Below are 72,089 nucleotides of genomic sequence, written 5' to 3'. Positions count from 1 at the left end.
CGACTATGGGATTTTGCATTCAATGGCAGAAGAAATGTGTTGTCCCAGCTGGGTACCCATCCTCTTGAAGTATGGACAATCTGTGCCAAGACTGTCCAAGCAATGCCTTTATGGGAATACGCTGAACAAAAGATTTAATCATGTTTATAGAAAATCTGTCACAGCCTCAGAGCAGCAGATATTCATGCAGACTGCTCACCTTTTCTGTCTTCAAGAAGAAATATGTTTGTTTCAAAGACTATAAAATATTATCAGAATGAAGGGGAAAACCTTGCTCAGCTAATCCTGCAAATTTCAATGTCGTTTCAGATATGCTTCCTTACAATTACAAGGGTTAGTAGGTAGTAAAATGACCAGATTTGACAACGCAAGCTTGAAGAGAGTGGATGTTTGCTCATATACATATGTAAACATAAATATACACATAGTTTGAAAAGAGTTTCCATCATGCTTAATTTTTGGCTGTCCAAAAGTCAGTCAGACAAGTGGACTGACTAATGGAGGCAGGTGTGTACCTCCAGAATGGAATCCATCTCCTTTGGAATTAGCAGATAGGACAGGTGAAGCCAGGAACATTTTGGACATATTTCTTCCTCCCTGAAGGAGCTTAACAGCTAACTTGGATAAAGCATCCAACTCTGCTGTGCAGTTGGGTGAGATGGTTCACCTCTGCCTGTGTTAGTACTACGAGAGCTTACAAAGACTAGAGAAGATGTTCAAGAAAATACCCCTCAATAACTGCCCCTTATTTCTTCAGTTATGAATAGTATGGGAATGACTTTTTCATATTATTTCAGTTTTACTCTTTTGTATTAGTATTACATTGCCAAACAGGTATTCAACATCTACAGAGACGGAAATGAATAATTACAACAAACAAACAGAACAAAACAAAAACACCAGAAAACTTATTATCCAGTGCTTTGGATTAATGGAGTTAAATCCAGCTGGTGACCTGTTACAAGTGGTGTCCCCAGGGTTGGTAGTGGAGCCCATCTTGTTTGATATCTCCATTGATGACCTAGATGAGGGGACTGAATGTACCTTCAGTAAGTTTGCAGATGACACCAAGTTGGGAGGTGGTGTCGATCTGCCTGAGGGTAGGGAGGCCCTTCAGAGGGATCTGGATAGGCTGGATCGCTGGGTTGAGGTGAATGGGATGAGGTTCAACAAGGCCAAGTGCCGGGTCCTGCACTTTGGCCACAATAACCCCATGCAGTGCTATAGGCTGGGGGCAGAGTGGCTGGATGACTGTGAGGAGCAAAGGGACCTGGGGGTGTTGGCTGACGCTCGTCTGAACATGAGCTGACAGTGTGCCCAGGTGGCCAAGAGGGCCAATGCCATCCTGATCTGCATTACAAATAGTGTGTCAAGCAGGAGCAGGGAGGTAATATTTCCCCTGTACTCAGCACTGGTGAGGCCATACCTTGAATGCTGTGTTCAGTCTTGGGCCCCTCCCTACCAGAAAGACATTGAGGCCCTGGAAACTGTCCATAGAAGGGCAAGGACATTGGTGAGGGGTCTGGAGAACAAGTCTTATGAGGAGCAGCTGAGGGAGCTGAGATTGTTCAGTCTGAAGAAGACGAGGATGTGTTGTGATGAGGAAGGGTTTGGCCTCTTCTCCCAGGCAACAAACAGGACTTGAGAAAATGGCTGCAAGTTGTATCAGAGGAGATTCAGATTAGACATAAGGAAAAGCTTTTTCTCCCAGAGAGTGGTCAGGCACTGGAATGGCTGCCCAGGGAGGTGGTGGAGTTGCTGTCCCTGGCAGTGTTCAAGAGGCATCTGGATGAGATGACTTAGTGGCTTGTGGTAGCAATGGGAGTAGGAGGATGGTTGGACTAGATGATCTTGTAGGTCCTTTCCAACTTTGTGATTCTATGATTCTATGATTCTGTGATTTGATAATGCATGCTGCACTTGGGTCAGGGCAATCACAGGTATTTATATAAACTGGGGGAAGATCTCCTTGAGAGCAGCCCTGCAGAGAAGTACTTTGGAGGTCCTGGTATATGAGAAGCTGGACATGAGCAGTGTGTTCCTGCAGCCCAGATGGCTGTGTTCTGGGCTGCATTAAAAAAGGGGTAGCCAGCAGGGAGAGGGAAGTGATTGTCCCCCTCTACCCAGCTCTTTTGAGGCCCCATCTACATTACTGCATCCAGGCCTGGGGCCCCCAGTATAAAAAGGATGTGGAGCCCTTGGAGCGGGTCCAGACGGGGCTGCTAAGATGATCAGAGGGCTGGAGCACCTCTCCTGTGAGGTTGAGGGAACTGGGGTTGTTTAGCTTGGTGAAGAATCTGGGGAAAGCTCATCGTAACCTTCCAGAACTTGAAGGGAGTGTATAAACAGGAGGAGGAATAACTGTTTACAAAGGTGGATAGTGATAGGACAAAGGGGAATGGCCTTAAACTGAGACAGGGGAGGTTTAGGTTAGATATTAGGAGGAATTTTTTGACACAGAGGGTGGAGACTCACTGGAACAGGTTGCCCAAGGAGGCTGTAGATGCCCCATCCCTGGAGGCATTCAAGGCCAGGCTGGATGTGGCTCTGGGTAACCTGGTCTGGTGGTTGGTGACCCTGCACATAGCAGAGGGGTTGAAACTAGGTGATCTTTGAGGTTCTTTTTAACCCAGGCCATTCTATGATTCTGTGATGATTCTATGACTATTTAGACTTAGGAGGTATGGATGGGATGAAACAGTAAAGTATTCGTTCTTCTCTTTTTCCTCCATTATGCAAAAAGGAAAACAGAAAATTTTTGAATTGTTGTGTTTTGTTGTGAGAAGTGAGTCTGCTTTGACTGTTGAGCCAACACCAAAGAAAGCAGAGACAAGTCTTGAAGTGCTGCTCTCTGCTCCTTCAATCTACTGTTATCCAACACCTCAAAAACTGGCCAAAGAGCAATATGCAATGTGTAATAAGGGGATGAAATTTGCTGTTCCTGATTTAGTTTGTCAGAATCACCTTTTCAGGTGATTCAGGCATCACTTCGTGGCTAGCATGGGTGGATGGAGATCTTTTCTGCCGCTCTGCACCTCAGGGCTGTGTTGCAAGAAGGTGGTGTGGGCTGTATGAGACCTGAACATTTCCACAGTTCCTCAGGCACTCATGGAAGAGCAGCACTGCCTGTGCAGCCTGGTAAGCCAGGCATAAAACCAGCAATTCATTTTCTTATGCCATTTGCAGCGCAGCTCACTTGGGATATGAGGCAATGGTGTTCTGTTAACAAAACATGAATACCTTAGGTGAAATAGTTTCACAGCTCCTTAGTGAGCTCATGCGGTTTTCTGAACTATAAATAGGACCTTCTTGGTTTGTACCAGTATGGAAAATCAATATTTGCATGCTTCCTCTGTTCTCAAAATAAATACCACGCAGCTGTTCTTTTCTTCCTTCACCCTTCCCTGAACTCTAGTAAATCATAAGCTGATTTGTAGTAAATCACTGTCAGGCCATTGAACAAGGCAGGAACCTCGAAACTTACAGACACTGTGGTTGCGATTCTCTGGCCTTGTCTCCTTGTCATTAATGCACATGACAGACCATAATGGGAGAACATCTATGCCTATGTTGTGAAGGAAAGAAGGCTAACATCATCTGCCTGCTACTAAGTATGGGTGGATGATGGTATTCTTGTTCTCTCTCTGCCAATAACTTTCAGGCTACTTAGCCTAAACTAGCAAAAAATAACATGTTTGGTTAATTTTAGTAACCCTGCTGTATGCATAACTGGTGTATTGCACAGTGAAAAGGAGAGACCAGAATCTTTCACTCTCAGTAGGCTTTCTTAGTAGAATCTGATCAAAGCTCTGATTTCAAGTTCCTTCCAACTTGTTATGTCTCTGGTACACACAGTTGTCCAATGAATGGCTTCTAAGTTGGACACTAGGAAAAAATTCAACTCAGAAGGAGTAGTCAGACACTGGAACAGGCTGCCCAGGGACATGGGGGAGTCACCAGTCCTGAAGATGTTCAAGAAACATGTAGATGTGACACTGAGAGGCATGGTTTAGTGGGCATGGTGGTGATAGATTAATGGTTGGACTGGATGATCTTATTGGCCTTGTCCACCCTTAATGATTCTGTGTTTCTACAATGCTATGAGCCTACATATGCATCCCTTCCACAAAGAGCAGAGTGCACAGCACACCAGGAAATGCAATTCAATGCAGCTGAAATTCACTCCTCCATTTCACTGTGCTCCTCCAAAAAACTGTGCCCACTTCGCAAATAGTGATCTCTTCAAAATAAAGAGGTTTTCTTTATGGATGTTTGGACAGTTCCTAATAGCACAGAAGAGTCCTGGTCACCTCCAAAGTCTGTACGTGCTTCTTTAATATAAATAAATAATCATAAAAAATGAGTTGTCAGAGAAAGAGGTCATGGTTCAGCAGAGTAAATCAAACTTTAACATCCCATCAGGGCCAGACTGCCTAGCAACAAAACAATTTATCATTAAGAAGTTTTTGCACTCTATTATAAATTTAGATTTAAAAGAAATGTTGAAGTCTCTGGGTCAGATTTGGCTTTCAGTTACTATGGTAGAAACCAAGAGCATTACTGAAGGTAATGAATCTGCTATAAATTGAAGAATGAAATAGAAATTCTTCATATATTGGAAAATATTATTTTAAGCTTTAAGTCCAGACTTCTAATCTGTGCAATGTAGAAATTTGATTATTTTCTCAAACGAAAATGAGAAAAAAAACCCAACATTTTGAATTGTTATCTGCACTTCTTATGACAGTCATTTCCAAAGTATAAAGGTTGGATTTCAAGTGGTCTGTATGAGCTATTGCATCAGAAAGTTAAAAGCACATCAACCGCATCTTGGTTTTAACTAAGATAACTAATTTGGAGATTAGTTAAGGGAGATGTCTTAACTGTCAAAAATCAGTTTGCATTTATGTTATTATCTGCTTTCTGTCTACACACACAGTAAGAGTTGTCTCACTGTACTGCACATCACACTGACTCAGCTATTGGCTGGTGGTTCAGCAGGCAGCTTCCATCTCCTACCCATTCTTGGTGAAGTGGCGCAGCTGATAACCCCATAGGTGGGTCCTTTGTAAGGAGGCACACTACGGGATCTAATCTTTCACAGCCACCTCAGGAGCATGCCAACTAGGTATCCCCCATCTTTTTTCCCCCTTTTTTCAACTATCACAAGATAATTTTTAAACTATGCATCTCTTCCTTAACAGGACCTATTAGCTGATTCTTTCAGATCTGAAAAACAGAGATGCTTACTAATTTTCACATCCCAACACTGTCTCTTAGAGCTTTGGGTGATGATGAGTCTTGACTGACAGATTTTCAGGCATGCTAGTCATGCATTTCTTTAGACTTTTCAGGAGATATTAATATCAGATTTTTATTATACTATCTCAATAAATTTCTGCAGGTTATTGCTTTGTCACATCGTAGTGTTTAACTGCACTCTTTCCCTCTCCTTCCTCCTCTACAAAAAAAAAAATAAAATAAAAAATAAAAAAAAAGACAGTGAAGGAAGATGGAGTTGTCAGTTTTCACAGTTTTCACAGTACTAACTCAGTTCAAATGTTTGAGATGGACTGTTTCATCTTGCCTTTGATTATCTCATACAAGCCAGTTTGATCAGAGTATAAACTGTATCTTTCTGATTCTAATTCCAGAGGCCTGGTAAAATTTTGGGTAGTGTCAGAAAATAACCATCTGATTGGTCTGATAGATTTTATAACATCGTGCTCTTCTGGATTCTGATAGGTTTGGTGATTTTAGTGCTTTGAATGTTAGTTTTTTTATTGTGAGCAGAAGGTCATCTGCATATATTAATTACTTGTCAGTGCCTGGCTTGTCCTTTTATTTGTTTTCTTCATCTAGTTGTGTTTGCTAATGTTTCTAGTTACAAGACAAATAATTGCATCTCTCTGCACGCTGTTAGCAGGAGGAATTTTACTATCACAGATGATGACAGATGAGCATGTGTACAGAGCGCTGATTAACAGCTCAGATTTATTTTAAAAGCCCCATATTTGTGAGGTCTAAAGCAGATAGCAAAGAATGATTGATTTTTATGTTTTGCTTTCCTAATATTGTTCCATTGAGAATCATCAGATGTCAGTAGTACAGATGGCCTGCACTTGTGCATATACCAAGACATGTAAAAGCACCTGAATGACTTAGGACCTTGAAGCTATCAAGGTTTAATGAAATATTCTGAAACTTAGCTTTCAACTTGCCCCAAATTCTGTAAGTTAAAAAAATTAAATAAAATAAAATTGCAATTAAGAATGACCTGTCTGTGAGCTTTCAAAAACATTCAAAAGATAAAAAATCACCCATGTTATGTAGCCATAAACAAAAAGGAGACAAAATGAAAAAGTACAGACAAAACATAAAAGCACTGACTCATTTAGAGAAGCTTAGATGATGTTTGGGTGTCTCTCAGTAAAAAGCTTGATGATACTCTTACACACCAAAATATTCTGTGGGACTTTCAGCCGGACAGAACTTCAATGCCTTCTGTTACCTTGTCTGAAATTCCAGTAGCACAAAGTCTTAGTACCTCTTCCATTAATTTGTAGTTCATAAATGAAGCACCCCTTCCCAGGCCTCCTTACTGCCTGCCCACCCCTTGATTTGAGTATGAAATCCATTAACTTCAGCCACTTCCACTGAAAACTATTTTAAAAATAAATAAAGAAAGAGGAAGCTAAGAGGTGGTGGTCAGGTTTTAGTGCGGTAGCCTAAAGATCAAAGTGCTTATCTGTGCAAATCCTTCTTTGAATCACATTCTGAAGGTGATCAATCCCTTACTCCTACCTCTTGCCCAATCATTATTGCTTTTTAATAGCCATGAAAGAAAGAGTGAAGAGACACTCTAACCTATAATTGTAGGAGCTTACACAAAGAAGGAGCCAAGTGTGAAGATCTGAGCCAGATCATGGTGCTGCAGAGAGTACGCAAGGAGGAAGTTTCACTTTGCAAGCTCTCCATGGTGCTCTGTTATTTTGCCTTGAAACACTGTCAAATAAACAGAATCACAGAATCACAGAATGACCCGGGTTAGAAGGGACCTCAAGGATCATGTAGTTCCAACCCCCCTGCCTGGCAGGGCCACCAAACATACACTTTTACTAGATCAGGTTGCCCAGGGCCCCGTCCAACCTGGTCTTGAACACCTCCAAGGACGGGGCATCAACAACCTCCCTGGGCAGCCTGTTCCAGGGCCTAACCACTCTCCTAGTAAAGAATTCCCCCTAACATCCAACCTAAATCTTCCCTCTTTTAACTTAAAACCATTTCCCCGTGTCCTGCTATTGTCAGCCCTTTTGAAGAGTTTACTCCCCTCCTGGGAGTAAGTTCCCTTCAGGTATTGAAAGGCTGCAATGAGGACATCCCGCAACCTTCTCTTCTCCAGGCTGAACAAGCCCAACTCCCTCAGCCTGTCCTCATAGGGGAGACAAAGCATGATTTTTTTGCTTATTTTCAGCTTTTTCTGGCTGCTCAGGTCAACTCTGAAATTAACAAGGGGGGGAGATAAGTGCTACAGATCTACCACTTCAGAATTCATTTTCACAGGTAGTAACATCCGTGTCAATACAAACCAAAATGCTTAAGGAAGTAGATAAGCCAAATAATTTGGATATTTCAGAGCAGAGATTAGGGGGATGGGAATGTTGAATATTCACTGCTGAGCTTGTTTGGGATAAATGAATAGGATTAGTTCCAGTGGCCTTCTTCCCTTGAGGTATAACATCTGTGGTTGATTTATCTCTAAACGTTTTGGAAACTAGAGCCACCCCAAATGTCTCTTTGGCCTGTTAAAGAAGTTCATCTCGTGTGAAAGCTTTGAATCATTTGGCTATGGATGAAAAGGGGGAAGAAAAGTACGTTCTTTTTTTTCAGCACTCCTTGAACTTTACATTTTAGAACAAAATCAAACTGTTCTACATATTTATACTCACATAAATATAACCAAACAATCAGAAGCTATCTTTTCCATCAAGTTTCATGCTGGTCCTCTGCTAAAATTTATTTATAACCTTTATCAAAGAGTCAGATACAATCACAAATCTGCTGTTTTGGTCCCGTATAAAGCTTATCTTTCCTCAGCAGGTATAACTCTTAGACAATTGTTATACACACAGATAATCTAATCAGAATGAAATATACCTGGCTAGAAAGATATCTGGCCAGAAATATGTCCTTAATCTTCTCACTGGATATCTTAGAGCCTCACAAATGGCACCAGAAATCAATGTGTGGGCAACTGATTCAAATCCAGATCATTCCAGTTAGGAGAATCCAAAGGGTAATTCACTTCTCTCTAAAGCACTGACAGGTGACCTTCAGTCTCATCAGTTAATGGGATAATGGCTGAATTCAGTGGTCTAACCATTGGTTTATATTACGATCAGAATATTTCTGAGATTACAGTTCTTTTACATATTTTGTCACAACAGGCAATCCCAGATAGCACCTACATATCTAGGCTAGTTGAGTTCCTATGACATCCAGGAAGCAGCATCCCAGTTTCGCTCACCTCTATAATGGGAGTTTAGGAACTAGCAGCACATGTTGACTCCCACGTGGAAACACCTACACTGAGCTGCTTCTATCTCCATATCTATGCATCTTCATATATTTCCAGAATAAAGATAGCCTTCAACTCAGTGCAGGACTAGTACTGTGTAGAGGTCATCTCACTAAATACCAAAAGCAGTATGCTCTGGTTTCTATGGAGTTTATTCCATCATGATTAGTCCTGCTTAGAAGCAGTAGTTATTTTCTTGGCTTGAATTTATGGTTATTAATGGCTTTACTGACTTTTGTGACTTTTGTATCTCTGTAAAACTATCTATCTTGCCTTTAAGAAGACTAAATCCACTGATTTCAGGTCAGTGTTTTGTTTTTGTGTCTTGCTGCCCCATATTGTTGTATCAAATTTGATCGATGATTCAAAGAGACTAAAAGGAGGCTTTCAAGGGAGATACTCTGACCTGTCTGATGAAGTCAGTGTTGGAGTTCATCACTGTGCCCCACTTACTATTCCTTTTCTATTTTCTTTCCAGAGTACTTCATCCTTCCACGAGCTTCATATATCCTCTTTACAGCTCCCTGATTACAACGTCCTTATGATCCTTGCCTTTCATTTCCTCTGCTATTCCATTTTCACTGCATTGCATTACTTTCCTGTAACACTCTTTTCCTTCAGCAAATCTGAGGGGATCCAGCAGCTCTGAAGCACTTTAGCTTTGGCTCATTTAAGTTTTTTTCCTCTCTGTTCTTTCGCACTGGTGCTGCTCTGCGCCAGGGAAATGAGAAGGAAGAGAGGAGGAATTAGTGTACTCTGAAGCACATCTGTATTAACATGATGTGTTACTTCAGCTGAGCAGGCTGGAGACAGGATGAATGTGTTGTTGCATGCCATGGGCATTCACTGACCTAGTCTTACTTCTGAAAAAGCCTGATATTATTTGCTTTCTGCAGCAGCTGCTCTTACATGATCTCCAAAATTATTCAGGCTTAGCCTGACATGCTTGATAACAATTTAGAGTAACACTGTGAGCTATCCTATTCCTTTACAGAGTTAGGTGGACTCACAGTGAGTCAAAATCTGTCTACCTCAGAAAACATGTTTTGAAATTTACTAGAATAATCTCATCCTCATGTTTGCTTGGAAATCTTCATATTGAAGATCATGAAAGCCTATTAAGGGGTTCAACATTTGTACAGTCTGCAATAGAAAATAGAGGGATGATCTACATCTGCTCAACAGGAAAAACTCAAATATACCTTGTCAGGTTTCACTGCATAGTGTTCTTCAGCTAGAAAATAATTATAACAACTGAAGAAGAATGCAGGTGATTAAGGTTGTGGTTCAGGTGTCTGCACAGAAGTGCCTTTTTAAACACACTGGCACTGTGTCCAGTGTGGTCCATGACTATTCTGTGTATTCAAGGATTTCCTTACAGAACAGTACTGCATGCCTTGGTTGTAAGAGTAGTCAGGAGGACATCTAGCCCAATTTTACACTGAAACAAAGGGTAACTTCAAAAGTTAGATTTTAGGAGCAACAGAATTCACAACAGATAAAAAACTTCTGAAAGTTAGAAAACATTTTTATTTTCTCACATAAAGGTAGTTTATTTTCTCACGCTAAAGGTAGTTTGATCTCAGCTTAGTCTGGTATCTCAGTCCACTAAGTGTAGTGTTACCTTCTTCAGAGATCCAGCCTGGTAGCATAAGTTCATGTTTTTATGCTGCTTCCAGCCCAGGGAGGATGGCATAACTACCAATGTCTTCAGAATTCACAGAAAATGACAGCAAAATCACAATACTGTGCCAGCAGCAGAGAATTATGTCTCATTAAGATGGGATAAAAACCGTTCATTAGTGAGCCAGTCTCAGGTGGCTGTAATTTCAGGTTACTCCCTATCACACCTGTAGTTCTTAGTAGGATTTCAATGACTTGTAGATGGTATGGCAGCTACAGACAGATTTCTTTGTACTAAAATACAAACATCTGCATATATGTACTAAAATATAAACAGTGCAAATATGAAAATGCCCAGGTCCTGTGCTTGCATATTGTGAACTTACAGCAATTCTTTGCAGCACCCAAGTGTTTTTATGTCCTTAGTGCATTCATGTCATGCTAAATACTACAGACAGAGCTATAGTACTCACCTTTATACATATATTACTCCAAACATGTACATCAGTTCAGTGTTAAAGTAAATCTGACACTATGTGCATTTATTTCTTTATGTAATAATATTGAAAAATCTTTTTCTGAGTTAGTGATTAATCTCTTGATATTCCAGTATTAATTTTGACTTTCACTTCACATTAAAAATATTGATATATTAACTGCATGAAAGATTAAAGTCCAATTATTTGTTTGGGACAGCAAATTAACATTTCAATGAAGAGGAATAATGCACAAGCAGCTGCTTTTCAAATGTTTAATTTCAGTGATTTCCTGTTGGCAAGCACTTAAAACAGGTACTCAGCAGGTCAGTAGAATATTAGAGGGACTTGTTCTCTTCTATTAAGATATTTTTGTCTCCATCTTCATGGCCAGAATGAAAATCAGGAGAGTAATAGAAGTTTGCCTATGCCTTTTATCCTTGGGCTGCCAGAGGAACATAGAGGCAGACATTACATGGGAGGATCACAAGAAATCCTCATAATTCTCCACAGATACAAATAATTTACCATGGTGACAGCTAAAAGAAAAATAATCTCTAAAGAAAACATTGGATGTCTGCATGTTTGGGTGGGTATGTTTTACTTTCTTAACCTTGTCAAGAGTTCATTTTGATGTAAATCTTTTATTTCTATCTCAAGTGACATGCGGAATCAGACTCTATAACCAGAGATAGGTTATAAAGCAGGTATGTGTTTATTCAGCGCTGGGCACATGGGGGATCACTCCTCCTATCATGCGCGCCGAAAGGCAGGAGCGTTACAAAGTTATAGAGCAAGGGTATACATATTCATCAATTTTCTGAGAAATCATTAACATATTCATTGTTTATCTGATAACTCATTTACATGCTGTCCCTCCTACTGACGCGTGCGCAGTCTGTAGTGGGGGTTTCGCTCCGGTGGTCGTTGGGATGAAGTCAGAAGTCTTCCTCAGGTTACTTCGACCCAGCTCCTCTACTCAATCAGTCAAAGTCAATTTCTTTGGCTACCTTTCCCTTCCAGCTGTATTGTCCTAACTATAGACTCAGCTGTGCTATCCCAGCTGTATTAGCAATGTTGACATGTCCCACTAGTCCTTTTCTTCTGACATTCCCCAAAGACTAGGATACTTAATCTTCATGGAAGGCCCCTATTTACCTGATTCCTACTTTCACAAGAAGCTCAAACAAATGCTGAATAACATCAGAACACAAAATGAATTCCTTTATAACAGCTTTCTAGAGCCATGAATACCCTCTGGTCCAGGCAAAGTAGTCAGATCTGCCTTCATTTCAGGCAGCCATCAAAAATTTTATGACATGTCATGTTTCTGTTCCCTAATATGCAAGTATACCTAATATGCTAACCACTTCTGAGAGAATGAAGACTGGGCCTGTATAGCATGGCAGCTGGAGCCCAAGCAACCTACAGTCTCCAGCACAGGGTTCCATGCTTCTGTCTATGAAATCAACTCTCCCTCTTTGTGTGGGGCTGACTTCCAAACTGGAACACTTACTTAGATCTACGTATGGACTGGCCAACTCTCTTCTCTATCAGTGCAAAACTAAGCTAGAAGTCAACTCACTAAATATTGATACCTAGTGCCATTTCTAATGCTCATGTGTAGTTAAGACCTACAGGGCGTGGGTTCTGTGGGAGACAGGCAAAATGCCTTTCTTCATCTCAAGTGACATGTAAAGCCTATTTTTAGGAACGTGAATTATGCCATTAATTATTCCAGTCAATGTTGGCTTTGGAGTGATTTGTTTCTCTCTAACAAAGCACACATTGGTGAGCCAGATGATTACCTGGGGGGCTTCCCTGCCTAGACTCACTACATCTGCACTGACCATAACAGTTGTTCAGACAGAATGTGCGCATTAGCTAAATTACACCTTTCAAGTGTCCAAAGGTAGGTGTCTTAATGTACATTGAATCTCATGCTTAATGAAGTTGCTCTGAGTGAGACGGTATCTGCTGTTCTTCCAGGATTAGGAGGTCAGCTCCCCTGGAAACAGTACAATGAATTAACATCCTAATGTTACACAGAGGAATTGTAATGATATTTTTATGAAAAGTAAAAAATTCACTGTAATTTCTGCTTGTTCTGGAACCCTCTTAAGCCCATGGGAGTTCTCTGAACCTCTCTTCAAGAATCAAGAATCAAGACTTTCTTTTATTCTTAATGCCTGTAGATGAATATGAGAAGACATAATTAAATTGCAATTAAAGCATAGTAAGTGTAGGAGGGAGATCAGGAGAGTGTAGGAGGCGTAAACTGTTGTATGATTTTTTATTCCTTTATAAGCAGACCTGTAAAAGTATCACAATTCTTGTGGTCCATTTTGATGGCTGTCCTATTTTCAGCTGAGGCAATGTTACTACAATGTTTTGGTTGTTGTTGAATGATAAGAGCACATCCAGGGCTGGGCTAGGACAGGACGCTCCATGGGGAAGAGCCACTGCCTCTGTGGCATAGCAGCAGGACAGCTGGCCTGAATTAGGCCAGGGGATATTCCCATACCACCAGACATCATGCAGAAGGTCATAGAGCTGTGGAGATATGGCAAAGGGTGGGTAATACTCAGAGATTTACTGAGTGATAATTGGTGGGTGGGTGAGATGTTGCACTTTTATCAGGGCGCTGGTTGGCAGGCAGTTGTATTGTTAGCTAAGCTTCAGTCACTGTGTGGCAAGTAGTTACATTTCATTCATATACATATATACACATATTCTGCTATCAGTTCTCTACCTCATTCCACGTGTTAAGAGTGAGTGACTGGCTATGTGGTGCTTAAGTGGCTGCTGGGTTAAATCACAAGCTGAATCCAATTCTCTGATCTCTCACAAGTGACTACTGGGATGTGGTCTAGTGGATGAAGGCTGAGGTGAGGCACAGTGTTAGAGGCATATCACTTTTAAGGGTAACTGAGATACAGTTAGAGTTAAGACAAGGGTTTTGCTGGGAGCAGTGAGAGCTGAAAAATTTCACTTATTCCTGGATTCTGCAAGGATTTCAATGCTAGGATAAGCACAGTTACAATCTGTACATAGATCAGGCCACAGGGCTGAGGATAAAATCAGTTTTATAGGCAGAGTTAGAAACAGGAGCAATACTGTAACCCTATGTCAGTATTGTGATCTAACTCAGCATTAACTCAGCAACACACAGCCATTCTCTCACTCTCCCCAGGAGGGACGTGGGAGAGCTCTGGAAAGGTAAACTGTGAGAACTGTGAGTTGAGATAGAAGCAGTTCAGCAGGTAAAACAAAAGCTGAATGCACAATCAAAGAAAAACAAGGAATTCATTTGCAGGCAGGCATTCATCCACCTCCATGAATGCAGGGTTCATCATGCTTAACGGTTTCTCAGGAAGACAAATGCCATCACTACAAATTTCCCCAGTTCCTCCTTCTTTACTACAGTACCATTGCTAAGCACTATACCATTATGCCATAAGGTATGAGTTATCCCTCTGATCAATCTGGATCAGCTGTCCTGGCTGTGTCCCCTCCCAGATCCTTGTGCACCTCCAGCTCCTAGTTGGCAGTGTGAGAAGTAGAAAAGATTCTGGCTCTGAGCCTCACTGCTCTGCAGTAACTAAAATGCTGGTGTCTCAACTCTACTATTTTCATCAAAAATCCAAAACACAGCATCATACAAGCCTCTATGAAGAAAATTAACTCTATCCCAGCCAAAACCATACCAGTCAGAAAGGATGGAATATTACAAGAGATGATGCTGCAGACATCTTATCATTCACAATTAGTTCTGGGCGGAGTTTGTGATGCTATTGTTAAGACTAAGATTAATGAAATATTGTCATAAAGAATAAGGCTGGAATGAGTGGAGGAAAACCATCAACTGTTGAATAATGCAAGCCTAGAATTCTACGTTATTGCTCATTCTGATTTAGGTCAGGGTCCTATGTCCAAAATGTACATTGCTTAATCAGCTAATGTATTATGTACTTATGGTTAAAAAGAGGGAACAAATTCCCCTAAGTCTAAGAGGGGCAGGAAATGATTGCTTATGGCAGAAGTCAATAAAATTCATGGGTATATAATAAAGAGAACGGCTAGCAAATCCACAAAATCATGCACACATATGCAAACACAGATGTCAACCTCTGGTTCCGCACATCAACTTTGACTTCAATTTTAAGGCCTGTACACAACAGCACAATAATTCCAGGATTCCTTTCTCTCATTTGCCAAACATGACCTTAGCTGTGGAGAAAAGTGTAGAAAAAGTGAGAGGAGGCATAGTTTGAGTTGATTTTTAAGGATAGATTGGCTAATGTAAAAAGACAGACAATTGTCTCTAATCAAGGATTAGAAAATGGGTTTTGGAAAATAAGAACTGGGACTTCTCTTGGATGGTATTGTGTACCTCTGAAGAGTGTGTGGTTATGTGAATGGTTGCAGACAGTTGGGCTGGATGATTTTAGAGGTTTTTTCCAACCTTGGCAATTCTATGATTCTATGTCAACTGGGAAACAACCACTTTCTTGAGCTGGTGACTCCTGTCCTAAATTGCACAGGCTGAGTTGGGTGGTGAAACCAAAAAAGGTGATAGTTCTCAAACTTATGGCAGTATGGAGAAGAATTCCAGAAGAGTAAAGTTCCAGTGCTGCCTGAAGACAGTCATTTGAGATTTTGAGGTCAAGTCCTAATCTGTGCCGTTAACAATATTCTGTGTACTTCAGGACTGGATTATTCACTTCATTTTCTCACACTACAGAAAACATGACATAAATAATTTCTTATTCCACATTTTCAAATTCTTAGAATGCATCACTGAGATTTTCTCATGAAGAGTATGAACTGTCCTTCTCCATTCCATGTTACTTACTTCCTAACCTGCCAGCATCTTCAGGCATTTTCTAAACACTGTTGTACCCTGGATATTAGGAAAATAGGAATCAGGAGTCAGTCCTTCAAAATTAAGTTTGCTATCTTCTCTCACCTTTGGACAACAGTTACTGATCAGGGCTATCTGTGCTAGTAAAAGGCAAACTAGCCGCACTTGAATGAGACCTGAAACAGTTAAATATATTGACTAATTATTTCTCATAATTGGCAAATCACATATCTAACGAGTCAGATGGAAGAATGTGAGTTGACAGACATAAAACTGGGAAAGAGTTAAAGACCTGTAAATGTTATTTCTAACAATAAGTAATTGGGTAGAAATTATTTCATAGATGTTTATATACATTTAACATTCTTTTACAGAAAAATTATGATGAAGCTCTAGCTCATCTCATTTCCACTCTTTATATTAACTACTCCCCTCATACTGAAGCGCACTACAGGTGTTTTTGTTTGTTTTTGTTTAGCACTTCTTGTGAATGGAGCTGGTATTGAATCTATTTGTGAACATGCACAAGAATTAAATGTCATGTTTCACTCAGAGGTACAGGTAAAACTGACAGACACTCAGGATTTGTGCAGCATAGGAAGTGGCTTATTAGAAGTATATCTATAAAGGATTTTCACAAAGACTGTCAATTTTGGAAAAGCTTCTAAACTAATCCAGCAGATGTACTGATATGCCCCTCAAATGCTGTGAATAGACAAGAAACTGAACTATGTTGTGCTTGAAGAGAGATTTAGCTTTGTACCATTTCAAACTGCTTAGAAATTCTGGTGTCATGTTTACCAGAGGGAAAATCAAGGCAGGAGTTTTAACAGTCTCATAAACTAAGTCTCTGCCACCCTTTGCATCACAGGCCACTAACCATGCCTGTACAATAAAAGTTTCCAAGGTCTCAGTGCAGAGATGTGTCGCTAGATAGAGTATAACTTTAAAGATTGTAAATGTATTCCGGAAGGAAGAAACTATCTATTTCCCCAGACTTGTTGGCAGGATTAGACTGACTTTAGCACTGTATATATATTGTAAAAATCCACTGCAAAATATTCAAGAGTGTTCCACAGAGAACATAAAATAGGATATTTTTCTTAAACATATGGCAGAAAGCATATTAACATGAGTAACTTCTATGACATTTCCCCCTCCTCTCATCTTCAGTGTTGCTGTAAGGCAAATACAAAATGTAAGTGATGATCTGGAAGAAGAAAAGAGACGAGTAAGAGCTGAAAATCAAGGCTGAAAGTCAAAATCACAATGGTTACTGAGGCCCAGACTTCTCAAACAAGCAATTGCATTTCAATAGCCCTTGTAGTAAACCGTCTCAAAACTGAGAATGTCCTAAATCAACTGATGAAGTCATGAAGTCATGTGTAATTAATCTACTAATGAAATTCTTGTGGCTGGGACTTGTAACACTACTATCTCTACTACAGAGCTGCTTTGGTAAATAATAGAACTGCAGCGTACCTGAGCTCACTGTATACAAAACTAGAATAACAGAGCAACATTTCTGAGTTATATTTAATTATAAGAAATTTGGAAGAAAACAGGTCTACCAATGGCAGAGGCTACCCCAGATCATCTGTGTCCACTGCCAACAACAGAACCTTCCAGACATAGCTGCCGTTCTGCAATATTAAAAATAGATGTGAACGTGGGTAAATGTAAGGAGGAGTTTCCATCCTCTCTGACAGTCTATTCTTTGCAGTGTTTCTGGGAGGCCCAGCCCTGTCAACAGTATTAACAAAAGTGATTTCATTAAAAAACAAGCAAACAAACGGTAAAACAAAGCGGATAGCAGATTGGCTTCCTCGGTCATCCAGTGTCAGCAATGTGGTAAACCTGAACTCCAAATTATATCCATGCATTGATCTCTAGGTCATTTCATACAGCGTGAGTAAGCATTAGGGAAAACCTGATAGGGAAACACAGCAGGTTTTGCAGTACGAAAACTGTAGTAGTTGAACTCCTGAAAAGAAGAGAGATCAAAACTCCAAGATACTTCTTCAACTTCACTTCTTTTCTTAATTAAAACCTCAGCTGCACCAGGCAGTAGTTTCACTGACCTGCCTTGCTGTCATTTCTGCTCTTAGTCTTAGCCAGAAACCCATTGTCATGCCCCAAATCCGTGTTGACTGCATGGGCTCCTGCAATTTGTGAATTAGAGCACTCAGATTGGGACTGAGCATCTCAGACTTTGTGTCAGGTTGATGTTATTTTATAGATGAGCTGGCAAAATGATTTTTTTAGACAAAAGGCAAACAGCCAACCATATATCAGCTGCACAAAGCTTCAGGAACTAATAAATGTGCTATGAATTAACAGTTGTTATTTTGAAAAAGAGGCTGGAAAGCAAACAGCAAAAATCAGTGATTATAGTGAACTTTCCCCAGGGTTGTGACATTCTTGGTAGCAAGTGAATAAACTGAAATAGTTGTTTAAATGATAAGTTCTGGTTTTCAGCTGTGCTATTAGCATGTTTCTCTGCTGGAGTTCTCAGGCTCAAAGAGTGCTGAGATTTATAGTTTGGGCTTTCATAACCAGAATATAGTTGATCTCATTGAAGCTGACAGCAGAGAGACTAAGCGGATCCAACGAGTAATTTCAAAAGACAAAAAAAAAGTCAGGCAGCATTCAGCTTCAAAAAGTTAATGGTCCTGCAGTCTGAGATCTTAATGCAACAAGAAGACAGTCAAATTATCATCTCAACAAGACCCAGAGAAAGTGACACGTTTGAGCATTATCATATAGACTGAACAGTCCAATCCAGGTAAGCAGATGAAGCAGAGCCTTCTTGATCACTTACAGAAATGTCCGAGGTGCGGCAGTCAGATGCTGGGAGTAATTTCAGAATGAGTTATCACTGCTCAGAGACAGTGCAGAGACAGGTGTTGTCACACAATCAGCGAGTGGAGAAACATGAAAAAGAATTGCAAAAGGATGGTCTTTCCACTTTTTATGATTTTTATTTGTAGCACCTTGCTCTGTCTGGCTCCTGCTGCATTGCCCACTAAGTTTGGTCATCTGTGGTCTTTTGTATTTCTTACATATTAAAAGTCACATAGCAATTTAATGTGATTTCATATTTGAGCTGTAATAAAACCTGGAAATACCATCACACTGACAGTGTCAACAGTGCATTTTTTATAAATATTGCTATCAACGACGTGGTCCCCTCCAACCTAAGCTATTCTATGATTCTGTCACGTGATTTAAGGCAATTCATATAGCTAGCCTTCATAGTGTCATTTAACTAAAGTTCCTTAAAACTCTGTAGTACAAAAATAAGAATATAAATGTGTTTAAAATTCTAATTCCATTTAAACGATATTGTAGCCAACCCCTTTTAAGGGGAATGTGCAATTATCTGTTAAGCAGCAATTCCAGATAGCTACATGTCCCTTTCATTTTAGAGAATTTCTGAACAAATTTTCAATACAATTATTTTCCACTGTGCGAGGAAGCATGAAAGTTTAAAATCAGAATAAGAAGATGGCTTAGGATGAGGAACAAGGAATGGAATTTCATTCTGAGAGGGCTTTTAATCACCATAAAAGGACTTTGTAGTTATGTTTTTCCTCGCTCTCATACTTTTTATAAAGCATGAAGCTGATGCAGAATGACAGAGTGCTTTTCAAGCACAAGACACCAGATTATTTAGTATACATAATACCATACAAAAGCAAATCCCAATCAACACATATTGCAAGCTTTTCACATGAGTAGACGGATCATGTTTGTGTTTCAGCCTTCCCTTAAAGAGATCAGGCTCCACAGGTCGAGGACTAATTTGCAAAGAGGGCAAATCAGGAGGCCATTAAGAAATAAAAAATGCATTAATAAGCCTTAACTAGTTTATTGGCTGGTAATCAGGAGACTTGTGGCCTCGAGCAGCTACGGAGTAACTGGCTTGAATTTCTGTGTATTATTCCTAGTGAAATGACAGATGTTGTTTACATCTAGTGTTGGAGGATTCCCCTTGAACACAAACTCAGATCAGGCTGTGACAGACTGATCTGGCACCTCACAGCACTCCACTCCTTTTTAGGCAAGTTCTACCAAAAATAAATGGATTCCCCTTGGTATTCGCAAACAATATTAACCCTCAAGTAATTATGTGTCTCTTCAGACTTTTAGGGCCTGTGCCAGCTTGTGTGAAAGGAATGACAAGAAAGAACCCTTCAAATGAATAATTGTAACTATACAAATATTAAGAACCCTTTCAATTTCCGAATACATTCTCCATTACGACTGTTACGTTCTTCCTGAGAACATAAGGGAAGCATAGACATGCATGCTTATGTTTTATAATACACATGACATAAAGAGTACTGCCTCATTAAGTGCACACTGAACATACCGGGACATACTGCCCAGCCAATATCCACTCTAATTTTTGTGTTTGAAGATTTTCAGTTTGATTCCGCAAGTCACCAAGGAATACTTTGGGGAGCTTGCACATTGACTGTTCTATAGTTCTAATGGTACCATGGTTTATACTTCCCAAGCAAAAACCCATCCTGAATGGTGCTCAACATTTATTTTATCTAAGAGAAGCAAATTTTGTCTTTAAACTGTGCTACAGTCACCTTATTCTGGTCACATGCCCTTTAATTTCTTCATCCCATTAGTCCATGTAGCCCATTTCCTTTGGAGTGTAGTTGGCATGAGATTACCGTAGACAAGACACAGGCATTTCTGATCTGCAAAGTAAAATAAACAGGGCAATGTACATAGGACCTGTTACAGTCCATTCCCACCCACCAATGCTCATTTTCCAAATTTCAGTCCTCATTTTCATGCTTATATATTTTCTTCACTGGAACTGCTCCGATCAGATGCATATATAAATGATACATGCAGAATCTCATGCTATAATAATGACACCTGCATTCACCAAATGTCACAAAAATTCACTATGGAAATAGCAACATCTCAGCTGAGTAATGCTTCTAGGATGATGACAAGAAACAAAGGCAACTTCTTTGTTCAGAAAATGTCAGTTCAGAAAATTTAATCTATGGAGTTGCTTTGAGCTCAGCTACTTAAAATTGTATTTTTGGGCCTACTTCTCCTAAAATTACACACTGAGACTGAGATAATTTGTCATTACTGTCCTTCAACTGATGGGAAGATTTTCTTAAATATTGTAAAGAACTCACCAACAGATGGATAATACTACTGCGTGATCTAAAATGCAGTGCTAAAAAAAGTAATAGTTTGACATTTTGCTTTAAATGGGATGAGTGAATTTAGTATTGTCAAATTAAATTTCATGTTTTGTGGATAAAAATCTTCTTCCTCCTTAGAAGCATTTCTTCAAAAGTATGAGAGGATACTACTAACCTGAATAGGAACTGTATTTCCTTTTTTATAAGCAATCTGAGATTTCTAAGCAAGATCTAAACAAAGTCATTTCATGGTTACATTATAATATTATTATAATGGAAATCCTATTTAAAAACAAAAATGTGGTGCTGCTTTCTAAATAATTTCATAGTCTTGCAACTTCTGAATGGTTTCTGTGAATGATTTACAAAATCAAAACTTATTAAACAACAAATTCTCAGAATTTTCTGAATTCGGTAAGAAAGACAGCGTTTTCTGATGGAGAAGCTTCTGCAGAAAGCTTTTGAGAAGTTTACAGGCTGCAGCCTGTTAAAAGGAATCTAGTAAGAGACAGAGATGGAAGGGAGGAAGGAGGAAAGGAATAGAGCGAGGGAGAAAGGGAGGGAGGAAGGCAGGGAGAGCCTAACACTGCCCTTCTGTATACACTGTGAAATGTCACTTTTGAGGGTTTGGGTCTTTTTGTTTTTGTATCAGTCAGCAGTCTGCCAGATATAAAACGTGTTCTGTCTTGATATTTATATTGCCACAAAATCTTGAACATCTCCAACTACTTGGAAGAGAACCAATTTTCTACCTTGCCTGATTTTTTTATTTTTATTTTTTTGAAAATTGCAGGAGAAAGATATTTAAAAGAATGGAGGCTTTTACTGCTTTTAAAATAAACAGGAGTGTGAAACTCATTGAAGGAAAGCAAAATCAGGAGATGGCTGCTTTTTGCCTGTAGTTCTAGAAATCATAAAAATTGTAGCTTCCAACCTAAAAGACTATAATCTATCACTGCAACTTGTTAATGGCCATATCTTAGATTGTTTTGGACATCTTATTCCTTTTCATGGCTGCGTCTGGATTGCTCTGAGAATACCAAATACAGTATTGCTTTCTACAGATGCTGGCACAAGATTTCATTGTCAGAGCAAGCCTAGGCCAGGTGCCTAGCATTTTAATCCTGTGGGCTTTCAGGCATTATACCTGTGCTGTAACAGCCTGTAGACTTGCCCTGTTCAGTAGGAAAAGCAGTCGTTTTAGAGATATTTTTTAAATAACACACAAAACATTGACAGTGAACTGAGGGGAGACTGAGGGTGAGCCTATAGCAGAATAGAGATTATTTTTACTGTTAGCTGCTTTATAGGTAAGCAGTGTTGAGCAAATGGAAGGTCTTCTCCAGCTTTCACTAATCTGTTAGTGGGATGAGAACACAAACTAGTATGAATGAGGTTTCCACTGTGGCATGTACATGCAGGCACTGGACTGAATGCTAAATGTATACCAAGGATGACAAAACTCAGAAGATATAATGTTTTCTCGTTCCCAAATAATAATAATAACAATAACAACAACAACAACAATAATAATGATAATAATAATAATAATAATAATAATGATAATAAATGTATTGTTTCTTTGCAAACACCTCCTTTCTTTTCCAAGAAGCCTGTGCATCAGTGAGGGTCTCCACGCCAAATCCAGCAGAAGTCTAATATTTGGAACCAATAGTGTGTTTTTTTTTTAACATTACATTAAGCAGAACTGAAAGAAAACAGAGAAAACAAATGAATTTCTCTGAGAATGCTGTTTCCAAATACCTTACAAAATAAGGATAAAAAAGAAAGGGGATAGATACGCTTCCTGTGAAATAATGTGCGAAAGCAAAACTGAAGGATGAAGATTCATCTAATTTCATGAGGAATAAATATTTGTGCATTGTGGTAAGGCATGTCAAATAACACCATCATAACTGCAACAAACAGATTATCTCAAGAGTGCTTACCTTGCATACAGTAATAATAAATAATAGCAGAGTATTTTACATTTATAGAGCATCTCTCATCCCAAAGGATTCTGAAACACTTGACAAGTTTAAACATCCACACCAATTTATATGCAGAAAACAATTTTTCCCAATGCTGAAATAGATAACTTTCATAAATGGCAGTTTTTAAGTCAGAAAATGAAGAACATATCTAATCTAGATGAATCTAGAGAGGAAATCTCTCCATTCTTTTGCTGTCTTGTAGGTCTGCTAGAAGAGGAAGGAGTGAGATCCTGGTCCAATTTGCTTATTCTGGTTTTAGTTCTTCATTTGTTATGCACTCACCATCTGAAGAAACATGGTATTCAAATTCTATCAGCATGGCCCTGCTCAGTGTGCTCCAGATAACCCTGTTTGAGCAAATGCTTATAGCAGGGGAATCTAATATTCCCCTTCTAACCTAAATAATACTTTGATTCTGTGATTATCCTGCAGAGTTGAAGTAAAAATTTCTTTGGTTGTACATAGATGCAATTGAACAATTTTATTATCAAATATCACCCTGCCTATGTTCTCTTGATCTGTGAGAGACCTCAACAAGGTTTTCAAGCTCTAAAGCATCGGTTTGACTATCAGTGAGGCATTTTCCCAATAGTGATGTCAAGTACTCAACCTTAAGGAAAACAACTTGGTTTGGCAGAGGAAAATGGATTTTTTTTCTCCATAGGAAACTATGAAAAGCCAGGTACTGGTCTGACAGTCTCACCAGCTAGTAATGATTATTGGTGGGGACTGTAGAGTCAGTAGTGCTCTGAAATCATCATTCTGCTATTTGGGATTGCAGAGTATGCTCATCTGCATATTCTGGAAGTGTTTGTTCCTTAACCATACTACAGACCTGAAAATACCATTGTGCAGGAGAACTCAGCAGACTCCAAAGAGCATCGTGAAAAGTCTGTTGCATGACAAGCAGGAGCTTAAGAAAGCTTTAAGATAAATGGTTGCTCCACAAAAAAAAATATGAATCTTATCTTATATCTGAAGCTGCAAGAGAAGCTGGCAAAAGTTCACATTAGATACTGAACTAGGGAGGTTATTTTAATCAACACAAAAACTCAGGTATAAATCCCAAAGAGATTTTTCAGACTAAAGTTCCTGAAATAACTGGTTTTAGATGTGAGGTGGACAAAAACCTGGAAGAACTCAAAACATTTAAATGCTCAACTAGTTGTTTTGGAGTAATTTCTGGCAGGTAACCATGAGGTGAGTCTACTATTAATACCCTCATCTGAACTCAACAGTGTAAAGAAAACATCAGAGAATTAAAATTTAAACCTTGATAAATAGACACACACACATGCACACACACTGTCCTGACATTTAAAGGGCAGTGTTTATCCAGCTACATTTCTGTTTTCCCTCATGAGTCTTGAAAATATGATCCAAGATAATATTAACAGCACATAGCAAAATACAGTCTCTCCCTATTGCTGTGCCTTATGAAATGGGTTATTATTTATTTATTTATTTATTTATTGGCTGTGCCAAAGCTCCAAGTGCTGTCCAGGTTAAGTGGATGTTGGAAGAGAGGGAAGCATTATTGTCTATCATTGTGGAGAAACTAGTATCATCCTATTTTGGCTCAGTACTGCCAATTACAGGATAAATTAAATATGTTTTTATATAAATGAGTGACTTCAGATACAAAGCAGAACTACATAATTTTACATGCCTGAGCAGTAATTTGGGTATCTGTAAGAGTATGTTAGAAAAGTCAGCTTTTTAAGCATTACTCAGTTTTTACAGGAGACCAGAACCTGAAATGCTGATGAATGCCCATATTGTAAGAAATCATCGTCCTGAACAGTAGAGCTCAGATCAGTGCCAAAACAGTCTTCTATCACCCTCTCACATTATACGAACTATCTGGAAGAGTCACACTCTGGGAAATGGCAAACCTGCATCCATAACCATCACAGATTAAGTGTGGTACCCAGAAATGAACAGTTTGTAATTCCCTGCTTTGATCTCTGTGTCTCAAATTGAATTCTATATGGGGTGACAAAGGCAGAAGTGCTGTGGCATTATTTGGAAGATGGGAAACAAAAAGCCAGGAATATGGAGAGATTTTTTCCCCATCTTTTTTCAGTGTTAATTGGAATATAAATGTACTAAAATTATTGGCTATGAATTCCGAAGGCAAAGAAAATAAAGGAGATGTTAATCGAGCAGAGCAGAGGACTCTTGCTGAGATCTTATGTGCACAGGCCCCTCAATCCTACTGCTTTTTTTCTGTTACAGACTTGAGTAAAGCAGGAATGTTTCCATGGGCACTAGACACGCTATTAGGGTTCACAGCAGTGCAAAAACTGGCATTTCTTGCAAGAAACATCATGTTCATTTGGTTTTGGCACATTAATGCCTAGCTGTGTACCAAGTCTAGCATCAAAGAAAGGGGATGTGTGTACAGTAGGAACACCCAGCTAGGTTTGGTTTTGCACGATGATCGTACTAAAAGACAGACTGCCAAGACTGTCCTGTTCCCTGGAGGCAATAGATGTGCTGTATATAAGTAACAGTGCTCTGGGTTGCTTTGCCTGTATCTCAGCTGCTCTGGAAGTATAACTGGAAGCAAATCAGCTCTGCAGGCTTCCAGCCAGTGTTCAACACTCTGACAATGTGTTAGAGAAACTTAGTTTTTAGTGAATATCCCTGTTTTCTGTAGGTAATAATTTTTTATATAGTACGAGAAAACAAGTAATAACCATTGGATAGTCCAGTGTGAAGAGCCTAAGACCCAGGGATAATGTGCTGAGTAGCATCAGAGGGCAGGTTACTCTCTGCAGGTGCAAAAAGAGATTTATCCTCAATCTTAGGAAGAAACCTAAGAAAAGGGTAAGTAGGACAGAGCCACACTCAATTAGAATATGTGTGCTACAGCCACCACCACACTGATATTCACATCTTCCAGACAATATGAAATGAAATCAGGAGAAGAATTTTATAACAAATCTGCATTAAATAAATAAATAAATAAATAAATAACAAAGCCAATATACTACTCCTATTGATGAGTTATGGGAATAGGAAAAATAAGAAAAAATGCCCTGGTATAAGGTACTTTGATATAAAGAAGGGCATAACTAACAGTAAAACCTTTCTGACATTCAAATAATACAAGGACAAAGAGGGTCTGTTGGTTGGATTCACTCCATACAACCATATAACAAGTGATTGAGGTTCACACCCCAACCAGAAATCAAATGCAAAAAAGGAAAATGAGAATTCCTCAACAAATCTGTAAATAAGAGTACTGCAGCTGTGCATGATTCTCATTGAAAAGAAGTTGAAGATAAATCTTCTTTGAATCACATTCACTTGCGGTGCCAGAAAATGAGAGAAGGAAGTATACTTTAGTAGATAGAAACAAAATATTCCATTTTTTAGAGATGTGGGAAAGGTGGTCTCCATCCCTTTGCACACAGCAGTGTTATGTACTCCTGGAAGAAAGTGATCTGTTAAATATTTTGGAACTGAATATAAATCCTAAGGGGGCATACAATTAACTCAAATGGTTCTTGTCAAAAGGAGACTTTCAAGGTTTGATCTGAAAACACAAAGGACAACAAACAAGAAAAGTCAGGTAAGGTCCTGATGCATTTCATGTAAAGTTGCATGTGAGATCCTCAAGTGAAGATGGCGGGCTTTAGGAGGAGTTACTTTGTATAGTTTAAAAGTCTCAGTAAAAGTCTGCTTAGAGAAAAAAAAGTATATATATATCAATTCCCAGTTTTAAATCCAACTTTCCCAAAAGTTTGGCTGATAATCATTTTACCATCACCTTCCTATAGATTATGTCACACATATGAACTTGTTTTCTTCCTGGGTAAACTTCCACTAACTGTTCTGCTCAAAATGATCCCTTTTGCTTTGGTTACAATTTCTTTAGAGGTGGATTGATTTTTATTTTTATTTTTATTTTTATTTTTATTTTTATTCAATTGTGCTCCAAAGTTTGGCGCAACCTTTAAAGATTACATTTTCTGCAACAGCAGGGAGATGCAGCACTGAGGGAAGAGGCATTTGAGTTCAGTTATTCTAAACTTATAATAACAAAAATTACACAGGAAAGCGCCCAAAGAGAAGAGTTTGTAGATTCACAGCAGGGCTCCCAGAGACTGCTGGATAAGATGTCAGTGTGAAAGGAAGAGCTGAAGCAGTGGGGACCTCATCAGAAAGTCAAAGTCTGCTTCCTGGCTCAGTGAAACATATAATCATCTCCTGTTTGTTAAAACAATATAGAGCAAAAATAGATCTGGGAAATCAGAAGATTTACTGCAGCTCCCTTATGTCAGAAACACAGCAATAAGCCTGCTGTGAGATTCTGTGCTGCTCAGCCGCGGTAAAGTGAACACAGATCCAGACTCTAATATTTGATGGCCAATTTGGTGTTTGTTTTTTGGTTGTTTTTTTTTTGTTTGTTTTGTTTTGTTTTTTTACTTTTCTTTTCTTTACTGTACTTTCATGATATTTCTCAGACCAATCCATATTCTTTACACAGCACCATAATGCCTGAGGCTTGTACCTCTCTGACCCTTCTTGGTGCAATCATAAATCTTGACTTTACTTGTCTTTTCTCTGCTTTAAGTTGTCTTTTGTGTCACATTCACTTCACATTCTCAACTACCTCCTGCAAGCTTGGAGGGGATGAGAGTTTTTGTTGGTGTTTTTTTCCCCTCTCTTTCCACTACTGTGAGCTGTGGATTTCCTGATCCTACTGGCATTACAAAGAAATGGGTTAGGAAACTGCTGAGGTACAGTGCTTGTGCCTGGCAGAAGGGAGTATATGGTGTGAGAACACCATGAGGTTTCAATACATCTAAGTGCAAGGTCTTGCACCAGGGTCAGGGCAACTCCCACTGTCCGCACAAGCTGGGGAATAAAAGGATTAAGCACAGCAGTGCCAAAAAGAACATGGGGCTACTGGTGGATGGCAAGTTGGATATGAGCCAGCAATCATAGAGTCATAGAACCATAGAATTGCTGAGGTTGGAAAAGGCCAACTGCAACCCAACTATACTACCCTAACTCTAACAAACCTCTGCTAAATCATGTCCCTGAGCACCACGTCAAATGGTTTTTAAACACATCCAGGCATGGTGGCTCAACCACCTCCCTGGAAAGCCCATTCCAGCGCTTAACAACCCTTTCCGTAGATAAGGTTTTCCTGATATCCAACTTCATCTTATGCTAGACAACTTGAGGCCATTTCCCCTCATCCTGTCACCTGTCACCAGTAAGAAGAGACCAGCCTCACTCTCGCTGTAAGCACCTTTCAGATATTGGAGAAGAGCAATAAGGTCTCCCCTCAGCCTCCTTTTCCCCAGACTAAACAGCCCCAGTTCCTTCAGTCTCTCCTCATAGGGTATATTCTTCATATGCCCCCTCAGCCAAAGAAAACCAAACACATTCCAGGCTTCATAAGAAGAAGTGTGGCCAGCAGGGTGATGGAGATGATCCTGCCCCTCTATGCTGTGCTGGTGAGGCTTCACCTAGAGAACTACGTCCAGATGTGGAGTCCTCAGTATAGGAGAGACAGACCTGTTGGAATGCATTCGGATGAGGATCACAAAAATAATGAGGCTGAGAGAGCTGGGGCTATTCAGCCTGGAAAAGGGAAGGCTCCAGGGAGACCTGAGTATGGCCTTTCAGTATCTAAAGATGAGTTATAAGAAATGAGACAGACTCTTGAGGAGGATCTGTTGTGATAGGACAAGGAGAAATGGCTTCAAACTGAAAGAGGGGAGATTTGGACTGGACACATGGAAAAAGGTTTTTACAGTTAGGGTGTTGAGGCACTAAAACAGGTTGTCCAGAGATGTTGTGGATTCTCCGTCATTGGAGATTTCAAAGGCCAGGCTGGACAGCACTCTGAGCAACCTGCTGTAGCTGTAGGTGCCTCTCTTCATTGCAGGGGAAGTGGACTAGATGGCCTTAAAGCATCCCTTCTGATTCAAATAATTATATGATTCTGTGATTTCCTGCAAAGCAGCCTGTGCAGAGACACCTGGATGTTTCTGCTCACAGGCAGTGCCTGGGAAGTCCTGAAATTCTGACTCTGCATGACACATCAGCATCTACTATCTCTTCAATTAAATGGCTTGATTGCTTGTTTTGTTTGTTCATCTAAATCTTGCTGTTGGATATTAAACACCATTTGCAGGAACCACACAAAATAGGAACACATGGGTTTTAGAAAGCGAAAATTACTGTGAGTAAGGAGTGACAGATTATTATTTGTGTTCTATTATAATTAATTACTTTGCACAGCTGGAAACCATGTTACAAGTCTTAGGTGTTTGCAAGAATGAATGGCCTTGTAAAATGTAGCTGGCAGCTAAATCCATTCTTGTCATCCCCGCTCGTTTTTGGTGTTCTCAGCACTGGATAGATGTGTCTGCCAAGGGCTCTCATAAGCCCATTAGGGTCTGGAGTGGCTGTGCTCTTAAACAGACATTTTATTTTTCTCTGCCCTTTGAGTCACAGTAGTTACAGGCTGGGAAAAGCTTGATACACACAAAGAGCCAGGACTAGCCAGATTACCAGGCCTTGCACAAAAACAGCTCATTACATATATTGATAATTATATGTCAGAAGCCATCTGTTGAAATACTGTTATTTCTCAGATCTGTTTCTTAGCCTGCTGATACTATTGAGGAACTCACATGGCTGTTCATGTACAGAATCATTAAATTTCCATTTTGCTTTGTGAAGGAATGATGGAAAGAGATGCAAACTTTAATGATATTATTTTTCCTGATGTTGAATGCATTCAGTTTCATGAAGCCATGTGAAAGGAAACCCTCAGTACAAGAAAGATTTTGAGGCACTGGAGCATGTCCAGAGGACTGTGAAGCTATGAACGGTCTGGAGCACAAGTCTTATAGTGAGCAACTGGGGGAAATGGGAGTGTTCAGTCTGGATAAGGGGACACTTTACCTCTCTGTATGACTCCCTGAAGAGGTTGTAGAGAACTTCTTCTTCCAGGTAACAGCAATAGGTTGAGAGGTAATGGCCTTAAGTTACACCAGGGTAGACTGAGTTTGGGTGTTTGGAAAAATCTATTATCAGAATGAGTGGTGAGGTAATGGAACAAGCTGCACAGGGAGCTGGTGGAGTCACCATCCCAAGAGGTTCAAGAAATGTGTAAATGTGGCACTGAAGGGGCATGGCCTATGGCAGTCACAGGCATGGGCTGATGGTTGGACTAGATGATCTTATTCGTCTTTCCAACCTTAAAGATTCTATGATTCTATGAAACTGAAGATTCAGATAGCTCACGGAAGAGTGCCAGTACTAGGTGAGTGATGTGCAGCACTTGAAAAACTGCACATAGACACTGGGACACCAGTAGTGTTAAGGCTGGCGTGGCCAATGTGGAGACAGTGGATAAGGGGATAAGTGGATAAGCCAGTGGAGACAGCAAGAAGAAAAAGTCTGGGAAGGCAGTAGGCTATGAGCATCGTGGTACCCACTACAGGAGAATGCAACTCCCACAGCTGGCTTAGGGTGTGGAAGATGTTACTGCTGCTAAAATCAGAGGGCATCAAGCAAGATTATTCTTAGCACATTTTGCTATTTTATGCCAAAATGCACAGTATCCAGGTTTGATTCTGCAAAGACTATAAACAGAAATTTGGTACAGCTACTAAGCTCCTGGGAAGGAACTGCACAAAGTCTTTTGATTAATGTGGATTTGACTAAAATTATTTCATGTAGATAAGTGCTAGGGAGAGGGTCGTGCTTAATCTCCATGGCTCTCAGTGTGTGAGTATCAATGACTGAAATGGAAGTAGGCAATGTATGAAACAGGGGAAAATTAAATTATAAAAAGGAATTAGAGTACAGTCAGAACTTTCCAAAATACATCTAAATTTATACTAGTGAAAATGCAGTGACTTTCTCTAGGATTGAGCTCTAGTTTGGGTTATTATTTCCTCCCTAGAGACAGGCTTCTGGCTCAAGACCAGTAAAAAGTTCTATCAGGATGTTAAAGTAAGGCTTAACCGACCAAGAAAATAACATTAAACACGTTTATATTTCAGTTGTCACAAAACTTCACAAAGACCTTTAAAATTAAAGGCCATCAAAAGTAACGCTGCATGTTCAAGTAGAGACACAAACGATAGCTTTTGACAGCCCATACATACAGCGTGGGAAGATACTTTTTGTGCAGAGTAAAGTATGAGTCATTGGGAAAATAAAAACACAGTATACTGAAGAAGTGTTATCAAAGAAAACCCTCTGTAGAAAACAGAAATAATGAGAGCAGTCAGTGTTGTGAAAGCTTGAATGCTTTAGTACCTGAGAAGAAAATGATCAACCAAGGCTTGCAAGAAGTTCAAACATGTTGAAGAACGACATCCTGCATGATACAAAGTGAAAGCACACAAATGTCTCTGAGTGCTAAAGATTGCAACTCAGTCTCAGTCAAATGCAAGAAAAGAGCTGTTTTCCTATTGGATTTTGATCCAGAGGAAATAAAAGAAGTCACTTGGTATAGAAGCATGAAGATTGGAAAGACCGCTAAGACAGTTTGGTCCAACCATCTACTCATCACCACCATACCCACTAAACCATGTCCCACAGTTCCACATTTTTTGAACACCTCCATGGACAGTGACTCCACCACCTCCCCAGGCCATTCCAGCTCCCAATGACATCCTGAGGAGAATTTTTTCCTAAAATCCAACCTGATCCTCCCCTGGCATAACTTAAGGCCATCCACTCTGGTCTTACCTATGTTATCTGGTGGAAGAGGCCTACCTCCACCTCGCTATAACCTCCTTTCAGGTAGTTGTAGAGAGTGATAAAAGTCTCCCCTTACCATCCTCTTTCCCAGACTAAATGAACATTGTCTGGATGAAGAAAAAAAAAAAAAGATTATTTTATATAAAATTAATGTGTATATTTAAACAAGAAAAATAAAGGTCAAGTGCAGTGAGATTTGCTGATCCAGTTCACTACACAAAGTAAAGTTTACAGTACTTTTGATTAGATGTATTTTATAAAAAGTTATCCACTGAGAATATTATCACTAATTTCAATTAAGTATTTAAATATGTATACTGATACACTGTCTTCAAGAATTTTGGACAGCAGTAGTGTCAAATGCACCAATATGAATATACCTATCCTGAAATGTTCAGAGATTCATATTTTTCCCAGGGAAATATCTGTAGAGGTCTAGAAGAGTGGTTGTAATCCAGATAGACACATTCACAGAGTCTTTAGGGATATGGTGCCTTTCAGTTTCATCCACAACCTCGAATATCTCAGAAGAGTTTTTGAAGGGGTGTACAAGTATCATACCCTAAACATCCCAAACCCATAGTTTATTAAAGTTGCATTTGATGGCTGGAGTGGGATATGAGAAGGGATACTGGCAGGTAGTTCACACTGCTTGAGCAGAGGGAGCCAGGATAACCTCTGGGAAGAGCTTTTCCAAGAGAGATAAGGCAAAAATATCTGCACATTGCCTGACCCTTTACTAGGTAGTGTTTCATATATCCATGTTACACTGAGTACCTACTTGGAGCCTATTGTGTGGACAAATTAGCACAGAGAAAGTGTATGTAGAGGAGACACGATTTCCTGTTTATGGCTTAACTGGCTTACCTTACCATGTGCCTTCACTGGCTTACCAGTAACCTCCTTCTCAACCCAAATACAGGCAAGACTTTCAGGGTCTTTATTATTCTTGCGTTCACATCCATTGGTGATGAGCCTGCATGTTAGAGCTGCCCTTTCCTCTGGGAAGAGAAGATATCAGAGAAGATAAGAAACATCAGCTGCTGTGCTGACAGCTCTAGGGAGTCGGAGAGTTGGTTGGAGCTGTGTCACCTCTGAGCTCTGCTCCTTCTTCCTTGGGTGCTACAGCCGCCAGCCTGGCCTTCAGTGCATGGTGTCTCTGAAGCTCCCAAAACAAGAACTACAAGGGAATAGATGGAGGCAGAGAACATCCTGAAGCTACAGCAGTAATGGCTCTGGGCAGACAGGACAAGGTTATGGCAATGGGAATTACAGAAATTTGAACATACCTTTTAGCTTCTTCCTACCCAATACTGAACCCCTGCATGTGTTCAGCTCCACAAGAAGAAACCAGGCTCCATTGTCCTGCCCCAGTCTGCTTGCTAAAGGAAAAAAATACACTTCATCTCAAAGAAAGCAGGAAAGAGAACAGCAGGAAAGGTAAATTAAGCATTTCCTCCTTTATGTTCAGTGCAGGGAGGAGAAGTAAAAGATACAATCAAACAAAGAAGTGAGAGAATCTGCTGGGGAAAAGGCTCTTCAGACCATCACTGGAAATCTGAATTCTGCTAGAAGAGATCTGCAGCAACAGCTGCTTTATTGCTTATTTTATTTTTGAAAGGGCTAAAAGAGACTGCCAAGGATGTGGCAGAAGATTCACTGTAATGACTTGAAGCAGAGGGAAGTCTGGCTTTTTCCTGTGAATGACAGGTTAAAGGCATGACAGAAAAGAGCTTTTATTTTCCTTAGATGTTCCCCATTACAGCCTGACATTATTGCCTCAGGCTAATATTTTGCGCATAGACACAGATAAATCTGAACTCTGAATACAGTATAACATACAGCTCAGGTATTCAGTACTGATGTGATTGCTTAACTGACTGCTGCCTACTAAAAATAAAAATAATAATAATAATAAATTAATTTAAAAAGAAAACAAAACCACCTTATTAAAATCAATGAAGACTTTTACCTGGAGGTCCATTTCTTAGCAGAGCATGAAAATGAAACAATAACACTGCTTTGTTTTTCCATTTATCTTTGCAGAAATCTTACAGTATCGTGAGTACAACCGTAACTTCAAAACAGTTACAATAGACCTCACCAAAGTTTCATTCAGCCTATTAGGAATACTGGTATAGTTGACAATTCTAAATTTCTAAAATGGTTGTGGGATTACTCTTTTGCTCCCTAGTTACAAGAAGGAAAGTAATTTTAGTCTAATGTCAGCATTAAATTCCGCATAAATTTTCTAATGAAATAGCTCTTAGGCTCATCCTCTGACTTCCATGCAGGACTTTTCAGCTTAAAAAAGTGATTGTCTCTTCCTGAAAAACACCCGAACAGTGCCCTTAAAGACAAGAAAGGGAAGAAAATTGAGAAATTGAACTGAGATCTTATGAGCCTTCTCTTCACAACAACGTTTCTATTAGGTGTTTTCCAAGTCATGAAAGAACTGGAATCCCAAGCCACACTTCGAGCTCATGTATCTGGCTCTTGTTTGTTTTCTCCTCTCTCTTTAAAATATCAAATTTAAAATGTCTTGGGAAGGTACCTTAAAGATTATTCAGTTCCAACCTCCTGCCATGGGCAAGGCTACCACCCACCAGATCAGGCTACCAAGGCCCCATCCAGCCTGGCTTTGAAAGTCTGGATCAGTAACCAGTTTGCAGAGTCTCTAAGTCCTTATCTATATGAAACTGGCTAGGGACTTTGTCACTGAGGAATAAGACTGTGTCTAGCCCAGGCAGCTCTGAAGTTCTAATAAAATATAATAGTCTAACATATCTCTAGTTAAAATGTAGAGACAGTACCTCATTAGACTGCTTCTTCTGTCTTCAGCATCCTGATTTGTCCACATAAGAAGGCAAAGCAAACTGTCTAATTTTGTAGAAGCAACTTTCATAAACTAGGTCTGGCACAAAGGCTTCTTGCTATCTTGAGCATCCACAAAGTTCCAAGCTATAGATTTTTATCTCAGTTGGATCAGTGAACTGTGACAGAGGAAACAAAACTGATCTTTCATGTTGTAAGACGTGATCCAACAGAAAGGTTTATCATGAGAATAGGGATTTTGAACTTCAGAAGATGTTGACAGGGAATAGGTAATTCAGATGCTATTGTATGTATCAGTACAGGTTAGCTGCTGACCTGCTGTAGAGGAGCTTTACAGAGAAGGACCTGGGTGTCCTGTGAGACAGCATGTTGGTCATGAGCCAGTGTGTCCTTGTGGTCAAGAAGGCCAATGGTAACAAAGGGTGCATTAAAATAAGAGTTGTCAGCAGGTGGAAGGAAGTTCTCTTCTCCCTTTGCTCTGCCCTGATAAGGCCACATCTGGAATAGTGTGTCCAGTTCTTGCTTCCCCAGTTCAAAAAATACAGGGCACTTCTAAAGAGAGCCCAGTGGAGGGATGCAAAGATTATGCGTGTCCTGGAGCATCTCACTTATGAGGAAGGCTGAGAGATCTGGAGCTGTTCAGCCTGGAGGAGACTGAGAGGGGATCTTATCACTGTTTATAAATAACTAAAGTGCTGTAATCAAGTGGATGTGGGCAGACTCTTTTTGGTGACATGCAGCAAGAGAACAAGGGACAATGGGCAGAAACTGGAACACAGGAAAGAACCTCTTTACAGTTAGAGTGACAGAGCACTGGAGCAAACTGTCAAGAGAGATTGTGGAGTCTCCTCCTCTCAAGACATTCAAAATCTGTCTGGATGCAAACCTGTGTGATGTATTGTAGGGAAACTGTTGTAGCAGGGGGACTGGGCTCAGTGATTCCAAGAGGTCCCCCCAGACCCCTGCAATTCTGTAATTCTGTGATGCTGGCATGTTCACAGTGATCTTCATGCTCAAGTACAAAATCTGTTTCATTTGCTAAAATACAAATAGATAAAAATATTCATGGCTCCCTTCTGGTTTCCAGTACTCAGTATTAGTTGTCATAAGCACACACACCTTGGGGATGCATCTGGAAGTCTCTCTCTGCTCGTTTAGGTTTTATATCCATTTAACTACTTTGTAGGACTATCAGACTGCTGAGTCCATGAACACTGCAACAAATTTAAGGTAAAGCAACCTAGTGCTCCATCTGTATAACAGCTTTAAAGTAGTTCTGTTCTCTTATTTTCTCCTCAAGCAGTTCTCTACATACTAATGGTGTAATTCTCAAGTGGTAATATAAAATTGAGAATAGAGAACTATACCACCTAAGGATATCCTTAATATTACCATTTCTTAATAGTAAAAGTTTTGTGTAAGTATTTGCTGATTCTTCTTGTTATTTGTGATGGTGTATTTTTACTTCAATGTTATGAATACAAAGTAGTTAAGATCTGTACATTACACCACTCTAAGATGGTGCCATTGGTCACAGCAGAAGAAAAGCAAGGTTCTGTGTGACTTTTAAGACTGGATAACTTTGATATGGAAGCAAAGAATTGAATGGGTTTTCCTGTTTCACAGTTGAGAACATTCCGTTGTTGCTAAGCACCCACATTTTGATGGTAAAAGCACCAGATCTGCAGTAGTTGAATTCAGTTTTAAGTTTGAGGAGAAAGAAAAAAGAAAAAAGAAAAAAGAAAAAAGAAAAAAGAAAAAAGAAAAAAGAAAAAAGAAAAAAGAAAAAAGAAAAAGAAAAAGAAAAAGAAAAAGAAAAAGAAAAAGAAAAAGAAAAAAGCTGGAGCTTCTACTTAGAGTACAATTTTTGATGTATTTCTAAAACTCCAGCACTTGGCTATTAAGGGTGCACAATCAAGCTGACAGACAAAGATTGCTTTTGGCTTTAATTCATTATTCTGTCAAGGATTTAGCCATGTCAACCAATTAAAAATTATGTGAGACTACTTGAAAATAATTGTTCTTGTTAGTCTTTTACCGATCACTGTGGAAGCAAAAGCCTTAAGAGAAAAGTAGTTTCTGGTCAAAGCTTTTATTTCTTTATTTATTTTAATTATTCTTTACCTCTTTTCCAGCTGTGTATTTTATCTTCCTTTGGTGTTCTTTGAGATATAATACCACCCTTTTATTTATCAGAATTCTACGCCTGTGTTTTGATATGTAGAGATATCCACAGGCTGCGGTAACCTTGCCTCTTGTTGCCGTGTTGTATGAATTATTCAGGAAGCTGAGCTTTTGAAGTGGTCAGTAATTACATAATTTAACTCCCGGATAAAAGAGAGAGAGAGAACATGAAGAGACACCACATAACAGATTTTCTGTCCATCAAGTAGGGCCTTAGTGGATTCATTCTAGAGACAATGTGTAATTAAATGAGTATATTTAATGCACTCATTGACATTTTACATTTTTATAGCTCAAGGTTTTCCCCCTGCTGCCTGAAGAGCACTTAACGTCTCTTCTCCCTTATCCACCTGTCTACCTCTTTAACTGTTCTTCTTTCGGGTGTTAGTAAATCCTTAAAATCCTGGAACACAAGAAAAAAGAACAAGTGATCCCTATTTTCTGGTACTGCAGAATTTGGGGAGTATAAATTCTGCCTTTTTTCCTTTTCTGTGTGATTTTTTTTTCTTTTAAATCTGAGTTCAGCACTAGGCCAACTTGGCTCAGATTGCTTTTCTCTGGATACTCTGTCCTAGATTTATCTACACCAAAGCTCATCTATCAACATTTTTACCACTCAGTTATGTGAAGTAGTGCCCAGGAGAATTTTGCATTGTTGATGCAGCTTTTGGTTACCCAAAAGAACCCACCTGTGAATCCCTGCTCTGCACTACTTATACTTCAACCAATGCGGAATCTGTATGAGGACCTTCTCTCCAATCTCGTTAGAACTTCATAATTTTAATAAACTTTTACAACTCAATCATGTTGAAGGTCTTCTGAAAATCCAATTTTCTGGTTTCTCTTCACTCATGTGCTTGCTGAAAACCTCTCAGTGAAGCAACAGGCTGGTGAGGCAGATAAGCTCTGCAGACACCTTACCAGCAGGCTGTGCACTTCATGATCTTCATTCCTCTTTCCTTCTGACTCAGTCATCTTTCTGGTGATAAGAGTCTCCCCCGTGAATAAGAATAAAACTGAAAAGATTAGCAGTTCTGTTTGGTCTAGTACTTCTTACGTCTACCTAAAGTAAGTGCGCCTGCTCTGCTTTATCTGCTATGAAGAATACGTTGAGTACAGAAAATTCCCCAGCATCTTTCAGAATTGAGATCAAATCAAATAGTTTATCAGTGTTCTCTGCCTTATCCTTATCAGCTTTCCAAGCCCTTCTAGCACCCTGGTCATCAAGCAAGCTCACTAATTTCCAAGTTGCTGTTCTGTTTTGTAACATACAGATCTCAGTTTAAACATCATTTGCAATGTGCTCTTCATATATATATATATATATATATATATATATATATATATATTATATTTCTGTTGATTTACTTCTTTCTTTTCACTTTCCATGGCTGCTCTTTTTTATTTATTTTGTCAGATTTACCATTTTTAAACACTAATCTTTTCAGTGAGAGAGCCTCCTTCCATTTCCCATACAGCTATTCAGCACTTCTGTCAGACTTTTTGATTTGTGCCAGAGAGTCAACCTGAGCTTCTAAAAATGCTCTTAAACAGATATCAGACTGCTTGAAGGTTTGTTTCTCGGTAAGCTTTTATTTAGTTTCTTGTTTATTTGTTTGACTAATTGCCTCATTCTTACATAATTCTGTTTCTTGAAACTGAACATGCTTGGCCCTGTTTGTCTTTGCCTGGTGGAATATTTAACCCTACTGTGATCACTCTTACAGAATGCCCCTCACTTTATCTGCCTCAAATCAGTTCTTGTGCAACATTTAAGGTTGCATTCAGAATGGAATGCTTTCTTGAGTGTGCTAAGATTAATTGTTCTAGGAAGCAGTGATTTATTGAATCCAAAATTTTATCACCTTAATAAACCTTTTGAGGCAAAATGTTTCTCCTTTGGAAAGTGTAACTAGATCATCACCTTCCCACAGATGCACTCTTCCGAGAACCTTTTTTATCGTATCTAATGAGTTTTTCATACAATTTTTTTGGTATCGATAATATTGAAAATATGTCACTACGGCTATCTCCATGTACAGACTCTGTATTCAGTCTTTTTGTGTTTATTTTGTATTTAAGAGTGTCCCCTTAATGCTGGAGGTATCTAGGAGGACTGAAAACAATTGTTTGGTGGAATATCCTTTTGTGTCTACCAGGGGTATGTACTCCCCTGCATTTCCTACACGATTAACAGCGTCCCCTAGTGTAAGAGATTATTCTTTTATACCAAACAAGTCCTGGTCAAGGGTTGAGAAATCCTTTGTCTGATGGACAAGAATGGACAGATGGACAAGGCCAGGGGCAACAAGAGAGATAAACTGCAGAGTAATGGCCGGGAAGCAGTCTTTTGTGTGGGCCTATCTCAAGGAAGCATTCTCAGGGGGTGCTGCACATAGAATCGTAGAATTACAAGGTTGGAAAGGACCTACAAGACCATCTAGTCCAACCATCCTCCCATTACTGCTGATACCACAAGCCACTAAAGCATATCTCGGTGCTCCTCAGCCTCTTGAACAATGCCAGGGACAATGATTCCACCACCTCCCCTGGCAGCCATTCCAGTGCCTCAGAGTGTCTCAGAGTGTCTCAGAGTGTCTCAGAGTGTCTCAGAGAGACCACTCTCTGAGAGGAAAAGTTCTTTCTTATGTCTAGTCTAAAGCTCTTCTGGTACAACTTGCAGTCATTTCATCAGGTTCTGTTTGTTGCCTGGGAGAAGAGGCCAAACCCCTCCTCATCATCACAACCTCCCTTCAGGAAGTTGTAGAGTGCAATGAGGTCTCCCCCAGGCCTCCTCTTCTCCAGGCTAATCAATCCCAGCTCCCTCAGCCACTCCTCATAAGACTTGTGCTCCAGACCCCTCACTTACACCTTGAATGTGGCTCTGGGCACCCTTGTACGGTGGTTGGCAACTCTGCCCATAGCAGGGAGGGGTTGAAACTAGTTGAGCTTTGATGTCATTTTCAACCCAGACCATTCTATGATCCTATGAAATGTAAGTATGAAATCTTTGTTTCAGAATGAAGAAAGAATAAAGAGAACAAAGCTGTGGATGATAAACCTTCAGTAGACTTAGAGGGTCTTCCTTATTTCCCACAGTAGATAGTTATATGCTGGACACTATAAATAAGCTGCTTGGTAGAAACATTGTGGTAGTCAATCTTTAGAAATACTACTTTTGGAGCAGCTACTGTGTTTATTGGGCTGTTGTCTCACTTGCAGCTAATCATTAACTACATCTATGCAGATACTTTAATCAAACCCCAGCATTCTTTTCAATTAAAAAGAGGTTTTATGTTCTACTGACAACAACACTTAGTCACAGATCATCCTGAAATGTAAGTTCTGGAATGGCTTTTAACAGGAGGTTTCTTTTGCCTGGTCATCTGTATTTTAAACTACTCAAGTTGAAGAAAGTGACTCTCCATCTCACACTGTCCCTACAACAGTTCAAAGGAGTCCCTTTGGTACATTTGTGCCCTTAGGGCAACATGTGAATACGACTGTAAGAATATTGTAGAGGATCAGTGACTTTTCAGAAGGTCAGGCAAAACTTATTCTGTTCTTTTTGCAACAAAAATAGAAAGAATATTTCAATGCATTAAATCTTGGTATGATACAGGGAAAAAAAAAAAAAAGTGATTTATTTTAGTTGAAGTCATTTCAGTCAAAGAATACTGTTCTTGAGTCCACAAGGTGTTTTTTTCTCATTAAAATTATAACTCTAACAAAACTAATGTTTCTAAATGTTCCTCTCCTATTTGTGTCAGTGAATTGCACCCACCTGTTCTTCCAGCAGCTCCAGCACCTTTCTTTACAAGCCACAGAGAATCTGTTAAATAGCTTTGTGTGTGTGGAGACCTGAGCATGGGATTCTGGAGGTGAATTATTTTCACATCATTCATCTCAAATTCCCATTCTTTGATAGAATATTCCAACCAATATTCTATCATTTAACTGAGATGCTAGAATGAAGTTCCTCTCATCTGATTCCACATATCTAGTGCTGATGTCAATATGTGGGCTAGCCATTCCCCATCACACTCAACAGAAATGCATTCAATACTGTCAGTGGATTCTGAATAAAATTTGTCTGACCAAAGGTAAACATCTACTCTGAGATGAGAAAAATAATAATCTAGACTCCACTGGTAATATCAGCTGGCTGCTATAACGGGAGTCTAGCATAACTTGCTTGAATGTGTTCTTGCATTGCTCTCAGCCATAGGTTCTTAAATGAATTCCCTCACTTCTTCCTATGTATGAAGTCCACCTGAATCAGCAATTGAGTTTGAAATGCATATATAGAAAATAATTAGTATGTGGGGAATTCATATTCAAACTTCCCTGTCTGACAGATTCAGATCAAGGATTAAACCTATGCACCAAACCTCATCTGAATGCATTAAAGCACAAACACACCCTGTGTTACCAACCAGATTTGGGGCTATATGGTTCATGAACTTTAGGATCAGAGGTCACTGTAAATACATTGTTTTGTAATAACTCCCAATAGGTTTCCCTCCTTAGTAATAACTTACACTGCTTGCAGGGTAATCTGAGGTATTTTAGCCCCTAAAAAAGAAAGGGCTAAGCTATCTTGTACTTTATGGAGAGAATAATGTAATAAAGGTAAGTTGGGAACAACTGAGTGGCTGATCAAATATAGACATACTATACCTGATGGTTACACATGAATTCATGCATGTCACTCAAGCCTCTTCACTCCATCCATTTTGTCCTAGAGTAGCAATCACGACTATGTCAGACAAGTTGCTCCTTAAATTTACATATTCTTTCTGTAGGTTGGAAAAGCAACAGTGGCTATGTCACTTACATATTACGTACTTGTAGTCACATAAGATGAGCCCCTCTTAATGAAAACTTTATGTTCCAAATCAGCTTACACAAATGTGATGCTATCCCAAATCTATATGCACATGCTCATGATTTCTAATGAGCTGGGCCAGAGATTAAATTTTTCCTCCTATTGTGGAGTGTTTTGTCCAGAGAGAGGGGATAGGGCACAGCTGCAATATTAATATTTTTCAGGTTTTTTTTAAACTTTTATCCCAAGCCATTTAGGAGAATAACATTTTTTACATTAATTAGTATTTTTAATTGTGTGTTGATGAAAACATTTCATAAATTTCATTTTTATTTATGAAAGCATTTCATTCTGCCTTCAACACTATCCCTAGGAACTTGTATTGTTTGCATTAAAATAATAATAAACCAACAGGAGTTCATTCAAAAATGACAGGGTCTCTGAGCAATTTCATTGTATTTGTAAAGAGGGTCACTGCTGAAAGCACTGTCATTGAGGCTGATTAGATAGAGAATGGGGTGTTTTGCTGATGATATTTTTATTCCAGCAAGCATGGTATTAACTATATAAAGTCTGACATACAACAAGGATGGATAAAACTACAGTTTTTTTGCTCAGCGGGGACTCATTTAACCTGACACTCTCGCATGGGCCCTCATATTCCATCTGCCAATAATCACACAAAGAACCAAAAGCAGCTTTTGGATGGTTAAGATCTACAGGTGCTATAGGGAAAATTTTTAGAGTCTGTGACTGTCTCACAAAATTCTCTGCACTGCCTGGCCTCAATCTGGGAGCTGAAATAAGAACCATGGCAAAGTAGGAGCTCTAGTATTCAGTCTGTACGTGTGACTAATCCTTTCTATCCCACCATTAACCCCTATTTGAAGCAGTCCAAGTGAAGCCCCACATGCCAGCAGTTGCAATGCTTACACCAGAAGCAGCCACCCACACACTGCACAGGGAGGGTTTCCTGAGATTTTAGGGTGAAACTTATGGCTGTACTGAAACACACTGATTTCACTCATGCAGTTAGTCTGCAGTCTGCCTCCCTTATTCTCTATGAAGAATGTAAAGGGAACCAGCCCTTGAAGATAGCTCTGATGTACCCCATTGCTTTTCTTCAGTAGTACAGAGAGCTCTGGTGTATTTGAAAAACAGAGAGTTTGGGTCATGCAGGCATACCCAAGCTAGCTTTAATCTAGTTCAGTTCAGCTTAACACAGGCTAATGTCTTCAGTGTGCTCCCAAATGACAGCGTGTATCACAGCCACTCTCTCATGGATGAGAATTGCTGCATGCCTATACATTTTCCAGGATGGTTACATTTTTCCAGATAGATGGTAGAGCTGGATGAATGAGATGAAGTTCCAATGTAGTTGTGAGAACTGTTCACTACATTAGTTTTCTTTACAGTTTTCTGGGAAGAGTTAACATTAGTGGACAGGCAAAGAAGGAGAACCCTACAAAGATGTGACTAGTTTTGGTAAAGAACTTGTCAAGATTACATAAAAACTCTATCATCTAGAGATCGAGAAAGTCACAGAGATAGGGAATGCTTCCTTTCTATGCCCCGTGCTCAAAATGTATGGGAATAATTCTTTCCTCAGCCAGACAGGTTATACCTGTGGCCAGGTACACAGCAGGCAGAAGACAACCATTTTCTTAAGTAACAATTGTGGCTGTATAGCAGCTCAAATTTTCTGGGATAAAGAGAGAGCATATATAACAGCACCTGTGAATGACAAGCTTTTCTGCTGTTGCTTTAAACAGTTATTTAATTTAAACTTGTCTTAATTTAATTCTTCGGCTCTCAAGCTGTCAGCTCCTGTCTCTGCAATGCCAAAAAGGCCAGCCTTCACTGCCCATTAATCCAATTTATGCTCAAGCACCACCGCCTTCCTTCCAGGCTGCCCATCATCTACAGAGGAACTCCTCGTAATAAGCTGCAAAACCTTAATATTTTCACTCTCTGAACGGCTCTTCAGACAGGGTGCTTGTAAAGCAACCCAGCCATAGATAAGGACTCTTGCGTACTTATGTCTGCTGCCTCACATATTCAGCATGATGGTTTTACATTCGATTATCCTTTCCACTCTATCTATCTCTCTTTATGTGATATTGTCAAACTATGCATAGTATGTAGTATGTACACCACAGTGATCAAGTCTAACAGAAAATTCCTTGGCTAAATGGCCTGTTTGGTTTGCTCTTTGACTGGCATGATAAGGTCTTGATCACTTACAAGGATCTCTAGGCCTTCATACAAATTATTTCCCGTACTAATGCCAAGAGTGATTTGGCCTGTGGTTGTCACCAGAAACGCAGGTAGGCTTACAGCTCTTGGTGCCTGGGTTTTGCTGTGGATTTTCACTTTGGTTTACAAGATCATGTTCTAGTATATTTAAAAGAACAGAAGATGTTACAGCAAAATATGTGGGTTTTTTGCAACTCATTACCTAGTCTTTAACTGTTGAATTGCTGGCCAAGTTAGTGCAGTTGCTCTTGAATTAACCTTAAATAGCTTTAAATAAAGGAGATAAGTCAAGTCAGAAGTCAAATGTCAATTGAATAGCCTACAGAATGGCTATAGCTCAAGTTTGCTATAAACACAAATTATTTCAGTACACTTATATCAAATACACAATACTATAGCCAAGAGCTTAAACTAAAATTCCAGAAGTTGCATCAGACCAGCAACTGGATTTTTAATAGCAGTACTTCACCAGATTTCAACCACGCTGTGTCATCGGTGTCAGTGGGAATGCTGAGGTGTAATTTATCTCACTGTCTTCTAGTAAGCAAAGTCGAGACAATAATTTTATTAATGGAAGCTGGAACTGTGTTTACCACAGTGGCAGAAATAAAAGAATCCTGTGTCTATGCATTAGAATGGAAATTAATCAGTGGGAAAACATGGAGTAAAAAGTGCTATTCTAAAAATAACAACAAGAAAATGAGCCAATAATTATCTTTTTTTCAAGGCAGCTATTTTGTTAACTGCAGTGTATATGCAAGGCATGAATAAGCATGCAGTTCTCTTGACAGAAAGATAACAGTCAAATAATGCAACATTTTCCCATGCTGTCATATTCAATACATTAAACTGTGCTTACCAGGCATCAACAGAAAGCCCGTAGGACTTAGAAATAACCACAGTGCCATCAAGAGAAAGTATTACACATTAGTTACCCATTTATGCAAAAGTTTATGTCATCTTTATTACTGGAGATGGTGAAGAGCTAAAGGGCTGAGAAGCTGGGCCAGGATATAAACATTCTTTTTGTTTGAGGAACTTTCTTGGTGGAGTTTTAATTTTAAACTCAGACACGCTTTGGACAAAAGGCAACAAACTTTATTCACATCTCATCTGTTCATTATAAATTCAAATTGATCACTGCCTGAATCAGTACCAATTTCAACAGCTCACTATTCTGTACAACAGTCTTAACACAATGGTTTCTGTTATCATTCAGTGTCAGAACATTAGATCTAAGGGAAAGAAAGGAAAATTGTACATGTATTTGTATATCCCAGAATATGAAAATACTGTAAATTAAAGAAATATTAATCATAATTTAATGATGGCATTCAGTATAACCACCATCTGTTGCAAGAAAATGACCTGACATCAAAGCAACCAGAATCTGACAAGCCAGACTGCATGTAGGCAATAAATCATTTGACTAATACAATCTGCTTTCATTTCTTTTTAGTAACTAATCTATACAACAGCTCTGTTGAGTTACTAGATCTTGAAAAGGATACTACTGGCTTCTGACATACACATGGATGCTAATGCAATGAGGGAAAGGTTATATTTTGCCTGAAGACAAACTAAACCTAGTTTTATTGACATGCATTTGAAGATGCTATGAAGATCAGTGTTAAATTAAATATACAGAATTACTAAAGGACTATAAACAAATATTTGAATTTTATATCAACAAATATCTAAAACAGATTTCTGTTCCTTGCTGACTCCTTCTGTGATTTACAGTCATAGTGAAGCAGATACTTGAAGCCAAAATAATTAATTTTTTATATTAACAGACCAGGAGAGAACTAGACTTTAGATTGGACATAAGGAAAAATGTTTTCTCTCAGAGAGTGGTCAGGCACTGGATTGGCTGCCCAAGCAGGTGGTGGAGTCACCATCCCTGGCAGTGTTCAAGAGGTGTCTGGATGAGGAGCTGTGAGATATGGTTTAGTGGTTTGCTGTAGCTATGGTAATAGGTCCTTTCCAACTTTGTGATTCTATGATTCTATGATTCTAAAACTAAATTTCATAGAAGAGAAGAGCTGATGTGTTTTCTCCGAACTGTGAACTAGATAGATCCCATGTTAGAATCGTGCTGGCATTTTAGAAGTACAAAGACAACAAAAGAAAAGCTAAAAGCCATACTGAAAATGAACATGACTGAGATCTTTCCTACAGGCTTGAGACTTGTGAGAGGACAAAGCTGCAATAGAGGGACATTGCAAGGAGGCTAAGACTGGCAATAGCATCCAAAGCCTGAGTTTGTGCTTGAACTGCATTCACTACACTAAATCATTCCTCCACTTGCTATCAAACCATGGCAGGTCATGTCACTTCTCCTTTGTACAAGCTTAAGCTTTACAAGCTCAAGAATAGACTGAGTCCAGTTTAACCCTCTTCCAGTAATAATTATGCCAGAACCAGGGCTTCTGAGTGACAGTTATACTAATGTAAGCCAGGCATGTGTTTACACACCATGCAGCCTCTGGCATGAAGGGCTGTGTTTCTCTACCCATTGGGCTTAGATGAATCCTACTCAAACACATTGTTCTTTGGCTTTGGGCTCATTGTCAATGGGTCATTTATTTTTAGCATCAACCACCCTCTGGACTGGGCTTGGATTCCACGTGGGAGCTACCAGCTGCTTTACCAGCAATTCAGCTCTCCCCCTTGCTCTGCTTTGTCTCCTATGAGTGGTATTACACTAATGTAACTGGTATGGACTGGCTTGAGCATGCATTTTTTAGAACTAAGTCCTCAGAGAAAAAAAAAAAACAGCCAGAACCACATAAGTTAACTCTGCTTTAAACATTATTTCTTTCTTCAAAACAAAGGCAGCAGTTGTATGGCATAAAGCAGAGTCTGTCTCACCAGTTCCATGGTACCCATAAAGGCGCATTGTGCTGAGGGTGCAAAGTCTATTGCAACAGCACTGTGATGCTATGTAGGATGGAAAGATCTAAACTGCATCTGCTTTCATCTACTGTTGTATCTAAGGAGCGGTCCCTAGGACAAACTACTCCCTGAAAAGACACCCAGGTTTCACCTTGATAATAGAATCTTAGAGCAGGATGGGATAGAGCTAGGGAGTAATGCAAGAAGACTAATTGAAAAAGCAGAAATTGAGACTTAAATTCATAGCTTCACCAATTTTTTTAACTGTACACACAACAAGATAAAGACATCATCTTCTGTTCCAGATGGGGTGTATGTTTCACATCATGTTAAGGATGCGTGTTCCATCATACCATATGTGCATGTTCATTGTCAAAGGATGGAGGCTCGGTGCACACACACATGCTCCACATTGATCATAGAGCCTATGCTGATCCATTTCTGACTTGCAAGGTTTTGTATGTACTCTTCAGAACTGTGATGGGTTCATCCAAGGCTATACAGGACTAACTGAACTGTGTGAAGGTGTGGCCTGTTTTGGTTTGGTTGTTGGTTGTTTTCTGTTTTAGTTTTTTGGGGTAAGAGGAGGTTGTTTTTGGCATTTGTTTGTTTGATTGATGTTTTGTATTGTCAGAGCTAAATTACACCTTCGTCACTTTCAATTACTGAAGAGGAAACCATACAGAGAAGTTTTTCTTCTGTAGGAATTTCTCATAGGGAACCAACAATATCTGACATGCAAGTCTAGTGAGGTATCCTGGGCTGGGGGATTTAAGGGAAGATCACAGCCAGTACCTTACAGCCCAGAACATTTTCATGAAAGACCCCAAAAAACTCAAAGCATTGTACTGAGAAGTCATCAAGTCATAAGACATTTGCTCAGACTTTTCCCCTGCATGCTCCAGCACCACAGGAAGCATAACAGAGACATCTTTTATGTGTTCGCATTTTGCCCTCCAATATTCTTTGAAGTATTCTGTCTCCCTGCCACAGTGTTTCATATCTGATGCAGCACCACAGAATGACTTCCCCCCCTCAGGGAGGCTCTTAAAATTATAATGTACATATTACTTATATGCATTAAACATTCCTATATCATTTCAATTCTTTGGGTCATTTTTTTTGTCACGGTATCATTGAAAGTACAAGTCATATCTGACATAGGAAACTCCACAGTTTTTTCCTTTCAGTAGATAAAAGTCTGCCTCTACTTCTTCCCATGAGATTTAAGAATGATCAGCCTTATGGTTTCCACATGAGAGTTTGCCAGAGTGAATGACCTCTAGACAGGATTGTTCATAAGAGGTGTGTACAATTGGTACAAAAACTTTAGCAAGACCACATCTGTATAATCACTTGCTAAATCAAGGAGACAAAGAGAAAAGATAACATGAATATTTTTTAATTTACTAATGACTCAAGATATTGCCATTTCAGGTATCCACGTTCTTATCCACCTTTGGAAAACAGGCCCTTGATCTAAGAAAATCAAAACACCGGGTATTATCAGACATTTTTCTTCTTTTAATGCTGGCCAACATTAAAGTTTTGCCTCACCACCCTTTCTGAGAATAGATTTTATCATAATATCCAAAGAGAACATTCCCTGGCACAACTTGAGGCCAACAGTTCTCATCCTATCACTGTTACCTGGTAGAGGAAACTGGTTCCCACCTCCCTTCAAGCATGTGTTTACTCAGCACCAGGAGATCACAGAAGACACAATAAAGGTCCAGAGCATTTCTGTACAAGAGCAATAAAGGACAAATTCAATTTGTTTCCCAACTCAAACAGGAATGAGAGAATGTCAAGAATGGAATATGGATTGTAATGAATGCACAATTCTTACAATAAGAAACTTCTATTTGTAAGGTTCCTCTTCTGGGTAAGTTATTTTGTGGAATTCATCAGATAATGAAAATAGATAGGACTGACCTTTTTAGGAAAAAAAATTTAAGAGTCTTGCTACATAATCAGGCCTTTCTCATAAAAGTGCCGTGCCATTAGAAACCAAGGCAAATCAAGTCGAAAAATTACCACATTGAAGTCTATTAAGAAAACTAATCAAGCATCACCAAATGAGGCAATGAACCTGGACAAGATACGCTGTGGGGTTCACTACTGCTAAAGAATTCAACTCACAGGTGTCTGTGGCAAATAACATCTTCAGATGAAATACATTAATATTTCCCACCAAAAAAAAAAAAAAAAAAAAAAAAAAAAAAGAGAGGGCACATCCACAGTGCAAGGGAGGAAAAGAATAAAGTACTGATGAAAAACAACAGAAGGAGNCGAAAGTAGCTGAAATGTAGGTCCAGTCTTTGATCTCTTACTGCATAAAATTATTTGCACTACCACTGGTCCCACTGCCTTGGAAAACAATATTAATGGAGTAAGTTACTTTTCCATGTGAATAACTGCAAAAGCTTCTATCAAGCTGATTACAGTGTCAAATGTTGATGAATCACAAGGAAACTCTTCCCACTCTGTGTTGAAAAAAACAGTGCTTGTGATGAAGAAAAGAAATACAAGTTAAGATCACCTGGTATAGTATCTTTATGAGTGAATAAATACTTAGGGGTATATTTTTAATACACATCCATATCTTACAACTCCATTTTTGGGGGACACTTCTTGCTATTTCACAATCATGTGCAGGAGATAAAACTCTAAACAGGACATACCTTTTATGCCATATAATACTACAAGTAGACTTCAAATCCATGACCCCAGTTACATGAGTAAATATCCATGAGAAATCTGTCTCCAGGCAACATTAGGACAGAAAATAGTAAGAAATCATAGATCTCTGAACATACTTGAGAACTTGTCTTTCTCAAGCACTTAAAGGCTTGGAGATGTAGCCTGAAAACTGTTTGTACAGTGGCCTCACTTGCAGAGAGGTTACTGAATTATCATTAATTAGAGATGAAATGTTTTGTTGTGGTTACAGAATAGGGGTAAATACATCCATAGATGGAAAGGAGAACCTATGCAGTCAGCCAGCCACTTACCCTTGTGCAATATAATGCACTCTCCTGAAACTGATACTGCAGCTCCTTTGACCTATTTTTCCTCCTCTGACCTTGTTTCCTTCCTTTTCCTCCTAGGTAAGTCTGTGTTTAGATAAAAATTCATGATTCCTTGTAGCTGTCTAGTGTATTTTAATATGTATAGTCATGCTATCCAAATTTATTCCTATATTCTGAGGAAGACTGGGCAGTCACAATGAGAGTATGATTTACATGGTACTTTATTAAAAATTCCCTTTAACTTTTTCATGAAGGCAAGCACAGACAAGCTCAAGATGTGCTTTAAAATTTAACTTAAACATTAACAGAAGGTAATTCACAATCAGTTTTCTTCTCTAACTCAAAGAGCAAGTTAAAAGCAAACTTATAATTCCCTTCAATTTTAGTCAAGGTGCTTGAAATCAAGAAGAATTTGTTAGCTACTAAATATAAAATGCAAACGCTGACCAAGCTGTTTCCAGTGAACAAACTAGTAAAAATGAGGTCTTCTTACATTACCATCAGGAAAACTTCAACCCTCTGAAGAAATTTCAAATTTCAGTTCTGATCACTTTTCACAGTTGGACCCTCTTTCTCAATAAAACTTGTGACCCATTCATACCCATTCAGCCTTTTCTCTCCATACTTTCCTCTGCTCAGAAAACTGTTAGCCAACTTGAATAAATTATTTTCCTGTTTCACCCAAAAGAGTTTTTGAATCAGATCAGACCTTTAAAATTTCAAATAGCACTTGAAATATTTACTGAAAATGAAATAATGACATTCAATTTGAACATAAATAATAATCAGGGATTTCATGGCAGTTTAAAGTATGAGCAGAACTGAACTCCCAGGTTTTCTCTTCAGCTGCAGTAAATGAGAAATAGTGAGAAAAACTTTTTTGTGTTATTAAATAATAGATGCCCCATGACTGATATTGCATCTATTCTAGAGAGGTGTTTAGAAAATCTTTATTCTGTTCAAGCGGTATCTAAACTGAACCACATAGTCCTTTTATTTCTTATGATTAATGTCAGCTAATGAAAAGTCCTTACTAAATTATACTTCCAGGAGGGGAGAGTGGAGTCCTTCAGTTTACCAGAGCACAGCTAACAGATGGGCAGAGGTTACTCCAGCTCCCATGAACTGGATAGTTCCGTGGTGCACAATGCCGTGGCATAATCCCAGAGTGGGGTGGATGGATGGCTTGCGCAGGGCTGGCAAGGCTCCTGCCTTTCAGACTGCAGCACTTCCAAGCTGAGTCACTGAGAAAGGAGAGCAAATATGAAATTACTTAAACACTGCATGGCTGCCTCTTTGCTCTAAGACATACAACACCTCTATGTAGTTCCCACTAGGAGGCTCAAGAGCAGCAGTATATTCATTAAACAGCCTGGCAGACACAGCAGGGTACACGTGGGTTTCTTCAGAACTACTCTTTAATTAGTGATCATGTGGCTGACAAGGACATAGTGAAGCTAAAATTTCCTAGAGCTATCATGGGGCAGGGATCTGAACCTGCCCAAAACAGCTCTATATACCAAGGCTGTTATGTTAGTCTTGATAGCTGGTGAAAAGAGGAAGATATCTTCCTTCTTTACAAGCCTGATGAGCTAGCTACACTAAGGAACAAAGGGAGCTCCACATCCTCCATAAACATGGGGGATACTGCTGTTGGAGTATCTGGTGTTCTCTACCTCCGAGTCACATTTGGAAAGCAAAAAAGCATATATGTCATACCTCAAATAGATTATAGAAGGAGAAAACAGTGAAGTACCTCTGAGAAAAATTGCCACTGCTTCCACTGCCCCTTTTAAACATGAGGATGAATTCATCAGGGCCTTTTGCAGTTCATCAAGCTGGTTCATCCCATTGGTGCCAGCATGGAGCCTTGGCTGAATTTACTGTGGAATTTAATTCCTTCATGAGAAAAAAAAAATGGTGCCCATTGACATTCACTGACATTTGCTGAATGTGTATGGAGACCAAACAGTGGATGTGGGCACAGTGAGACAACCACAGTTACTCCCCCTGGGGCAGATTTTTATGAGCACATCATGTAGACTCTTGTTCATTGATGGAAAAGATGCATAACTAATGGTAGGTACTGTATAGAAAAAATACTATTTTTCTGCTTAGAATTTGTTCTAACAGTATTATTTTGCTCTTCCATGGAAATAAACAGAAGGCATTACTTTCAGAGCAACCTTGTGTCTGGGACTTTTGAACATTACACTGCAGAAAACTGGAAGAGAAGGAAAATGCCGTAGGCCTTCCATGTGGTGAATTTTGCCTGCAGGGAGGAGAGAAGGGGAATGGGAAGGGAGTGTTTTAAATGTGCATTTCCCACAGAAACCATCGAAAGTACAGGATCTTCCTTTTGGGAATTTTTGCTATACAGTCTCAAAAGCCACCACATTCTGCAACATGAGGAGTATGTAACTGAAGTATTTTGGTGATTTGAGCCTTGACATTTGTGACAATTTTCATATACTACCTAACTGCATTCTAATAACATATCTCTCAGATTTTCCCCTGCCACTTGGCCCCTGTGGACTCAGGCAAATGGAGAGTGATTTGGAAACAGAGAGTGAAGACTGGAGAAATCCTGTAAAACCCTCGTGCTTAATGTGTGTTGCTCTGACCTAAAAAGAGCTTTGTAACACAAGAGAAGCAAAGCACCAGGCATGCCTGACAGACTCTTATAGAATATTTTTGTTCATACCAACCCATTAACAGAGACAATCATTTCAATCTTTTAAGGCTAACCACTCTGAGAGATCAGTAGGAGCTGTGGTCATCCAAGGGAAAAATGTGTTCCTTTATTGATTGTATCATGGGCTTTGGTACATCTTGATTAATAAAATTCTCTCTTCGTCACTTAGATCTCACAAGGTTCAGCTCAGAGATATAAAAGACACTGATTGTGAGGCGGATAAGCCTCTCATCTAAAAAAGGCAGAGGTACAGATGACTGTAGATAGAATGAACCATAGTTTGCCCAGTGCTGAAACCCAATTTAACATTCTATAAGACTGAAGAAATGTAGCGGAAATGAGAAGGGATAAAAGGTGGGGAGCTGTCATATGTAACAGTTTAGTCTCATGGATCAAGAAACAGCATCTTTTCAATTATATACATCAAACTAAATTTATGCATTACAGCAAAACATTACCCTATAAAAATTAGAGATTCTGAGGCAGACTATCCCTTCTCATAACTGCCTGGTGAATTTAAAAAACGCTTTGTGTTCCTGGAAGATGCACCTTATCACAGAATCATAGAAACACAGAATTGTTTCTATTGAAAGAGACCCTTAAATGTCATATAGATCATCTAGTCCAACTCCCTTGCAGTGAACAGGGACACCTATAGATAGATCAGATTGCTCAGAGCCCCATCCAGACTGACCTTGAATGTCTCCAGGAACAGGACATCTACAGCCTCTCTGGGCAACCTGTTCCAGTACCTCACCACCCGTAAAACACACAGTAAAAACCTTCTTCCTTATAACCAGTCTAAATCTTCCCTCTAGCTTGCTCCATTTAAAACCATTTCAATATTAGGTACTAAAATGACAGTAGAATAAAATCAATCAGTGATTAACAAATGGAAATCACTTTGACTGCAACATTCCACAATGTTTCATTCTCTTGACCAACATGCTTTAATAACTAAAAGTGAGAAACTCTCCTTTTCCCTCTTTCACCCCCTAGGTCAACCATCCAATTGTCATCAAGGCTTAATCCTACAAAAGAAACAAGACTCATCTGCAGTTTCCGTATGCACCTTTTACCTGGTTTCCTGCAGCTCAAAGGCAAATCACTTTCTAACTAATTCTGACTCTACTGAGTTGACCTTCAATGCATATACTGGGACCTACAGGTAGGTGTCAATACTTGTGTCTTATCTGGATCTGACTTTCACCCTCAGAACTTCTTGCTTCAGAAAAAGCAGAACTAAGAGAACTAAGACAGGAATATAAGTAAGTCTTATACATCTGTAAGTCTTACATATGTTACAATGAAGTCTAAGAAAAGTGGCTTTTGTTTTTCACATAGGCAGGAATACTCCCAGGCCCCTCACACAAGAAGAGAAATCACACCTCAGGGTCTAGAAAAGAGGGAAGGACTACAAAGTCAGAAAGTTCACTTTTCAGCTCAGCCCTCCTCTAGTATCTTCTTTTCCCTCTGGACTGTGTAGATGGCTTCTTGCTCCACTGCCTCTGAACGACCCTTTCCTCAGGGAACAATCTCTATGGGATGTCACTATCTCATTTCCATCCTCAGTTTGTTTCTGTTCCTTATCCTTTTTTACTGCATTTGGGACAGCACATACAAGCTTGATTTTATGGGACACATCCCAGTGTACAGGTGTTAAGAAAAGATACTAATTACAAACACTGCCTCCTTAACCTTTTGCTTCAATATCCCTTTTTTGCCAATAGCATTATTCAATAGAGAGTTTTGTCTTCACTATATAGTATAGGCCCTTTTCCATCTTCCACATGAGTTTCTCTCATGGTAGAGTATCGTGAACTCTGAGTGACCCAAGAGAAGCTCAACTCCAGCTACTTCTTTTCACATATATTCATAAACTCCATCTGTGCAATGCTGACTCCCTGCTCAAATACACTAACTTGACAGTATCCTTCATAGTGGCCTAAACTTTTGTATACTACATAAACCTAAATTTAGCAAAGTTTTCATATTTTTCTGATGCTTTTTAGTCAAACTTTTCCAGTGAAATTTAGAGAATACCTGAGGCTCTGCAGAACTTGCCCCATACTGCCAGGCCAATGAATAATTCAAGAAACCCATTTTTTGAAGTGGGCACTAATTAGTGTAACTTCCATATAGAAGGAATGCAGCAGGAAAATAGAGCACTTTTCCTCTTGCACTGGAACCTTGATGGGGTGAAACTGTATTAGTTGAGAGGCAGTGGCTTGATGCAGAATGAGCCTGGGATTGTGTTTGTGTTTTGTTTTTCCCTCTGTGATTTTTTGTGAATCCCATGCATGATCTCAAGGCATAGTCTGAATGTAGAGCCAAATATGAGAAGTGGCAGATTTCCTCTGAGTGTTTCTGGAAGGGTGCACTTTATGAGAAAAGAGAGAAAGAGGTTCACATGCTCACCTGACTCCCATCATCACCTTGCAGCCACTCATCAGCCCAGGATTCCTACTCCTGCACTTTCCATTAATCTACACTCAAAATGCCATTTTATTTGCTGATTCCATTGTGAGGATGACATACTTTATGAACCGTTGTGCTGATGTCTCTAAATTCAAAGGACTGTCCAGAACTGGAGCTGAAACCAGTCATTTCTTCTTTTTTTTTTCTTTATGTTATGCCAGGCCAAAATCCCACAACCACAATAAAATTTTTTTGAACCTCAGAGGGTGGAATGTGAATTTTGTGGCTTGGATTCCTCTCTGAATATTATAGCTTAATTACATTTCATTTTATGCTAGCATTCAGCAACTGTTTACTCTCCAGAATTATGAGCTGTTTCTGGGTTCTGCTGCTGGACTGTACCTCTTATTTATAGATTGTGCCAGCATGTAGATTTTTATTCATTAAAATTCTATTGGAGCACCCATGTACTGCATTAAAAACAAGGCCATCTATATGCAAGCTGTAGCTATAGGTAGGTGAAATTATTATATAATATTTCAATAAAAACAGGGTAAATTAGATTAGCCCTAACAGTCTCGTCTCCCATTACTGCTATTAGATGTGGATGTCACTGCATCATAGAGTCTAAACTGCTCATTTGTCTTTACAGCAGAACAGAACAAAATTTGCTGCTTGCTTCACTTCCAAATTCAAGGCACTTTTGCTTTGCTGCTGAATTCAGCCTAATTTCCAGACCCCAGATGCTGGGGATCAGCTGAGGTTTACTAATGTCCCACTTTGGGAAGGGGAGGGATTGGATTCCTGAGGGCATTTCATCAGGAGCATGGAAGATGCACATCCATTACCACAGCCTATCTGGCGTTTGTGTAAAATGTGTAAGGGATTCAGTGCTCCCACAGCCCAGCTCTGATACTGGGTACATTCTGGCAGACCTAAGGTAAGGACACAGGGTTCTCTTAAACACGGAAACACCAGGGACATACAGAGGTCCAGGCAGAAAGGTCCTTGGGCAGCTAATGGACATGACAGAATCATAGAATCACTAGGTTTGGAAAAGACCTCTAAGACTGTCTAGTCCAACCATCCACCTGCCACTAATAGTGCCCACTAAAGTATGTCTCTGAGTATGACATCTTCATATTTCTTGAATACCTCCAGGGATGGTGACTCCATCATCTCCCTGGGCAGCAGCCTGTTCCTGTGCCAGACCACCCTTCTGGAGCTTTTCTGCATATCCAATCTTCATATTCTTCCCTGGCACAACTGGAAGCATCCTGTAAGGGAGCACTTCTGTAATGTCATTTTCCCCAAGATACACAATAGTGGATCTTCTTCAGTGAATGTAGTGGATCACATTTTCCCCATCTCTTCCATTACGTACTGAAGAATATTTATTAGTACCCACTTTCCAAGACTTTACATCCTGGCTTGCAAAAAAATGTTGATCTGCAAATTCAAGACATTCTTCAGTAGAAGCTCTGGTGTTAGCTGTGTAGTTTGTGCAGCAAATATATTTTTTATGCTCCTTCATTAAAACAAAACCACACATATTTTTTATAAGACTATATTTATGGATAGGCCAAAGATGAAATTACTTGCAAATTACTACACCACCACTATATTATTAATTCATCACTGTTTCTTAATCATTAGGTTTTGCTTCAGATATTTAGAATCAGGTAGGTGATACCATAAGTATATTCACATGGATAGAGCTGAGTAAGTATTCATAACAAAGTATAGAAATTCGAGGAATGCCTAGCATGAGACAACCAAAATCCTATTTAAATTTCACAGGAGACTTCAAATAAAACATTTTTGTTTCAAAATGTACCATGACTATAATTTTGCAGAAAGAAATAAAGTAATATATCATGAAAAGTTCTCCCTGGAACTGTAATTAAACAGAAAGTTATTACCATTGGTCTCTGTCAAAAATAACAAAGCAAAAACTGAGATTTCTCATGCAAGCACCTTCGTTTTCTTTATTTATTTATTTTATTTTAATCCATTTGGTAAATATCAAGTAGTTCCATCTACAACGGGAAGAGAAGGTGATTAATTTATACCAGATTTCACACCACCTCAGTACTGGAAGACCTTGCAGAAAGACTGGAGACTCCCAGATTTGGAGATACACACATTCATGGTCATACAGGCTACATGCTGCACCTGTACCACTAAAAAGTACATGGGAAAGGATTGCTTTGAGTTACCCATATAGGTATTGCTTCATAAAATCAAAAGCTTTAAGGTGCTGTAATATTTGTGCTCTGAAGGATTGGGAAGGTTGGGTTGTGGCCCAGAGAAGTAACATCTTTTGTGTTGTCCATCTGCAGGAATGCCAGTGGGATCTTAGGGCACATGGAAATGCTGAGGTTGCCAAGCCCTGTCAGGACAAGGTCTTTGCAGCGACTTGAACAAGAGAACTTCACTATATTTTTCATCAGAAGGAAAGCCAAGGGGTGCATAAAGCCCATGATAGGGAAACAGCTTTCATTCAGGAAGGAAGCTTAATTGCATCACTAACTTCAGGCATATGCTCAAGGCCCCACTGAAACCCCTGACAATGAAGCACATGCTCTTTCCTCTTTCCCTGAGTCAAGACCTCAATGGCTGCCTGAGTCTCATGCTGGGGGAACTGCACCTTGTGTGCACTGCCAGCCGAACCTCCAACACTGCATGCCACAGCAGCTGCGTGCATCAATCATCATCTTCAGGGGAAATGCTGTTGACTGCTTTCTTCCATTTCTGAATCTTAATGTGGGACTTAGTGAGCATGAAATGCTGTGGGAAAACAATAGGCTGTATTTTTATTTTATTCCTAGGCACTGCTTCCTCACAAAGATCGTTAAGAAATTACCTGCTAGGCCTCCAGCAGCCTCCTTCTGTGCTTTTATAATGTTTTCTCCTCTAGAGAATATTACACATCATAATATCAGTTTTTAAAAAAAAAAAAAAAAAAAAAGTTAAAAATTCTTTTTCTATTGTGTGAGAAGCCAGTAAAAAAAAAAAATCTCTCTGGGCTGATTTATCAACACAGTGGTCTATCAGATTGCACTTTGTTGTTCAAACAAGATCGAGTCCTCTTTATCTTACACTACGTAAACACATTAAAAAATGATCTACGACCAGAAGGGCTTTTAGTTTGCATAGATCAAGCAGCCAGACAAAGGGTGCATTTCTGTCTCCATTCACTGATGAGGAACTGAGGCACAGGAAGTGATAAGCCCAAGCAAACCACACAGAAATTTTATTTTATAGCCAGGAACCAAACCTGGCTTCCCAGAATATCAGTTCTATGTCTTAATCAGGAGCGAAGCCTTAGCGTGATAGGGAGCTTAGGATGCTCCAAGCCAAGAGAGGTGCCAAAAACAAACATAATGCACTAACGGCGTAAACTAATTACATTTTAATAATTACTTCAGTTTCAGTCATTTGAACCATTATTAGCAGCTCAAGCAGGGAACCTGTGGGCTGTGCTTTTAAATGAGGTTATTTAATCTTGCTTTCTCTCTTTTCACATTGAACAAAATTGGCTTCTGTCTTGCCGTATGTGCTCCCTGTCTGTGATTAACACCCAGGTGCTAGCAGATGAAGTGAGCAGTTGCAGCACAGCTGTACTTCAAATACAGAGTGGTGACTGACAGGGACACCCGATAAGATCATATTGAGCTAATAAATATGACAAAAGCACCTCTGCCTCATTAACTGTATCCAGAGAGACATTGCTCAGAAAGGGATAGTGCACTTTGGCTGAGACAAGAAAGCACTTTGGGAGCTTGGCATTTTCATCGCTGCTGTGAGTGCCTGGATTTCCCCCAGGCTATCTATATTATGTGGCCATTTTGCAGATATTTTTCCAGGCCAACTTTTTTGCTTCTTATTTTTATTGGATGAAGCTTTTAGGCTCAGTGTTGGTTCCTTAAGTCAATTCTGTATTTCCACATTTGTGATACAGTCTTGTTTCACAATAACCAAAGCAAATGGTCAGAAATTAGTATTAAAAGAAAGGGGTTGAGAAAATACTTGCAAAACAGTAAACAGTAAGACAGAAATGATGTGAAGGAAACAATTGCTGTACACACAGAAGCAATGAAATCAGAGCAACATAAGGGTTTGCTAATCAATATAAAGAATCATAGAATAATTAAGGTTGGAAAAGACCTCTAATATCATTTAGACCAACTGCCCACCTGACACCAACATTGCCCGCTAAACCTTGTCCCTCTGTACCATATCTACACGTTTTTTGAACACAAGATCCAAAACATGCCAGGAGCTGGGGAAGTACTAGAACACACACACAGCTTGTTGGTCAGTGGATCCTTTAATTTGCTCTTGGCAGGAAGTCATGGAGAGGGAGAGAGTCCAAGGAGCTGTGCTGCAGCCGTGCTGGTGCCAGGCAGTACTGGGCTCCAAGAAGGATGTTCCATGCGTGCAGCCTCAGTCATACTTCAGATGTTTTTCTTTTGAAGCAGGTAGGTAATTTTATTTCCCTCAGAAAAACAATTTTAAAAGAACAGAAAAACAAATAGTATAAAACCCAAACAAAAAAAGCCCAGCCGGGTCTGACAGCTCAACAGATGGTTACCTAGGACTAGCACAGACAGCACCAGCCAAAGCACAGCTTTGCCAGCTCCCTCCCAGTCTCTGACTAATTCTGCTCTCCTGTGCAGACAGCACAGCGTTATTTTGTTTTCCCAATTATAATCTCAAATCTTTAACACTTCCTCGCTGTTACTTCTCCCCCTTCCTGTTACAGCCACTATCTTGGTTTCTCTCTTTGCAGCTCATGTTTGTATTTAGTGCAAGGATATTTCCCTAAAAAAAAACAAACCTAGGCAGGTTACACCACACTGTTCAACATGTACAATACGATATGCAGCCATGTAGGGTGGATGGAGCACTGCGCATGCAATGGAAGAAATGTGACAGTGAGCTCCATACCACCACCATGTAGGGCAGCAGAAGGGTGTACTGAGGAGGGAAAGGCAATCCCCTTACTGGAGAACTTGCTCAGCAGGACTGTGGGAGTTGCTTCCTCATGATCACCACTCCTACAGCTGGTTGTGAGTCCTGACCAGCTTCACCACACTTGTAGGAGGGCTGGGAGGGAGGGAGATAGTAGAGCTAGGTCTTAGTCGAGAAAATTTTCAGGTTGGATATTAGAAAAAAAGGTATTCCCTGAAAGAGTTGTAATGCACTGGAACAGGCTACACAGAGAGGTGATGGAGGCCCTGTTTCTGGAGACGTTCAAGAAACATGTAGGTGTGGCACTGAGGGACATGGGTTAGTGGTCCTTTCAGGCAGCTGTATGCTTGTACACCTATCCATCATCTCCTTTACAGAGAGCACAGAAATTTGACTGAACTTCACAAATGGAAAACTAGTGAATAGGCCAGAAGGTGAATATCACCCATCCTTACTTTATCTCATGCTGAGTTAACAAGGAGCTGGTCTGAATTTCTGAACTGAAATTGGGCTGGAGCAGTGCATTCATTATTAACTGATGAGGCAGTGGAGAAATATGAGTTGTAGCACTACTGCATCAAAACCATTTCACACGGAAGAGATGAAGGGTGTCCTGGACAGGGTTCAGACTTTCATATCATTGTGAAAAAAGCATGCCCACAATATTTTTTTCTGGAGAAAGTCCATTTAGGCATACTAAATCCTATCTGCATCCTCCAACAAGTCCTGCAAAGCCCCTCTCTGGGTCTCACACAGCTTTATAATCTCCTTCCCCTCAGCATAATTCTCTCCCTGCAGGCTTGTGTCTGGCACAGTTTTGGTTCAAGGCAAAATAGACTTGAAGCTTTCAGAGGAGTGCTCCTTCACAGGCAGCTCATAGGCACCATATAAGAGCATCCCACTCTAACTCTGAACCCAAAGCATGGAATTGGTCTTCACCTCTGCAGCCACTCCTCAGACGTTTTCATACATCATATCAGTTCAGTATGGAAATTTTTCTTAACCTCAGCATCTTCTACAGACAAGTTTTGAAGGGCTGTGATACTCTCTTTGTAAGTATAAGATGAATCAATACCACCACTCTCCTTCAGTCTGCAAAGCACAGGAACAAAGGAGCCTTCATCACTCTCAGCTTGTGTTTCACGCTGCATGTGAGAATAAACATTTCCTAAAAGACCCCCATAGATGAGCCATTTTGCAGCAATTCACAGCATGCTAGGCTGTGGTTGGACTTGATGATCTTCAAGGTCTTTTCCAACCTGGGTAATTCTATGATTGTATGCTGGATGTTTCTGCACTTATAGAGAACCAGCATAACTCCCTGTCTGCTTTGGTGCTAAAAAATCAAGATGTTATTGACATTCACCAGATGCTTCTGCAATGGAAAGAAGCAGAAGACACATTCAAAAAAACCTTGTAGAGGAGGCTTACTAAAGCATTTCAGTTCCTTTCCTTCATGACCACAAGGACCAGAGCAGAGCAGCTCTGAGAAGCAAGAGTGAAAACTTCATTGCTCTTTTGAATTTTGAGAAAGTTGTAAGTAAAATTTAACTCCATATAACCACAGCTTCTCAGCTTCATGTCACTACCACACAATGAAGACCAACCTGAGCAAGTTATAGCATGGCAAACTGGGATGTTCTGTTTTTGTTTTGTGGTTGTTTTTTTTTCCATGAAGCTGTGTGCAGCAAAGAAGCATAGAAGTTTTCCCATTCAGATCCATCACAGAGCCATCCCTGGTTGGATGCATTTGATTTAAGCCTACAACTGTTAAATTAATTTCTCTCTTTTGTCTATGTGTGTGCACATGAGTGTGTGAAAGGGATAACAGAAAGGTTTCAAAGGCAGAGAAGTACAGTTCTTACTTTGGTATAGTTTAGCCAAGAAACTCCAGACAAAAATTACTTATGTTGTATTTCTGGAAACTTCATATAAAAAGCAAATCTCAGTGATTTAAAGTATTTAACACTGAACACAGACTATGATCTTGCTTATGTTAATTGATGATTTCTAACCACAGGATTCTCCCCTGGAGCAACTTAAGGCCATTACCTCTCATCCTATATGAATTAAACCACAAAACATCAATACCTGGGGCACTATCCCATTCACTCACATGACTCATGTGTTCACCATTGAGAAGCTGTAGGATGACCAGTTGTTACCAGCACCAGAATTGTTCCTGGCCTGTTTGAAGATCCAATTGTGCTGGAGCAACGACCATGAGGTCTCTGGCACAGAGCTCTGGAGCATGTTTGAAGTTCACCATTTTTTTTTTCTGTGGCTCTATATCTTCAGTAACAGCTGCTCAAGATTAAGGAAATAACATTAAAAGGCTGGCAAGCACTTCAGATTCAGCCTTCTTATGTAAAAGTATAATTGCACATATGTCTCTCTATCTTAACACTTTATGAGGCTAGAAATTATGCACCACCATAATTTAATTCTAGACAATGGAAGAATAAGGACCAGAACACCAGAAATGTACATGGATCTTAACATCAGAGAGTGCAGTCACACTAGCCAGAAAGAACTCATTTTTGCAGATGTCCCAGAAGCTGAATTTGTGTCCAGCGCTGTTGTGGGTGTTTTTGTTTATTTCATAGCTGTGTTGTTTTGATGAATGAGTAATTCATCACAAGTTGATCAACATTAGCCTAACACTGTTCTACAAACACACTCAAACAGTGTATATTTGGAATTTAAAAATAACTGTATATAAGTATGTTCCACTTCATGCCACAGAATTAATGCAAAACCAGACTGATGGCTAAAATCCACTCAAAACATTTTCAGAGTCCTGTGATATACTGCCAATCTCTGTGTGCCCCACCTGTAACAGCCAGTGTTCTCTCCCCACAGCACTGTGACAGCAGAAGGCTCTTGATCCTATGCAGGTGGATAGGGACGTACGCAGCTTACTAAGACTCATTATAGTCATACAATTTGAGTAACCTTAGAAGTCTTCCAGGACCCTTCTGAAATCCATATAAAACAATTATTCAATTCTATAGGAATCCAGGTGCATCAGTCAAATCCCTTACAGCATCAGCTCCAACTGTGCTATGTGGATCTCATTAAAAGACTTTTCCCTTGCACTGAAGTTTGTCCTGAATTGCCATCCTTATAGTCTCAGCTGGATTAGTAAGAACTTCATTTATCTGTGATGGATCCATATTAATGGATTGTCTTAGCTCAGACTGTCACTTGATTCCAAGTGGCTTGGGTATTCTCCAAGTGATCTGGTCAAAACACAACCTGTGTGCCCTTCTGCTAACTCATGTTTCTGGGAGCACACAGGTGGGGCTGTACCCTACTGACTACTTGCATCTCCTGAATTCCCCTTTTTCAGCTGCCCATTTCATGAGAGTGAGCAATATGAAGTACTTTAAATCACAGTAAGAATTTGGCCTAAAAGGCATGCCCACAGGATATTATATGGAGCTATTGCACAGTTCATACACCGAAGCAGTCTAGGAGAGCCTTCTCCATACATATGACTGCCTGGACACTTTTTGTGGTCCAAGCTTAATGACTGAGCCCATGGTGGAGAACTTCATAATTTTTCACTTCAGGAATGACATGTACTTTCAGCCTGTGTACCAAAGCACTCTGAAAATCTAATACTGAATTCTATGTGTGTGTGTGTTGGGAACATATCCCAGGCTCATCACTGTTGGTAATAGTAGTCCCTATGGTCTCATGTACCACAATTCAGTAAGCCATTATTAACAGTTGGAGGCAGTGATCTAGCCCTTCTGATTTTTCTCTTTTGAATGAAGCTAATTAGTTATGATAATTAGCAGAATTACAGCTCTCCATTCCCCTCTTGGGAGTACAACAGTCACAATCTTATAACCACCTACTTTCCTTTCTATCCTGACTTCTTGAGTCAGACACCTTGATTAGAATTTGAGTCCCGCAATACATAAATGGCAGAATAAAACAGTAATTTAGCAAGGTAGATTATTAACATCATTTCAGTTCTTTCTGCATTACAGCTCCATTACAGTGCTACATAGAAAGCACAGAGCCCATGCACAGCTCAATACTGAAGGCCCTGTGGCAGCATTTGTAGCATCTGACTGTAAGACAATGCCCTTTTCCAGTGAAGATCAAGGTCTGCATCTTCACTGATCTTATCAGATCCAGAACCAACTCCTCTCAGAGGCAAGAAAGCTTTGTTAGACACAATTTAGGTAGTGCTTGACTGCTATGGTGTGTCCTCTAAGGTGAAGGTTTTAATTTTGCTGTCCAAAGTTACTAAATGCTATGTTTGATAGTGTTACCTCTACCATGCTCCCAGTGACACCACCATCACACTCCCCTCCACATATTAGCATTCACCCACACAGTGGGGCCATGTTCTAGCAGTCCTCACGTCCAGCATTGCTTTCTCCTTTAAATCTCTCTTCCTATCAATGTAGCCATAATGCTTTCCCTCCAAAATCCAAAATCACATCTTCATTCTGAAACAGAATCTACCTGGGAGAAACTGCTTGTGTTGGCTGGGGACTCCACAGACAGCAAAACCCACTCTTCCAAATCAATTGCATGCATAGGTGGTGAGTGAACTTTCTGACTCCTTTACTTTAGATCCCACTGGTGCCCCACATAAAACTTTGAAAAATGATGTTTAACAACAATGTATTTTTTGTGATCAACATTTCCTGTATTCTTTCCCCCTCCGAGGACATGTGAATGACAAGCAATATTTTTTGAGTCTCTGTAGTTTACTGCCTATTCTGCTCTTCCTTGATGGCTGGCTGTCCACTTCCACTGGGGCACAGAGATTTCCCTACACAATCAGTTCTAATGTCATCAGCTATTACTAGAAATTGAGATAGAAGGTGGGGAACAGAAGAAAATAAACATATGAGACACGGGAGAAGACAAAGTCCTTCAGCTCTGGATTCCCTCCAAACTCCCATGAAAATAACAAGAAAGAATGTGAGAGCTGGGGCTGTTCAGTGCCTTCAGTACCTGATCTAGAGGGAGATGTCCCTGCCTATAGCGAGGGGTTGAAACTAGGTGATCTTAAAGGTCCATTCCAACCCAACCCATTCTTTGATTCTACAAAATTGTTGAGAAAATTCATAAATAATTTAGCTGAGGTGAGAGTACTCAGCCAAAGCATTTGGGCAAGGGAAGTCCATTATGCTGGCAGAGAGCATGGGAAGAGGGAAACAAGACTTTAATTAAAAACAACAGGGTTTGGTCAGTTTCTCCAAACAGATGAGATTTACATAGGCTGAGAAGCCAGATCTGTAATACAAGTTTAACAGCACGGTGCACGTTCACAGAAATGCCTGTCAAGAAGCAGATGCACAGTAGTGCTTGTAGGCTTCAAACAAAAATAGCTATTCCCCAGTGACACACAGCATCTATCCCCCAGTGTTCTGAAGAGCAACAATCATAAATGGGAAACAAATGACACTGCAGATGAAGCTGCAAAGCATGTTATGTTATTTAACATCGACCATTCCATATAATTAAGGGAGCACGATTACTTAAACATGTTTGTGATGTAAACAACCATGCAAATTGCATTTCTAACAACTTTGACTGTACCACAGCATAATTAGAAGTAGCAATTTATTACTCAGTGTAATAATTAGAAGTAATTAACTACTAGAAGTAATTAGAAATAATAATTCATTTCTTAATGCAGTGAGCAGCTCTTGCAGGATTTGTGTGTGCACGTGAATACTTGACTGTTGCTAATTACTGCAAAAAGGCTTTTATGCAAGGCTCCTGACTGATTTGTACGGAAATTATTTAATATGTGGGGAGGATTGATCATAACTCTGTGCTAAGATTCTCCAGAGATTATTTATTCAAGAAGCAAGAATCCTTCAGCCAATACATTGGTAGAGCATTCACAAGGAAATGGACAAGCACTTTGTGTCAAGCAACTCCTTCCTTCCTCCTGGTGGTTGCAGACCCTAGAGACATACAGCAAGGTGCACCAAAGGGCTTTTCAGGAGGAAAAAAGGGACCCAGAGTTGTTGGCTAAGGAGACTAGATTGTAAGAACAGAAAACTCTGGGCCAGTTCCAATGCAAAGAATAGTGAGACTAGAAAATGAACAGTTAAGTTTTTCATTTATTTTTAATATTGTTCCTGAAAAAAGTTGGCCTCATTGGTACTTCCAATAAGAGTTTTTTCTACTGCTGATGGTGGATGAGTTAAATCCATGCACTCAAATCCCCTTCTCTCCTTTAGCAGAGAGATGCTAACAACAGCAGCCCTGACCTGGGAAAGACTGCAATTCTGCAGCCATGGGCAGGTGGTGGAGGTTTCTTGGGCTCTCTACAGTCCATTTGCTAACTGCACAGCTGCCACCCAATCTGAAACCCCCCAATATCCTCACCAAACTGGTGGCCAGTGTTCATTCCTGAGTCAGAAATTGGTAAGCTAATTTCTTTCTCCAACAAACTTTTCAAAGGTGTACAACTAGAAGGTGCTTTAAATGGAGAAGAACTGTAGGAATGCAGCTCCTTGGAGTATCACAGCTTTAAGCCAAAGAGATCCCAGAGAGGAGAATGCACAGTCTTGCTCTCTGTTAAAAGCACTTTTCTCCCCATCTCTCTGTGGTGCAACACTTTTTCCAGCAATCAAATTCCAGAGTTTCACCCTCAGTGCATCCTTTTCAACATGACCTGGTGCTCATCCTACCATATTGATTAAACCAGTTCAGTGAATCGTGAAGTTAGGAAACAAACCATCAAGTTAATTACAATGGAGAAAGGAGAAAGGGAAATTCACCAAATTAAAAAGAAAAGCAAACCCAAATCACCCTTGCATACGAAGTGCCAATAATTTTGTCCAAAGCATAACTCGAAATCCATTTCCCAATTATTGAGTCTTTGACATCAGCCAGATATTTGGGCACAAATAAAGCAGTTGCATTGACTGGAGCTCCAGAAGGAAGATAGAAGAGCAGGTAAAAGAGGCTTCTTCACCATATTTCCAGAGGTTTCTTCTTATAGCTTTCAATAACTTTGGTCATTATTACTGAGGTACAGGGCAGCACAAGAGAAAGAAAAGCCCAGTATGGTTCATTGTTTTTGTTATTATGGTTATTTTTCATTTGATTATCTTTACTAAACTTCTGCTGTAACTGCTGGTAGCTGAAGAAAATGAACAGCTCTGATTGAAATGTCCTGCATCAAGGTACCTCTCCAGTCAGAGAAAAAACACATCTTTTTCTAAAACATCTTCCTGAACAGAAGCCACAGATAGAGCTGACACTGAAAAGAAAAGATAGGATCTGCTGCCACATAACAAACATATAATTGTAAGAGTCATTGTTCGTATTCTTGTATCACTGAATGTTTTGAACAAGAATCGTGGCACCATTATGCTAAGTACAGAAATTATAGATCATTCTTCATTCTCTACATATGGAAGGTCAGAGCTATATTTGTTCCTGTTCTCCTTAATCCCTCTATACTTGTCTACTAAAGGAATCTCTTACATTTACACTTCTTTCTGCAAATTTCTTGCCTCCATACTCACTTGGATTTGGAAGGGGTCAGCAGTTAGGTATGAAGACACTGTATCCTTTCATGCAGAAAAGTGAGGATGCATGCAAGGAGAAATACAAAATGTCATCCACTGGTATCTCCTTGTCTTGAATGTGTAACTCATTCTAAAGACACTTCAGCACGAATTTTATGGACCCAGAGAAGTGAAGACTACAGATAGTATTGTCACCTTTCCATTCTACAGACCACAGGTTACTCCAGACACCTGAAAGTCTTCTTGCATACTTTCAGCTTAAATTCAGGCTTGTCTCAGTGGTAGCAACCTGTTGCCTTCTGAAGAATACTTTCCTATTATTCATCCACTCTTTCAACCACATCCAATCCATGGCATCAAGGGCACCCTAAAAACATTTTAATATAGATTTAATTTTTTACACCATTTATATGTTCTAGTAAGAGAAATTTCATCCCCAGCTTGGTAGTTTCTCGCTTCAGGCTGCTGCTGATATGGTGAACCAAATGGATGGTCAAACAGCACTCAGACTTTGTCCCCACTTGCACACCTAAACAGGAATCTGAAATTTTAACAGGGGCTTCAGCTTATGCCAGTGAGGCTATCAGTGCCACAGACAGGCTTTTTCCTCCTCTCCTCTCCTCTCCTCTCCTCTCCTCTCTCCTCTTCTCTCCTCTTCTCCTCTCCTCTCTCCTCTTCTCTTTCCTTCTTTTTATTTAGCAAGGGGAAGAAAATGAGGTTTCAAGTGAAGATGAACTTTGGCCTAGGCCTTTATTCACCATGAGTTGTGAAACTGTCTCACTACACATTAAGCACAGTAAGCATGACACACAACAGAACTACAAACCACAGCCACCGTACAAAACAGGTGGTTCACCACACCTAACTGTCTTCATAGCAGAGTATAAGAAAGTGCAAAGCAGTGCTGACGTCTACATTCTCCTTGATCTGACTGGTGCTGTTCAAGCAGTCAACAAGCAGTGTTTCCTTGTGAAAGGACCAAGATCACAAGGCATTGGATTTCCACAGCAAGTCAGAATGAGCAGGGAAAATCATATGCATGCTTTGAAAATTCTCTTGTGGGGCACAGGTCCAAACCTACCCTTCAAATCCAAGTGTATTTCATGCTAACATAACAGGGAACATGATTTTATGACCTCTGCTGGGTAAATAAATAAATAATTGCTTTTAAAAAGAGATTGATTTCTCTCTGCACTCTCCACCTTTGCATGAGTTCTCAGCTTATCAGCTAGACGGAGTTAAACAACTATATTTCTAACACATCTTGCCTGTATTTTATTTTCTTTCATTTATGTATTTTTTTAATCCTTTCCTGTATTCAACTGAGAAAATTAGTTTTTAAAATAATGTATACTTTGTCCACACTTGCATAAAGATTACGCAGGCAAAGTGATAGAATGCAGGTTATTTTATTTCAAAAACTCATCCAAGATTTATTAAAGCCCACAAATTTGTTCTTGGTTTACAGCAAAAATATAATATAGTCTTTGATTTATTCAAATCAGGTTTTGTGCTTTGGAATATGGCACAAAGAATGAGTCCTCCTCCTAGTTCAGACCAACATAATATTCTCAGGTGCAGTGGTGATATTCCATAGGGCACATTCTACACTAGATGTGCAATGATGTGGAAACAGCAAAAGTGTGTCCTGCCCTCTTATTACTGCTGCTATTCTTCTAAATGACACCAGTGATGCTGCCAGGGACCATCTGGAGAACACAGACATGGTTGCATGGGAGTGTTTATGGCATGGGGGACTCTGCTGATGTTTTCAGTTTTGTCATTAAGGTGTGAGGAAATGGTACTAATGCAATGTGTCAACAGTTGGTTATGCAGCTGATGTTGGCAATGAATATTTGGTTTCTACTGCTGTGGGACCCTGTTTGAGCATTATTGTCAGCCTGGGAGAGATGGAAACTCCCTCACTAAACAGGACAAAGGTGTCTTTGCCAGCAGAATGACTGAGCTGGTAAGAATAGCTTTACACTAAAAGCAGAGAAGGGAGTTTCCAGCAGCTCTGTGAGGGAGCAATAAACAGAATTATCAAGTAATGGGTTTGTGACAATGTGAATGAAAAGGAAAACAAAATCAGCAAAAAATGGCTAAAGCATTTGCATGTAAACAAGGAAATACCTGCAGGAATCCATTATGAGGAAAGAATATAGTCTTTTTCTGGGAAATCAGCATGCTGAGGTGCCTCTCTGAAGCGCAAGTACACTAGTGCACACAGTGGGAAAGTATGATGAACTAGAGATTTGTTTGCAGTGCCAGGGCTATGATTTGGTCAAGACCACAGAGAAGTGGTGGGATGGGTTGCATGACGTGAGAGCTGCAACGGACCGATACAGTCTCTTTAGGAAGGACAGACCAGGAAGATGAGGAGAGGGTGTTGCCGATGGTGTAGGAAAGCAGTTAGAGTGCATGTAGCTCTGCTTGGGGATGGACAATGAGTTCGGCTGGGAGCTTATCAATCAGAGTTGAAGAGAGAATGTGGCCCTAGGCCACCTGCTCTGGGTGTCTCTGCTTGAGCAGAGATTAGGCAGATGGACACAGAGGTCCCTGACAGCCTCAACCATTCCGAAATCTGTGAGCTACAATATAATCAAACTTTCAGTGTTTGAATATCAAATATTATTCATCAAGAATTATTTCTCTTCAATGAATGACGAGGATTCAATCAGATAGTTTCACTGTAATCTAAAGAAAGTCATCCTTCAGACCTGTTAAGCTTTCTTTGGGCAAACACTCATATTCTGCCATCATTAACATTAAAACTAGTGTCAAAAAAAAAGAAAAATCTACTTCAGATGTGACCCTTCACGTTAGTCAGTCAAATCAACAGCCTTGATGTCAAAGTGAGGTATATGCAGAATTTTGATTTCAGTCAGAACTGAATCTCCAAATAGTCCTATTTCTTTGCTTTCACTTTCAGTGTAAAGCTGTTGCAGAGCAAATAATCTGGGTTCTTGATGAAACTAGAGTGGAAGCGTTGCTATGAGAGTGCAGTTAATGTGCTCCAGTCTCCTATGGGCATTCAGTCCATGGGAAAAGGCTGGAGCTGCTCCAAAATATCTTCACTCTGAAGAACATAGAAGTTCTTGGCTTCCAGTGTTTGACTCCATAGACTTGTTCCAATTGAACCACACTGCTTGACTCTTAAAAAATTTTCATCATTCAAAAGTTTTGATTACAGAAAAAACTCACACACACCTACACACACATGCATGTTCATATAAACACATGTAAATATTGGGTGATATTTAAAATAATGTTATTGATTTGGGATGGATTTTCTACTTAAGGTTTTAAATAGCTCCCTACACCACATGCACCACCTTTATGTATTTTTTTACTAATAATATAACTGTTTCTATTATCTTCCAAAAATGAGCAAACAGAAACATTTCTCTCTCTTTTTTTAAATTAATATTAGGTTAAAATAGTAACAGCAATATCACAATTCTATAACACAGTTAGATGCAACAAAAACTCCTTCCTAATTAGATTTTTTATTTTTCTGCCCCTTTAAGCATGGAATCATTTTGCAATCAATCCAGCATGACCACCATTTCAATATTAATAAGACTAAAACCCATTATTCTAGGTTTATAAATATCTGAGGTGTGGGGGCCATAGTGGCAAGGCCAGCCTCTTTTCAGTGGTACATGGAGACAGGACAAGGGGAAATGGACATAAGCTGGAGCATAGAAAGTTCCTCACAAATGTGTGCAAGAACTTCTTTACAGTGAGGGTGACAGAGCACTGGAACAGGCTGCCCAGGGGGGTTGTGGAGTCTACTTCTCTGGAGATATTCAAGTCCCGCTTGGATGCCTACCTGTACGACCTGGTGTAGGGAACCTGCTTTGGCAGGGGGGTTGGACTTGATGATCTCTAGAGGTCCCTTCCAACCCCTATGATTCTGTGATTCTGTGATTATCTGGTTAGAAAAAAAACAAAGAGAACTCCAAACTTTACGTGGAATCTACATTCTCAGAAAAATTTTCCATTGTAAAATTGAGTATTTTATCTCAGAACCTTGAAAGCACAGGACCTGAAATGTTTTCATGAAACTCTTGATAGAAACTGCCCCCACTGTCCCCTTGTTCAAAGTAATTGGTGTAGGGAGCTGTGTGAGTATGTTTCTCCTACTGATGGCAACTGCTGGGAGCTCATTAAACTCTTGTTAAAGGTTGCTCCTGGAGAAAATAAATAAATAAAAACATAATGGTTTTCAATTCTTCTGCTAGAAACACTAAGAACAGCACACACAATCATTCTGTCATGCTTGTCATATCATTGTAGTTCCTCTTATCTCACCAAGGTAAAGACCTGAACCTACCACATCTTTGTTGACAGAATAATAGAGGCTGTGAAGCTGTAGCCCCACAACTACTCCTTTCCCCTTCCCAGTACAGCCTCATCTCTGAAACACGTACCAGGAGACAAACAGTGCAGCACAACCACCGCATCCACATCATGGTATCAGCAGCATCTGGACATGATGGCATCAGTCTCTGAGCACGGAGGTCCTGATAGTGTACAGGCACAGCAACACTGCACAGCCTAAACACTGTATGCATAAAGACAAGGGACAAGCCTCCAACCAGCCCTTTTCATCCTTCTTCATGCTCTCTATAAACTCACATAGCTGGTTTTTAGATAGCTATTTTAGATACACTTAATTTAGAGTGTAAACGGTGGTAGAGAGTCACTACTGCACTTTTTTGTGAAAGTTCTTTGGGCTTTGAATGGAAATGTAACATTTTTAGGAGTTTTCAATTATATTGTCCAGGTTTGCAACAAAAAACACCTGTTTTTTTCTGAAAGACAAAGTACCCAGAGTTCTCCGTTCTGCAACAGCAACAAAACCAGATAAAAGTCTGCTTTTTGTCTCAGTAGTGTTGAGTTTTATTGGAAAACACCTGCAGCAATTTTGAAAACAGTATTAGGCATATGCTCATAGCCTCAAAGTGG

Source organism: Coturnix japonica, chromosome 2 (genome assembly GCF_001577835.2).
Source record: "Coturnix japonica isolate 7356 chromosome 2, Coturnix japonica 2.1, whole genome shotgun sequence".
NCBI lineage: Eukaryota > Metazoa > Chordata > Aves > Galliformes > Phasianidae > Coturnix > Coturnix japonica.
The sequence above is the reverse complement of the archived record's forward strand: the minus strand, read 5'-3'. Positions refer to the sequence as shown.